At 44.6% G+C, this 65000-nt stretch overlaps 1 protein-coding gene across 3 annotated transcripts; it reads right to left on the reverse strand.

The window, feature by feature from the left end:
- Positions 1 to 18068: 18068 nt before the first annotated feature.
- Positions 18069 to 43989, reverse strand: LOC109886279 (dual specificity tyrosine-phosphorylation-regulated kinase 2). Of its 3 annotated transcripts, none has more exons than XR_004207013.1 (4): positions 43521 to 43989; positions 42657 to 42787; positions 22682 to 24960; positions 18069 to 22526 (listed from the first exon to the last, which is right to left on the reverse strand). XR_004207013.1 is itself a non-coding variant. In XM_031815263.1 (3 exons), exons 1-3 carry the CDS (start codon positions 43558 to 43560, stop codon positions 23350 to 23352), a joined length of 1782 nt encoding a protein of 593 aa, XP_031671123.1. In that variant the 5' UTR covers positions 43561 to 43989; the 3' UTR covers positions 18069 to 23349. The 3 variants fall into 3 exon arrangements, 1 of the variants encoding a protein (XP_031671123.1); XR_004207012.1 differs by having other exon boundaries at positions 18069 to 20275; positions 20366 to 24960; XM_031815263.1 differs by having other exon boundaries at positions 18069 to 24960.
- Positions 43990 to 65000: the final 21011 nt, after the last annotated feature.

Raw genomic sequence — 65000 nt, forward strand, 5'->3', positions numbered from 1 at the left:
GGGTTAGAGACTGGGGGCTGGGGATAGAGGCTGGGAGACGGAGGCTGGGAGATGGAGGCTGGGGTTTAGAGGCTGGGACTAGCAGCTAGGGACTAAAGGCTGGGAGCTGTTGGCAGGTCACTAGGGGCTGGGAACTGGAGGCTAAAGGCTATATTAAGCCCTGGTTCCACTCCACTGATTTAGCCGTTCCTGAGAATCACACCCGTCCCCTAATCTCTCTCTCTCTCTCTCTCTCACACACACCCTCTCTCTCTCTCTCTCTCACCCCCCCCCCCCTCTCTCTCTCTCTCTCTCTCTCACACTCTCTCCCCCTCTCTCTTTCTCTCCTCCACTCCTAATATGGCCCACATGCACACACAGCCTGGTCTGGTCCAATCCCAAGCCAGACCTCTCCGTTACTATAGTGAGTTAATTATCTCGTCATCGCCCTGGCGACCAGTTATTTGGATTGATGGCATCCAAAACGTAACGAATAAAATAACGGACCCAGAAGCCACGAGCTCTGGGGTCCCTTATGGAGCGAAGGACTCCAATGTTAAACTCTCTGTAAAATGTGCATTACTTTTGACCAGAGCCAATAGGGCTCAAAATCTGCCAATAAGGGATGTGAACTGAAAAAGTAGCATATGTACAGTACCAGTCAAAAGTTTAGACACACCTACTCATTCAAGGGTTTTTCAATCTTTCTTTTTTTACAATTTTCTACATCGTAGAATAATAGTGAAGACATCAAAACTATGAAATAAGACAATGGTCAATCCCAAGGTCAGTCCTTCCAGAACATTTCAAGCACTTTCAAAGTTTCTTCAAATGCAGTCACCAAAAACCATCAAGCGCGATGATGAAACTGGCTCTCATGAGGACCACCACAGGACAGGAAGACCCAGAGTTCTCTCTGCGTCATGTTCTGACCTTAGTTCCTTTTTTTAATGTCTTTGTGTTCGGTTGGTCAGGGCGTGAGTTGGGGTGGGTAGTCTATGTTCTCTGTTATGTCTTTGTGTTAGGTTGGTCAGGGCGTGAGTTGGGGTGGGTAGTCTATGTTCTCTGTTATGTCTTTGTGTTCGGTTGGTCAGGGCGTGAGTTGGGGTGGGTAGTCTATGTTCTCTGTTATGTCTTTGTGTTAGGTTGGTCAGGGCGTGAGTTGGGGTGGGTAGTCTATGTTCTCTGTTATGTCTTTGTGTTAGGTTGGTCAGGGCGTGAGTTGGGGTGGGTAGTCTATGTTCTCTGTTATGTCTTTGTGTTAGGTTGGTCAGGGCGTGAGTTGGGGTGGGTAGTCTATGTTCTCTGTTATGTCTTTGTGTTCGGTTGGTCAGGGCGTGAGTTGGGTGGGTAGTCTATGTTCTCTGTTATGTCTTTGTGTTCGGTTGGTCAGGGCGTGAGTTGGGGTGGGTAGTCTATGTTCTCTGTTATGTCTTTGTGTTAGGTTGGTCAGGGCGTGAGTTGGGGTGGGTAGTCTATGTTCTCTGTTATGTCTTTGTGTTAGGTTGGTCAGGGCGTGAGTTGGGGTGGGCAGTCTATGTTATTTTTTCTATGTTGTTATATTTCTATGTGTTTGGCCTAGTATGGTTCTCAATCAGAGGCAGGTGTCGTTCGCTGTCTCTGATTGAGAATCATACTTAGGCAGCCTGTTTTCCCCATGTTGGTTGTGTCTGTTCAGTGTCTGTTCAGTGTCTGTTCAGTGTCTGTTCAGTGTCTGTTCAGTGTCTGTTCAGTGTCTGTTCAGTGTCTGTTCAGTGTCTGTTCAGTGTCTGTTCAGTGTCTGGTTCACCTGACAGAACTGTTTAGTGTCTGGTTCACCTGGCAGAACTGTTTAGTGTATGTTTAGTGTCTGTTCACCTGACAGAACTGTTTAGTGTCTGGTTCACCTGGCAGAACTGTTTAGTGTCTGGTTCACCTGGCAGAACTGTTTAGTGTCTGTTTAGTGTCTGTTCACCTGACAGAACTGTTTAGTGTCTGGTTCACCTGGCAGAACTGTTTAGTGTCTGTTTAGTGTCTGTTCACCTGACAGAACTGTTTAGTGTCTGTTCACCTGGCAGAACTGTTTAGTGTCTGTTCACCTGGCAGAACTGTTTAGTGTCTGTTCACCTGGCAGAACTGTTTAGTGTCTGTTCACCTGGCAGAACTGTTTAGTGTCTGTTCACCTGGCAGAACTGTTTAGTGTCTGTTCACCTGGCAGAACTGTTTAGTGTCTGTTCACCTGACAGAACTGTTTAGTGTCTGTTCACCTGACAGAACTGTTTAGTGTCTGTTCACCTGACAGAACTGTTTAGTGTCTGTTTAGTGTCTGTTCACCTGACAGAACTGTTTAGTGTCTGTTTAGTGTCTGTTCACCTGGCAGAACTGTTTAGTGTCTGTTTAGTGTCTGTTCACCTGACAGAACTGTTTAGTGTCTGGTTCACCTGGCAGAACTGTTTAGTGTCTGTTTAGTGTCTGTTTAGTGTCTGTTTAGTGTCTATTTAGTGTCTGTTCACCAGGCAGAACTGTTTAATGTCTATTTAGTGTCTGTTCACCAGGCAGAACTGGTTCGTTTTCTCTTCGTTGTTATGTTGTGTAGCGTTCAGTTTTTTCAATTACAATATGACGAACCCTTACCACGCTGCATTTTGGTCCTCCTCTCCTTCCACCAACGAGAATCGTAACAGAAACACCCACCAACCAAGGACCAAGCAGCGTGGTATCGAGCAGCAGCGTTCTCTGGACTCATGGACATGGGAGGAGGTTTTAGACGGTAAGGGACCCTGGGCACAGACTGGGGAATATCACCAAGGAAGAACTGGAGGCAGCGAAAGCTGAGCTCCTGTAATTTTCATCCTATAGTTTGTTCTTCTTTTTAAATAGCGAGCCAACGTGTTTTCAGCACTTTAATTTCCCTGACTGCTCCAAAATCCTTTTCTCACGGCTCTCTCTGCAGAAGACATACACTGATCAATATGTTAGGAACATCACATCCAAATAAAATCGCAGAATCTAATCACTATACATGTGGTATCGGCACCTAAGGATGGTGATAGTTTCGTATGGTGAGATCCTGTGGTATCGGCACCCCCTGCCAATTCCCAGCCTTGGTAGGTTGGTAGGCCTACTGTCACGCCAACATCAGTTTCGGGACTCCTCAAAAGGGATTGTTGTGATCAATGTTTTAGGTGTTTGTTTCTGGGCTTTGCTGTCTTAGCCGGGTCCAAGCAGTGTGTCTATTCCAGCCCAGCGTAGTGAGCATTCATGTGGCTGTTTTGGAGCACCATGTAGGCTGGGTTTATGGGACTGTCTGTCTGTCTGTCTTGTCTGTCCGGTCTGGTCTTGTCTTGTCTTGTCTTGTCTGGTCCTGAGCAGGTGATAGCTGTGTTCTGTGGTATTGTTGTCAGCTGGCACATCAGTTGGGCTTGGGTCAGTGGGTCCAGCCAAGGGGGCGGGGTGGGGTTGACAGAAGGCTGGTGGTCAGACGGGCAGAGGATGTGTACATATTTGCCTAACCAATTGTCTGTCTCACTGGGTTGGAGCATAGAGTGCATAGAGCTACCACTGTTAACATGACTCCTGTCTGGGTAGATCCATTGATGTTAACATGACTCCTGCCTGGGTAGATCCATAGAGCTATAGATGTTAACATGACTCCTGTCTGGGTAGATCTATAGATGTTAACATGACTCCTGTCTGGGTAGATCTATAGATGCTAACATGACTCCTGTCTGGGTAGATCCATAGATGGTAACATGACTCCTGTCTGGGTAGAGCTATAGATGTTAACATGACTCCTGTCTGGGTAGATCCATAGAGCTACCACTGTTAACATGACTCCTGTCTGGGTAGATCCATAGAGCTATAGATGTTAACATGACTCCTGTCTGGGTAGATCCATAGATGTTAACATGACTCCTGTCTGGGTAGATCCATAGAGCTACCGATGTTAACATGACTCCTGTCTGGGTAGATCTATAGATGTTAACATGACTCCTGTCTGGGTAGATCCATAGATGTTAACATGACTCCTGTCTGGGTAGATCCATAGATGTTAACATGACTCCTGTCTGGGTAGATCCATAGATGTTAACATGACTCCTGTCTGGGTAGATCCATAGATGTTAACATGACTCCTGCCTGGGTAGATCTATAGATCTATAGATGTTAACATGACTCCTGTCTGGGTAGATCTATAGATGTTAATGACTCCTATCTGGGTAGATCTATAGATGTTAACATGACTCCTGTCTGGGTAGATCCATAGATGTTAACATGACTCCTGTCTGGGTAGATCTATAGATGTTAACATGACTCCTGTCTGGGTAGATCTATAGATGCTAACATGACTCCTGTCTGGGTAGATCTATAGATGTTAACATGACTCCTGTCTGGGTAGATCTATAGATGTTAACATGACTCCTGTCTGGGTAGATCTATAGATGTTAACATGACTCCTGCCTGGGTAGATCTATAGATGTTAACATGACTCCTGTCTGGGTAGATCTATAGATCTATAGATGTTAACATGACTCCTGTCTGGGTAGATCTATAGATGTTAACATGACTCCTGCCCGGGTAGATCTATAGATGTTAACATGACTCCTGTCTGGGTAGATCTATAGATGTTAATATGACTCCTATCTGGGTAGATCCATAGATGTTAACATGACTCCTGTCTGGGTAGATCTATAGATGTTAACATGACTCCTATCTGGGTAGATCCATAGATGTTAACATGACTCCTGCCCGGGTAGAGACAGGCGTTTTTCCTGATCACATAACCTGATCAGAAAAAACTCTAGGCCTCTCTTACACACACCAAGAGTACCAGGAAATGGATTACCAAGAAATAGATTACCAGGAAATAGAGAACCAGGAAATAGAGTACCAGGAAATAGAGAACCAGGAAATAGAGTACCAGGAAATAGAGAACCAGGAAATAGAGAACCAGGAAATAGAGTACCAGGAAATAGAGTACCAGGAAATAGAGAACCAGGAAATAGAGTACCAGGAAATAGAGTACCAGGAAATAGAGTACCAGGAAATAGAGTACCAGGAAATAGAGAACCAGGAAATAGAGAACCAGGAAATAGAGTACCAGGAAATAGAGAACCAGGAAATAGAGTACCAGGAAATAGAGTACCAGGAAATAGAGAACCAGGAAATAGAGTACCAGGAAATAGAGTACCAGGAAATAGAGTACCAGGAAATAGAGAACCAGGAAATAGAGAACCAGGAAATAGAGTACCAATAAGTAGTGGGGGGGGTCTCTCAGACCCGGTCAGAGAAAATTCCTATGGAAACAATAGCCAGACCTTTATAGTAGGTCAGTAGACGATTGCCAAATCCACTGTCTATGTGTAACTCTATGTTGTTGTACGTGTCGAACTGCTTTGCTTTATCTTGGCCAGGTCGCAGTTGGAAATGAAAACTTGTTCTCAACTGGCCTACCTGGTTAAATAAAGGTGTTCTCAACTGGCCTACCTGGTTAAATAAAGGTGTTCTCAACTGGCCTACCTGGTTAAATAAAGGTGTTCTCAACTGGCCTACCTGGTTAAATAAAGGTGAAATAAATCAAATCAGAAAGGGAAGTGATTGTCCATGGTTGAGAGGGTGAAAAGCCTTTCAAAGGTGAAACATGATTTCTCTTCAGAAGAGATCCCTGCTGTGTCTCCATACTCTGTTCATATGTGGCATCCAGCACAGCACAGCACAGCACAGCACACAGTACAGCACAGTACAGCACAGTACAGCACAGCACACAGTACAGCACAGTACAGCACAGTACAGCACAGCACAGTACAGCACAGCACAGTACAGCACAGCACAGTACAGCACAGTACAGTACAGCACAGCACAGCACAGTACAGCACACAGTACAGCACAGTACAGCACAGCACAGTACAGCACAGCACACAGTACAGTACAGCACAGCACAGTACAGCACAGTACAGCACAGCACACAGTACAGTACAGCACAGTACAGCACAGCACAGTACAGTACAGCACAGTACAGCACAGTACAGCACAGCACAGTACAGCACAGCACACAGTACAGTACAGCACAGCACACAGTACAGCACACAGTACAGTACAGTACAGTACAGCACAGCACAGTACAGCACACAGCACAGCACAGCACAGCACAACACAGCACAGTACAGCACAGTACAGCACAGTACAGCACAGCACAGCACAGTACAGCACAGTACAGCACAGCACACAGTATAGTACAGCACAGCACAGCACAGTACAGCACAGTACAGCACAGCACACAGCACAGCACAGTACAGCACAGCACACAGTACAGTACAGCACAGCACACAGTACAGCACAGCACACAGTACAGTACAGCACAGCACACAGTACAGCACAGTACAGCACAGTACAGCACAGTACAGCACAGCACAGTACAGCACAGCACACAGTACAGCACACAGTACAGTACAGTACAGCACACAGCACAGCACAGCACAGCACAGTACAGCACACAGTACAGCACAGCACAGCACAGCACAGCACAGCACAGTACAGCACAGCACAGCACAACACAGTACAGCACAGTACAGCACAGTACAGCACAGTACAGCACAGTACAGCACAGCACAGAACAGTATGTATGTAGCCTCTACCATGGATAGCCTACTATCTATAGGATTCACACTCACGTTTCACCTCGTGATGCCTGCGCAGGAACACCCTGATTCAGGGGGTTGTATCTATGACACACCACTCCTGGATGGCAGAGAGAGGTTCAAACCTCCAGGGAATCCAGAGAAACACTAATACTACTTCCTGAATGATCCTATTCCATTTAAAGTGACCCAGTAAGGCTCAGTAGGGAACGGGCTGTCGTTTGGTACCAAATGACCCTATTCCATTTAAAGTGCAGTTCTTTAGACAAGGGCCCAGTAAGGCTCAGTAGGTACCAAATAACCCTATTCCATTTAAAGTGCAGTTCTTTAGACAAGGGCCCAGTAAGGCTGTCGTTTGGTACCAAATGACCCTATTCTATTTAAAGTGCAGTTCTTTAGACAAGGGCCCAGTAAGGCTGTCGTTTGGTACCAAATGACCCTATTCCATTTAAAGTGCAGTTCTTTAGACAAGGGCCCAGTAAGGCTGTCGTTTGGTACCAAATGACCCTATTCTATTTAAAGTGCAGTTCTTTAGACAAGGGCCCAGTAAGGCTGTCGTTTGGTACCAAATGACCCTATTCCATTTAAAGTGCAGTTCTTTAGACAAGGGCCCAGTAAGGCTCAGTAGGGAACGGGCTGTCGTTTGGTACCAAGAACCGATCGCCGTCACAGACCGGTGGCACGCTAACTATTCGTTATGTGGCTCAGGAATGTGTCCTAAAACAGCTGCTGTGGCAGCCAGCGTCGGTCTACGTAAAGCACAAACCTGAAATACTGCTTTCTCCAGAGCAGAGTCTGAATGCTAAATGGCATCCCTATTCCCTATCCCTACATAGTGCACTACTTTTGACAAGAGCCCTGTGGACCTTGGTCAGAAGTAGGGCACTACATAGAGAATAGGGTGTCATTTGGGACACATTTATGTGCATGTTATGTCACCATAGGTGTGTGGCACTGTGTACTTAATAAACTTATTGTGTGTTACCTTGTTATTAAGGACCTGATCCCAGGGTGTTACCTTGTTATTAAGGACCTGATCCCAGGGTGTTACCTTGTTATTAAGGACCTGATCCCAGGGTGTTACCTTGTTATTATTGACCTGATCTCAGGGTGTTACCATGTTATACCATGTTATTATAGACCTGATCCCAGGGTGTTACCTTGTTATTATAGACCTGATCCCAGGGTGTTACCATGTTATACCTTGTTATTATAGACCTGATCCCAGGGTGTTACCTTGTTATAAAGGACCTGATCCCAGGGTGTTACCTTGTTATTATTGACCTGATCCCAGGGTGTTACCTTGTTATTAAGGACCTGATCCCAGGGTGTTACCTTGTTATTATAGACCTGATCCCAGGGTGTTACCATGTTATACCTTGTTATTATAGACCTGATCCCAGGGTGTTACCATGTTATACCTTGTTATTATTGACCTGATCCCAGGGTGTTACCATGTTATTATTGACCTGATCCCAGGGTGTTACCTTGTTATTCTTGACCTGATCCCAGGGTGTTACCTTGTTATTATAGACCTGATCCCAGGGTGTTACCTTGTTATTATTGACCTGATCACCGGGTGTTACATTGTTATACCTTGTTATTAAGGACCTGATCCCAGGGTGTTACCTTGTTATTATAGACCTGATCCCCAGGGTGTTACCTTGTTATTATAGACCTGATCCCAGGGTGTTACCTTGTTATTATTGACCTGATCCCCAGGGTGTTACCTTGTTATTATAGACCTGATCCCCAGGGTGTTACCTTGTTATTAAGGACCTGATCTCAGGGTGTTACCATGTTATACCTTGTTATTATAGACCTGATCCCAGGGTGTTACCTTGTTATTATAGACCTGATCCCAGGGTGTTACCATGTTATACCTTGGTATTATAGACCTGATCCCAGGGTGTTACCATGTTATACCTTGTTATTATAGACCTGATCCCAGGGTGTTACCTTGTTATTATAGACCTGATCCCAGGGTGTTACCATGTTATACCTTGGTATTATAGACCTGATCCCAGGGTGTTACCATGTTATTATTGACCTGATCTCAGGGTGTTACCTTGTTATACCTTGTTATTATAGACCTGATCCCAGGGTGTTACCTTGTTATAAAGGACCTGATCCCAGGGTGTTACCATGTTATACCTTGTTATTATAGACCTGATCCCAGGGTGTTACCTTGTTATTATTGACCTGATCACTGGGTGTTACATTGTTATACCTTGTTATTAAGGACCTGATCCCAGGGTGTTACCTTGTTATTATTGACCTGATCCCCAGGGTGTTACCTTGTTATTAAGGACCTGATCCCCAGGGTGTTACCTTGTTATTATAGACCTGATCCCAGGGTGTTACTATGTTATACCTTGTTATTATAGACCTGATCCCAGGGTGTTACCTTGTTATTAAGGACCTGATCTCAGGGTGTTACCTTGTTATACCTTGTTATTATTGACCTGATCCCAGGGTGTTACCTTGTTATTATTGACCTGATCCCAGGGTGTTACCATGTTATTATTGACCTGATCTCAGGGCGTTACCTTGTTATTAAGGACCTGATCCCCAGGGTGTTACCTTGTTATTAAGGACCTGATCCCCAGGGTGTTACCTTGTTATTATTGACCTGATCCCCAGGGTGTTACCTTATTATTATTGACCTGATCCCCAGGGTGTTACCTTGTTATTAAGGACCTGATCCCCAGGGTGTTACCTTGTTATTAAGGACCTGATCCCCAGGGTGTTACCTTGTATGTGTTGTCTCAGTGTGACACTGGGCCTTTTTTAAAAATATTTAAGACTGAGGGTTTTAATCACTATTAATCTTCCAAATCAATCGTTCAGGAAATCAGTTCCAACATATGGCTGTGACAAGAAAATCAACTGCTGTGTTTCTGGCATCATGAATATCCTTGGTTGACCTTCTACCTTGTGACATAAAAAGTAACTGATTAAATAACAACATTACTTATAATGTAGTTGGTTACCCATGCTTTCTGGCCAATGATCAACAAGACAGAAGAATACATTACAAACCAAAGGGGGGAAACACTATGTTCCTAGTTCCTGCTGGAATGGTGTCGACTAGCAGCCATATAGTATAGGTTACTGGCCAATCCTCTAAAAAAAAGGTTTTTGATTTAAAAAAACTACTCGTGGTAGAAAACACAACCATCTCTAATGTCTCCCGTTTATGAAATGAATAATTGTGAAAATAGTATTTTACTGATTTTCTGGAATTTTGTTTTAGATTCCGTCTCTCACAGTTGAGGTGTACCTATGATTTTGAAAAAAATACAGACCTCTACATGCTTTGTAAGTAGGAAAACCTGCAAAATCGGCAGTGTGTCAAATACTTGTTCTCCCCAGGGGTGGATCAGCTTTAATATTGGGGAAAGATTGTTGCTTCCATCAATGTAATTATCTGGATCGTTTCCAATCCCCCGACATATTTTTTAGGGTAAATAAATATATTTTTGGTATAATATTTTTACACAACCATTTAGTTCATGAATGTGAGACATTAGAGATGTGAAAAGACCTGGTTATGTTGTGTTCTACCTCGGGTAAAAGGTATCTAACAAAAAACGCCTTGCCGCTAGCCTAGTACAGGGTTTGGTGAGGAGCAGTAGGTTGAGTCTCTCTATATATCTGGTAGCAGTCTGACATTTGATTCATTGATTATAAATAGCCTCCTGCTGTGACACGGATCCCTTCCATGTGATACGTTTGGCTGATCCATTTCTGAGTGTCTTCTCCTCCCATAGCGTAGCTTAGCATAGCATAACCTGGTATGATCCTTTGTCTCGCATAGCCTAGCATAGCATAGCCTAGCATAGCATAACCTAGCATAGCCTAGCATAGTGACCTTCCGTCTCTTCAGGTCTTGTTTTGTACAGATAAGGCCCCTCTTGCACATTCCTGTCTGTTTAATGCTGGACATTTGCTGCCAGCGTGTCTGATCGTTTGAGATATTACGACCTCTAAGTTCAACATCTAAGGGTCTGGCTGTCTCTGTGTGTGCTTTAAATACCAGTTTAAGGCTAAACTCTGAGTCTGATGAATGAAACTGAAAGAAGGAGACGAGAAGCCTGTCTGAATCAGGTTTCAGCCTGCTGTGTCCATGCTTTGTCTTCCTGTCTGAATCAGGTTTCAGCCTGCTGTGTCCATGCTTTGTCTTCCTGTCTGAATCAGGTTTCAGCCTGCTGTGTCCATGCTTTGTCTTCCTGTCTGAATCAGGTTTCAGCCTGCTGTGTCCATGCTTTGTCTTCCTGTCTGAATCAGGTTTCAGCCTGCTGTGTCCATGCTTTGTCTTCCTGTCTGAATCAGGTTTCAGCCTGCTGTGTCCATGCTTTGATGCTCCTGTTTGAACCAGGTTTCACATCGAGCCCTGTGGACCAAGCACAAGGCACACCAAGCCCTGTGGACCAAGCACAAGGCACGCCAAGCCCTGTGGACCAAGCACAAGGCACACCAAGCCCTGTGGACCAAGCACAAGGCACACCAAGCCCTGTGGACCAAGCACAAGGCACACCATACTGTTGATAATGTACTTACTGTTGATAATGTAGCCACTGTAAATAATGTGCCGTAGTTATCGTCAATAATGTACTTACTGTTGATAATGTTGCCACTGTCATTAATGTAGTCACTGTTGATAATGTAGTTACTGTCAATAATGTAGTTACAGCCAATAATGTAGCTACTGTTGATAATGTACTTACTGTGAATAACGTAGTTACTGTTGATAACGTAGTTACTGTTGATAACGTAGTCACTGTTGATAATGTAGTCACTGTTGATAATGTAGTCACGGTTGATAAAGTCATCACTGTTGATAATGTACTTACTCTGAATAACATAATCTGATAGGAGCACACAATCACTTCCGCTGACATCACCAACAGATGTAACATAACCAGAAGTCTAACCAACATGGAACCAGTCTGACAGGAAACTAACAACCTGAATGAATCATTGTGGGCTCCAGATAATGTAGTTACCAGGCTCTGTTGTATAATTCATTTTTGGGAACCAAAATAAAACTGGTAAATGAACCACCAGGCAAATATACTGTATACATTACCCTTGATCAGAGCAGCCAAACACGACCTAACACAGAGTTAATGAGGGTTGGATAGAGGCCATCTCCAGCTCTCTCTAATGGGCATGACTCACCCGTTTACAGGCAGCAGCAACAACCAGGCTGATATGTCTCCATTCCAAATGGAACCTTATTCCCTATATAGTGCACTACTTTTGACCAGGATCCATAGGGCTCTGGATAAAAGTAGTGCACTAAATAGGGAATAGGGTGGCATTTGGAAGGTAACCTATCCCTTGATTAGATCCATGGGACAACTCTCTCATTGGCTTTCCACCCCCAGGATATGTGTTAACAGCCAGTACTAACCACTAAGATAACCCCTCTATGCTAGCAGCTAGCATAGCAGCATGTGGTCTCCTGTACGGGTGGTCTGTCTGCTTCATTTGACATGGGGGACTCATTTGAACTTTGGCTGTGATGGTAATGTCTGTTGGACTGAACTGAGACTTGGAACAGAGAGGTGAGGAGACAGCACTGACCTTTAGGGCTCTCTTGCTCTAACACAGACAGACAGACAGACAGTGACAGACGGAGACAGACAGACAGACAGCAGTTGGGAGACCAAATCCTCCTCCCTCTCCTTTAGTCTCTCCCTGGCTACAAACACACATCTCCTGAGAGGAGGAGAGTTGTCGAGCTTTAAGCTACTGATGCTGACTGAGAAGATGTATATTGAGTCACACGGTATGTAACTGATGAAAAGGAAAGGGGTTATGTTGAAAACCGGTCGAGGATGATGCTGTTTTCTTTCCATTATCATGGCTATGGGTGCGTCCTGAAATATCATCCTATTTCCTATATAGTGCACTACTTTAGACTAAGGCTCTGGTCAAAAGTAGTGCACTACGAAGGCAATAGCGTGTCATTTGGAATGCATGTTATGGATTTTTATCACCATGGTGATCGTTTATCATGGTCTCCATCTGATCAACCTCATCACCTCTTATTCCTGACTGGAGCAACCATTCTCACCATGTTCTTTATGAGAACACTTCTCACCACGTTCTTTATGAGAACCCTTCTCACCATGTTCTTTATGAGAACACTTCTCACATTGTTCTTTATGAGAACACTTCTCACCACGTTCTTTATGAGAACACTTCTCACTATGTTCTTTATGAGAACACTTCTCACATTGTTCTTTATGAGAACACTTCTCACCATGTTCTTTATGAGAACACTTCTCACATTGTTCTTTATGAGAACACCATGTTCTTTATGAGAACACTTCTCACCATGTTCTTTATGAGAACATCAGTCATTGATGGAACTGTTCTGCGCTCACATACACACACACACACACACATACACACCATCGTTACGCACACCTGTCACCATCGTTACATACATCTGTCACCATCGTTACGCTCACCTGTCACCATCGTTACGCACACCTGTCACCATCGTTACGCTCACCTGTCACCATCGTTACGCACATCTGTCATCATCGTTACGCACATCTGTCACCATCACATCTGCTCACCTGTCACCATCGTTACGCTCATATCAGCGCTTCTTTGGACTCACCTGGACTCCTTAACTTTGTTGATTGCCTCCTTCCTATATCTGTCTGTTCCTCGGTTTGATCCGCGTGTCAGCATTACCGTCATTATGTTTCGCCTGTCCAGACGCTCTCTGTGTTTTGTTTCGTGTCTGTTATTTATTAAATATTCACTCCCTGTTGCTTGCTTCTCGTCTCCCAGCGTCTGTCCTCGAAGGGCATTAATAGGTGCTATTAATGCTGCTATAACAGCCTCCACTCTTCTGGGAAGGCTTTCCACTAGATGTAGGAACATTGCTGCTATAACAGCCTCCACTCTTCTGGGAAGGCTTTCCACTAGATGTTGGAACATTGCTGCTATAACAGCCTCCACTCTTCTGGGAAGGCTTTCCACTAGATGTTGGAACATTGCTGCAGGGACTTGATTCCGTTCAGCCACGGGGTGACAGGTAGCCTAGTGGTTAGAGCGTTGGGCCAGTAACCGGAAGGTTGCTAGATTGAATCCCCGAGCTGACAAGGTAAAATTCTGTCGTTCTGCCCGTGAACAAGGCAGTCAACCCACTATTCCTAGGCTGTCATTGAAAATAAGAATTTGTTCTTAACTGACTTGCCTAGTTAAATAAAGGAGGGAAAAAAGAGCATTAGTTCGGTCGGACACCGATGTTGGGCGATTAGGCCTGGAATTTTGTTGCCACAAAGATGGAAGCACAGAATTGTCTAGAATGTCATTGTAAGCTGTAGCGTTAATATTTCCTTTCTCTGGAGGCCCGAACCATGAAAAACAGCCCCAGAACATCATTGCTCCTCCACAAAACTTGAGAGTAACGTTAACGTTCTCCTGGCATCTTGGCAAACCCAGATTTGTCCATCGGACTGCCAGATTGTGAAGCGTGCTTCATCAGATGAACTGTGCTCTTCACAGATGAAAGCAGGTTCACACTGAGCACATGTGACAGACGTGACAGTCTGGAGACGATGTGGAGAACGTTCTGCTGCTTGCAACATCCTCCAGCATGACCGGTTTGGCGGTGGGTCAGTCATGGTGTGCGGTGGCATTTCTTTGGGGGGCCGCACAGCCCTCCATGTGCTCGCCAGAGGTAGCCTGACTGCCATTAGGTACCGAGATGAGATCCTCAGACCCCTTGTGAGGCCATATGCTGGTGCGGTTGGCCCTGGGTTCCTCCTAATGCAAGACAATGCTAGACCTCATGTGGCTGGAGTGTCAGCAATTCCTGCAAGAAGAAAGCATTGATGCTATGGACTGGCCCACCCGTTCCCCAGACCTGAATCCAATTGAGCACATCTGGGACATCATGTCTCGCTCCATCCACCAACGCCACGTTGCACCACAGACTGTCCAGGAGTTGGCGGATGCTTTAGTCCAGGTCTGGGAGGAGATCCCTCAGGAGACCATCCGCCACCTCATCAGGAGCATGCCCAGGCATTGTAGGGAGGTCATACAGGCACGTGGAGGCCACACACACTACTGAGCCTCATTTTGACTTGTTTTAAGGACATTACATCAAAGTTGGATGAGCCTGTAGTGTGGTTTTCCACTTTAATTTTGAGTGTGACTCCAAATCCAGACCTCCATGGGTTGATACATTTGATTTCCATTGATAGTTTTTGTGTGATTTTGTTGTCAGCACATTCAACTATGTAAAGAAAAAAGTATTTAATAAGAATATTTCATTCATTCAGATCTAGGATGTGTTCTTTTACTGTTCCCTTTATTTCTTTGAGCAGTGTATATAGTGCGCGTGTGTGTGTGTGTGTGTGTGTGTGTGTGTGTGTGTGTGTGTGTGTGTGGGCATTACTGTGTCCTGTAAATGCATTTCTCTGCACCATACGCTATGTGAAACAGCCAGCCAGTCAGTGTACAGTACAGAGGTCTCTGGCCAGAGCTCCAGACTCAGACCCGTCTCATGACTGGCTGTAGTGTCATACGGTATTCTTAGAGGGAGTCAACTGAGGCGAAGCCCTCAGCCCAAAGGACAAGTTTCAACCTCTATCTATTTAATATGAAAACACACAGAGCTGTGTGCTAGTTGCTAATACTCTATCTATTCAATATGAACACACACAGAGCTGTGTGCTAGTGGCTAGTACTCTATCTATTCAATATGAAAACACACAGAGCTGTATGCTAGTGGCTAGTACTCTATCTATTCAATATGAAAACACACAGAGCTGTGTGCTAGTGGCTAGTACTCTATCTATTCAATATGAAAACACACAGAGCTGTGTGCTAGTGGCTAGTACTCTATCTATTCAATATGAAAACACACAGAGCTGTGTGCTAGTGGCTAGTACTCTATCTATTCAATATGAAAACACACAGAGCTGTGTGCTAGTGGCTAGTACTCTATCTATTCAATATGAAAACACACAGAGCTGTGTGCTAATGACTAGTACTCTATCTATTCAATATGAAAACACACAGAGCTGTGTGCTAGTGGCTAGTACTCTATCTATTCAATATGAAAACACACAGAGCTGTGTGCTAGTGGCTAGTACTCTATCTATTCCATATGAAAACACACAGAGCTGTGTGCTAGTGGCTAATACTCTATCTATTCAATATGAAAACACACAGAGCTGTATGCAAGTGGCTAGTACTCTATCTATTCAATATGAAAACACACAGAGCTGTGTGCTAGTGGCTAGTACTCTATCTATTCAATATGAAAACACACAGAGCTGTGTGTTCCCTGATGACCTTTAACCTGGAATGACACTTCCTGTGACAAATAACCACCAGTAAACAATTCATTTATAAAGATGGACATTAAAACCTTTTTTTTAAATTATTTAATAACATTTTCCCGGCCACAACAATAACATTTAACAAATCATCACTAAAAAAAAGAGTGTGACCTTCCATTAGCTGTACATTACATACACTATAGTAAAACGGACCAAGCTTAAAACCCACTACAACATTCATGTAGTGCTTCCAGCAGCATTTCACCAAAGACAAAGACATTATACATATGTACAGATCCACATTGAATCCCATCGCAAATTTTCACATATGTACAGCGTATGTGGCTGTGGTACAGAGTACTAACATCTATCAACGTTGTTGCTCGGTTCAAGATTCTGTTTTCTTACTTCCTTCTTCTGAAAGTTGTGTAGTAGAACTCTAGAGACTGTCTTCTAAAAGTTGTGTAGTAGAACTCTCGAGACTGTCTTCTAAAAGTTGTGTTGTAGAACTCTCGAGACTGTCTTCTAAAAGTTGTGTAGTAGAACTCTCGAGACTGTCTTCTAAAAGTTGTGTAGTAGAACTCTCGAGACTGTCTTCTAAAAGTTGTGTAGTAGAACTCTCGAGACTGTCTTCTAAAATTTGTGTAGTAGAACTCTAGAGACTGTCTTCTAAAAGTTGTGTAGTAGAACTCTAGAGACTGTCTTCTAAAAGTTGTGTAGTAGAACTCTCGAGACTGTCTTCTAAAAGTTGTGTAGTAGAACTCTCGAGACTGTCTTCTAAAAGTTGTGTAGTAGAACTCTCGAGACTGTCTTCTAAAAGTTGTGTTGTAGAACTCTCGAGACTGTCTTCTAAAAGTTGTGTAGTAGAACTCTAGAGACTGTCTTCTAAAAGTTGTGTAGTAGAACTCTCGAGACTGTCTTCTAAAAGTTGTGTAGTAGAACTCTCGAGACTGTCTTCTAAAAGTTGTGTAGTAGAACTCTCGAGACTGTCTTCTAAAAGTTGTGTAGTAGAACTCTCGAGACTGTCTTCTAAAAGTTGTGTAGTAGAACTCTAGAGACTGTCTTCTAAAAGTTGTGTAGTAGAACTCTCGAGACTGTCTTCTAAAAGTTGTGTAGTAGAACTCTCGAGACTGTCTTCTAAAAGTTGTGTAGTAGAACTCTCGAGACTGTCTTCTAAAAGTTGTGTAGTAGAACTAGAGACTGTCTTCTAAAAGTTGTGTAGTAGAACTCTCGAGACTGTCTTCTAAAAGTTGTGTAGTAGAACTCTCGAGACTGTCTTCTAAAAGTTGTGTAGTAGAACTCTCGAGACAGTCTTCTAAAAGTTGTGTAGTAGAACTCTCGAGACAGTCTTCTAAAAGTTGTGTAGTAGAACTCTCGAGACAGTCTTCTAAAAGTTGTGTAGTAGAACTCTAGAGACTGTCTTCTAAAAGTTGTGTAGTAGAACTCTAGAGACAGTCTTCTAAAAGTTGTGTAGTAGAACTCTCGAGACTGTCTTCTAAAAGTTGTGTAGTAGAACTCTCGAGACAGTCTTCTAAAAGTTGTGTAGTAGAACTCTAGAGACTGTCTTCTAAAAGTTGTGTAGTAGAACTCTCGAGACTGTCTTCTAAAAGTTGTGTAGTAGAACTCTAGAGACTGTCTTCTAAAAGTTGTGTAGTAGAACTCTCGAGACTGTCTTCTAAAAGTTGTGTAGTAGAACTCTCGAGACTGTCTTCTAAAAGTTGTGTAGTAGAACTCTCGAGACTGTCTTCTAAAAGTTGTGTAGTAGAACTCTAGAGACTGTCTTCTAAAAGTTGTGTAGTAGAACTCTCGAGACTGTCTTCTAAAAGTTGTGTAGTAGAACTCTCGAGATAGTCAAGAGTTAAAATTCTTACAAGTAGCAAAAAAAAGTTTTTGAATTTTTTTAAATTTTCTAAACATTTACAATATAGCCAAATGCTTGATTCTGCCACAGCTATGTTACCTTACCGTGGAGTAGCACATTGGGCTGACTGACTATAGACTGCAGATTGTGATAGGACAGTTGACACTGCACTGAAAAGAAGCTACATCCAACCGTGTCGAGCACACAGAGGTTTGGAGTTGTGCTACGCCGTTCAGACAGTGGTGTAATAAAATAAACACTGTACTCCAATCTCTCTACTTCCTTCTCAGCTGAAGACAAGCATTCTCCAGACAGATCGATAGATAGAGATATAGATAGATATGGCCCTTGAATGACCAAAAGTGGTTTGAGTGCCTTATTTTTTTACTCAGAAAAATAAGAGGCAAAATCCACTGGCTTCATTTCCTCATAGCCACAAACGTAGAAAGAAATGCACTTTGGTATGTAACCAAATGCCCTGGGTTATTCACATCACAATAAGAAGAGATATCTATCACAACAGTCTGAGGTAAAGATTCAAATGTATTTTTGTCCTTCTCTCTCGGAGTAATAAAATGAAGCTAACAGCTATAACCCCTTGAATTGTTTTGATGTTAAGACAAGACAGAGGCTGTCAGTTCCTCAACACTTTCAGAGCATAAGGTGATCGCTTCTTACCAAGCGTTCCCTGTTGGCAAAGGGTGTTTCCAGGTGAGAGTTAGTCATCCCAAAAGATCTGACGCTCTGTCTCGAAAACTGCACGGCTGTTTCCCGAAATGGCACCCTATTCCCTATATAGTGCACTACTTTTGACCAGAGCCCTATCAAAAGTAGTGCAGTATATAGGGAATAGGGTGCCATTGTGGATGCAGACCATGTAATACCTGTCATTGTGCGGCCGCTTGGCTTTCTCCTCGCTACCACATCAGAGGTTAAGCCAGGAAGACTGTCTTTGGGCTTGAAGAAAACATCCATGAAAAATGACTGTAAACATTTCAAACATCTGTGAAATGGATGTATGTTCAGGGGAGATGTGCTGTAGGGAGGTGTAGGGGAATGAAGTCATTATGTTACTGGTCCTGGGTTACTAAATGAATGGCATTAATAACCAAAGGCACATTGTATTCGACCTAAGGACACGATTCCTCCCGACTATCAATCCACAAAACAACTACAATAAAAAAGTCAAAAAGAATGTTGTGACCCCGCCCCCTGTCCTGCCCCTCCCCGCTGATGTTCTCCAATCAGCAGGTGGCAATGGGTTCCAAAGGGGGCGGGGCTACTGAGCAGTGTGCAGCTGGCAGGCACTGAACCAATCATCAGCGGGGCAGGCCGGGGCTCTACTCCCTGACCTGATGAGGTCACCAGGTCGTCCATCCAATCCCCAGCCAGCCACACCTGTTCTGAACTCCAATCAAAACAGAGTCTTCTGCTCCGTGTCCTGGAGCCTCCAAGTATCCACACAGTGACAGTCTGATAGGATCCCAATAGTATAGTTCTTGTGCATTAGGTCATAAGTGGCTCCGTGGTTACCGACCGACCAACCAGACAACAACACAACATTCTGTTCCATTCAGCCCTAAAGTTCAGTTTCATATCTTTTAGATTGCCTCTTTTATTTAACAATGTTGGTTTATGTGAAATAAACAAGTACAACTTTGACAAAAGCTTTAAAGAATTCTCAGTGTGATTTATGGTGAACTAATAAAAACCTTTGTCAAATATTTTAGAAAATGTAGAAAATCTGAAGGTTCAACACATTTGGGGAAAATGTTCATTACTAGGTTTAGGAGTCTGTTTTACAGGTTGCCTTCCGCATAAAGCAAAGGGGGATATGGGAACACTTTTTTGGGGGGGGGCTGTGCAAGGGAACAAGCGTTTTAGGAATTGACACTCTGGCCAGAGACACGTATCGGGTTCACTACTGAAAATATGATTAAAGAAAGGATCAAGTGAAAAATACAACTGCTCCTCTACAGTTGCAACAGTCAACATGGTATAAACTAAGCCATTCAAAAAGCTACATGAGTCAACCTTTAAGTCCTGATTAATCAGAGGGCTTTATACGCACGTCTTATAACACTAACTGCCTTTCACTACAACCCGGAGTATTACTGAGACCACCCGGGCTCTGAAGAACAACTTCTATTCAGTATTACTGAGACCACCCGGGCTCTGAAGAACAACTTCTATTCAGTATTACTGAGACCACCCCAGGCTCTGAAGAACAACTTCTATTCAGTATTACTGAGACCACCCCAGGCTCTGAAGAACAACTTCTATTCAGTATTACTGAGACAACCCCAGGCTCTGAAGAACAACTTCTATTCAGTATTACTGAGACCACCCCAGGCTCTGAAGAACACCTTCTATTCAGTATTACTGAGACAACCCCAGGCTCTGAAGAACAACTTCTATTCAGTATTACTGAGACCACCCCAGGCTCTGAAGAACACCTTCTATTCAGTATTACTGAGACAACCCCAGGCTCTGAAGAACACCTTCTAGTCAGAATTACTGAGACAACCCCAGGCTCTGAAGAACACCTTCTATTCAGTATTACTGAGACAACCCCAGGCTCTGAAGAACACCTTCTATTCAAGTATATGCAGTCATGCCCATGTAGTAAGCACCTACCTACCTACCCAGCCTGACCCTAGATCAGTCCTTCAACACAGACACAGTCCTCTCTGATGAGGACATTATAATATCCACAGTCCTTCAACACAGACACAGTCCTCTCTGATGAGGACATTATAATATCCACAGTCCTTCATCACAGACACAGTCCTCTCTGATGAGGACATTATAATATCCACAGTCCTTCAACACAGACACTGTCCTCTCTGTTGAGGACATTATAATATCCACAGTCCTTCATCACAGACACAGTCCTCTCTGATGAGGACATTATAATATCCACAGTCCTTCAACACAGACACAGTCCTCTCTGATGAGGAAATTATAATATCCAGTCCTTCAACACAGACACAGTCTTCTCTGATGAGGACATTATAATATCCAGTCCTTCAACACAGACACAGTCCTCTCTGATGAGGACATTATAATATCCACAGTCCTTCAACACAGACACAGTCCTCTCTGATGAGGACATTATAATATCCAGTCCTTCAACACAGACACAGTCCTCTCTGATGAGGAAATTATAATATCGACAGTCCTTCAACACAGACACTGTCCTCTCTGATGAGGACATTATAATATCCACAGTCCTTCATCACAGACACAGTCCTCTCTGATGAGGACATTATAATATCCACAGTCCTTCATCACAGACACAGTCCTCTCTGATGAGGAAATTATAATATCCACAGTCCTTCAACACAGACACAGTCCTCTCTGATGAGGACATTATAATATCCAGTCCTTCAACACAGACACAGTCCTCTCTGATGAGGACATTATAATATCCACAGTCCTTCATCACCGACACAGTCCTCTCTGATGAGGAAATTATAATATCCACAGTCCTTCATCACAGACACAGTCCTCTCTGATGAGGACATTATAATATCCACAGTCCTTCAACACAGACACAGTCCTCTCTGATGAGGACATTATAATATCCAGTCCTTCAACACAGACACAGTCCTCTCTGATGAGGAAATTATAATATCCACAGTCCTTCATCACAGACACAGTCCTCTCTGATGAGGACATCATCACAAAGCCACTTCACCTCAGCTCTACTCTGCCTCAGCACATTTAGTTTCTAATCATCCAATAATCTGATAGAACAAAACAAAGTAGACATTTTTGCTCTAAAATCCTCTTTACATCAATTTTCAACTAAAAAGCACCATTGTTTTGCTGTGAGGATATACATTTCACAGCAGCTGTACCAAGGAATAGCACCTAATAACTTATTATGTTGACATCTCATATTTTGATAGATGCCATTTCTCTCCCCCTTCCTCTCCCCTCCTCTCATCTTCCCCTCTTCTCTCCCCTCCCCTCCTCTCCCTCTTCTCTCCTCTTCTCCCTCTTCTCTCCTCTCCTTATTCTCTCCACCTCTCCTTATTCTCTCCCCCCCTCTCCCATCCCCTCCCCTCCTCTCCCCTCCTCTTCTCTGACAGAACTCATTATTCCGTGTATCACTCCCTTGTTTCTGGTACAGGTGAAAACAAGACAAACCTGCACTAATTTCCCCCCTCGTTCTAGTTCAGTTGTTTAAGGAATGTCAAGAGAATTACAGGCGTAGTCTGTCAGGTAAACGAATGTTTCCACGCCGCGGTCCAACCTCTCACTTTAACTCTTAACAGTCTTAAAACAGCCACTTTCCATCCTTGCATTTCTTTGACCAAAACCTAATCTCAGATACTGTGATCTTAGCTTATAAAAAAAAACACCTTTCTCACAGCTATTTAATGTCACTACATCAATCAGATAAGGTAGAGAAGCAGAGCCTAAATATCTTCAGACTGTCTGATATGAGTTAGTTATCGCCATGTGTTGGCCAGCCACCCATTCTGTTATTCTACACTATCATGCCCAGGTTATCAGTCTCTGCTTGGGCCAGATTGTGTGACCGATAGCCACCTGCTCCATCATAGCACACAGTCCTGAGACTAAACACCTAAAAGATATGAGTTAGTTATCGCCATGTGTTGGCCAGCCACCCATTCTGTTATTCTACACTATCATGCCCAGGTTATCAGTCTCTGCTTGGGCCAGATTGTGTGACCGATAGCCACCTGCTCCATCATAGCACACAGTCCTGAGACTAAACACCTAAAAGATATGAGTTAGTTATCGCCATGTGTTGGCCAGCCACCCATTCTGTTATTCTACACTATCATGCCCAGGTTATCAGTCTCTGCTTGGGCCAGATTGTGTGACCGATAGCCACCTGCTCCATCATAGCACACAGTCCTGAGACTAAACACCTAAAAGCATTGTTCCCTTCATGATGACCACTTTCATGTTTTTCTCTTGTTTATATTAAAATAAAAGCTACTAAACAATGACGCGGTGAATTAATAACGCTGAATAAACCCCTCTGTCTAAAGAAAAACACACGGTTGAGTACTGTGACTGGTACTGTTCGGGTTCCCCCGGTTGTTTTTCTCTCTCTCTCTCAGAGACACAATCATCTCTCCATTTACAAAACACACTGTTGAGTACTGTGACTGGTACTGTTCGGGTTCCCCCGGTTGTTTTTCTCTCTCTCTCTCAGAGACACAATCATCTCTCCATTTACAAAACACACTGTTGAGTACTGTGACTGGTACTGTTCGGGTTCCCCCGGTTGTTTTTCTCTCTCTCTCAGAGACACAATCATCTCTCCATTTAAAAACCACACGGTTGAGTACTGTGACTGGTACTGTTCGGGTTCCCCCGGTTGTTTTTCTCTCTCTCTCAGAGACACAATCATCTCTCCATTTAAAAAACACACTGTTGAGTACTGTGACTGGTACTGTTCGGCCTCCCCAGTTGTTTTTCTCTCTCTCTCAGAGACACAATCATCTCTCCATTTAAAAAACAAACAAAAACAAAACCATTAAGAAGAGATATCCTAGATGAGACAACGAACTAGCTGTCGTTTACAGTTTCTTCAACTGACTAGTTTTGGCAACACTGTCCTCTGTTGGATGTTCCCGTTGGCGTCCGTCATGTGCGCCAGGTTAGTCCTTATCTTGGAGGCGGAGCCCGAGGTGGGAGGTAATTTGGAGATCGACGTGATAGCGCCAGAGCCCCCGTCGGTGATACGCTTCACCGCTGTTTTGTCCCCCGTGGGAGGTTTGGGCAAGCGCCTCCTGAGCCAGGGGTGTCTGAGGGCCTGGCTGGGGGACATGCGCACGGCAGGGTCCCACTCCAGACACTGCTTGATGAAGTCCAGGAACAGGGGGTCGTCGCAGCCCTTCAAGGCCGTCACCCACTCCTTGCTCCCCGGGGGTCCCCTCAGTTTGCCCCGGCGGGAGCGCCCCCCGTTCAGCACCACCGAGCCGTCCGGCAGGGTCGTCACCGCGCAGTACCGGGGGTAACCCTTGGAGCTCACAAAGTTCTTGGCTCTCTTGGAAGAGTCCAGCAGTTTCTGCGAGGGCATGCCCAGCAGCTCGATGACACATGCCAGTTGGTCCCCTTCATCTTCGCCCGGCAGGAGAGGGTACCCAGTGAGCAACTCCGCTAAGATGCAGCCCAGGCTCCACATGTCAATAGGCATCCCATAGCGCGACCCCAGGATGACCTCGGGAGCTCTGTAAAAACGAGACTGGATGTAGGTGTAAACCCGCTGGTGCTCGTAGCAGCTGGAGCCGAAGTCGATGACCTTGATCCCACTGCGTCCCTGCTGCTTCAGGAGAATGTTCTCTGGCTTCAGGTCACAGTGGATGATACGGTTCTTGTGCAGCGAGTCTAGACACTGCAGGATAGAGTGGGCGAACTTCCTGACGAGCGGCAAGCTGAAGCCCTGGAACTTGTTCTTCTTGATGAGCTCGTAGAGGTTCATGCTGAGGAGTTCAAAGGTCATGCAGATGTGGTTACGGAATGTGAAGTTCTCCAGCATGTGGATCACGTTCATGGTGGAGTCTTTGTCCTGCTTCCTCAGGTGCTCCAGGATCCGGATCTCCTCGGCCGCCTGGCGGTGGAACCTCTTCTCATTCCTCACCATCTTCAGCGCCACGTGGCAGTGGGCCTTGTGGTCGTAGGCCTTCACCACCTGACCGAAACTGCCCTTGCCAATCACCTTGAGGACCTCGTAGCGGTAGGAGACGTGGTCGTGGGGCACCTGGATGTAGGAGCCCTGATCGTCGTCGTAGCCTCCGTTGTTGGACCCCCCGATCACCCCCGGCCTCTTCTTGGCGTTGGGTCCAGCGAAATACACCTCTGGGTAACTGAAGATCTCATGGTGCTCGAAGGCCGTAAGCTTGGGCATGAACTGCTTCATGGCCTGCTCCGGGGTCAGGGTGGCCGGCTGGGGCTTGCTGTCGGTGGACTTGAGGGAGGCTGAGCTGCCCTGCCGACACTGGGCCGTGGTAGTGGTGACGTCGGGCTGCTGTCGGTCAGGCAGCGGTAGACCTGCCCGGCCCACAGAGGTCAACCCATTGGGCTGTGCAGTCAACACTGTCCGTTTGTTGCTGTTCTCCTCAAACAGCTGTTGAACATGGATCTGTTGGTGGTTCCCCACGTGCATGTGGTCACTCATGGTGTGCTTATTGCCTCCAACCTGGAAGAGATCAGAGGGACAGAACAAGACATTAGAATCAGCAGCAGCATCAACAGGAAAAGACCCAACTGAAAACAACGGACAGAAACAGTTGATATGTCCTTTGAACCCTGCACCTGGTCTAGGTTTTAGATTTGTTTCTAGATAGAATCCAACTACCACTGACAGGAACACCTGGTTTTAGGTGTGTTTCTAGATATAATCCAACTACCACTGACAGGAACACCTGGTTTTAGGTGTGTTTCTAGATATAATCCAACTACCACTGACAGGAACACCTGGTCTAGGTTTTAGGTGTGTTTCTAGATATAATCCAACTACCACTGACAGGAACACCTGGTTTTAGATGTGTTTCTAGATATAATCCAACTACCACTGACAGGAACACCTGGTTTTAGATGTGTTTATAGATATAATCCAACTACCACTGACAGGAACACCTGGTCTAGGTTTTAGATGCGTTTCTAGATATAATCCAACTACCACTGACAGGAACACCTGGTTTTAGGTGTGTTTCTAGATATAATCCAACGACCACTGACAGGAACACCTGGTCTTAGATGTGTTTCTAGATATAATCCAACTACCACTGACAGGAACACCTGGTTTTAGATGTGTTTATAGATATAATCCAACTACCACTGACAGGAACACCTGGTCTAGGTTTTAGATGTGTTTCTAGATATAATCCAACTACCACTGACAGGAACACCTGGTTCTAGATGTGTTTCTAGATATAATCCAACTACCACTGACAGGAACACCTGGTCTAGGTTTTAGATGTGTTTCTAGATATAATCCAACTACCACTGACAGGAACACCTGGTTTTAGATGTGTTTCTAGATATAATCCAACTACCACTGACAGGAACACCTGGTTTTAGATGTGTTTCTAGATATAATCCAACTACCACTGACAGGAACACCTGGTTTTAGATTTGTTTCTAGATATAATCCAACTACCACTGACAGGAACACCTGGTTTTAGATGTGTTTCTAGATATAATCCAACTACCACTGACAGGAACACCTGGTCTAGGTTTTAGATGTGTTTCTAGATATAATCCAACTACCACTGACAGGAACACCTGGTTTTAGGTGTGTTTCTAGATATAATCCAACTACCACTGACAGGAACACCTGGTCTAGGTTTTAGATGTGTTTCTAGATATAATCCAACTACCACTGACAGGAACACCTGGTTTTAGATGTGTTTCTAGATATAATCCAACAACCACTGACAGGAACACCTGGTTTTAGATGTGTTTCTAGATATAATCCAACTACCACTGACAGGAACACCTGGTTTTAGATGTGTTTCTAGATATAATCCAACTACCACTGACAGGAACACCTGGTTTTAGGTGTGTTTCTAGATATAATCCAACTACCACTGACAGGAACACCTGGTCTAGGTTTTAGGTGTGTTTCTAGATATAATCCAACTACCACTGACAGGAACACCTGGTTTTAGATGTGTTTCTAGATATAATCCAACTACCACTGACAGGAACACCTGGTTTTAGGTGTGTTTCTAGATATAATCCAACTACCACTGACAGGAACACCTGGTCTAGGTTTTAGGTGTGTTTCTAGATATAATCCAACTACCACTGACAGGAACACCTGGTCTTAGATGTGTTTATAGATATAATCCAACTACCACTGACAGGAACACCTGGTCTAGGTTTTAGATGTGGTTCTAGATATAATCCAACTACCACTGACAGGAACACCTGGTTTTAGATGTGTTTCTAGATATAGTCCAACTACCACTGACAGGAACAGGTATTAGCTTGTGTAGGTCTTAGCTGTGTAGGTCTTAGCTTGTGTTGGTCTTAGCTTGTCTAGGTCTTAGCTTGTGTAGGTCTTAGCTTGTCTAGCTCTTAGCTTGTCTAGGTCTTAGCTTGTCTAGGTCTTAGCTTGTGTAGGTCTTAGCTTGTGTAGGTCTTAGCTTGTCTTAGCTTGTCTAGGTCTTAGCTTGTCTAGGTCTTAGCTTGTCTAGGTCTTAGCTTGTCTTAGCTTGTGTAGGTCTTAGCTTGTGTAGGTCTTAGCTGGTCTAGGTCTTAGCTTGTCTAGGTCTTAGCTGGTCTAGGTCTTAGCTTGTCTAGGTCTTAGCTTGTCTAGGTCTTAGCTTGTGTAGGTCTTAGCTTGTGTAGGTCTTAGCTTGTGTAGGTCTTAGCTTGTGTAGGTCTTAGATTGTGTAGGTCTTAGCTTGTGTAGGTCTTAGCTTGTGTAGGTCTTAGGTGGTCTAGGTCTTAGCTGGTCTAGGTCTTAGCTGGTCTAGGTCTTAGCTGGTCTAGGTCTTAGCTTGTCTTAGCTTGTTTAGGTCTTAGCTTGTCTAGGTCTTAGCTTGTGTAGGTCTTAGCTTGTCTAGGTCTTAGCTTGTCTAGGTCTTAGCTTGTGTAGGTCTTAGCTTGTCTAGGTCTTAGCTTGTCTAGGTCTTAGCTTGTCTAGGTCTTAGCTTGTCTAGGTCTTAGCTTGTCTAGGTCTTAGCTTGTCTAGGTCTTAGCTTGCCTCGGTCTTAGCTTGTCTAGGTCTTAGCTTGTGGTTTATAAAGACGTTACAGCATCTACATGACAGTGGTGTTGTATCTATAGCAGACTAAAGCTTTATCTAGCTCGCCGTACTGATCTGCAGGATAAGGCTCTTAGCAGGGAGTAGTGCGTGTGTGTGTGTGTGTGTGTGTGTGTGTGTGTGTGTGTGTGTGTGTGTGTGTGTGTGTGTGTGTGTGTGTGTGTGTGTGTGTGTGTGTGTGTGTGTGTGTGTGTGTGTGTGTGTGAAGGATGTTAGCAGGGAGTAGTGTGTGTGTGTCTGGTTCTAAAGAACGCAATCACACACGTTCCTTAGATTACACAACCAGGAAGAAGGAATCTGTAGGGAGAGTTGTGTTACTATACTAGTCCAGCTGATTAAGGAACCAGGAAGCTGTAGGGAGAGTTGTGTTACTATACTAGTCCAGCTGATTAAGGAACCAGGAAGAAGGAAGCTGTAGGGAGAGTTGTGTTACTATACTAGTCCAGCTGATTAAGGAACCAGGAAGCTGTAGGGAGAGTTGTGTTACTATACTAGTCCAGCTGATTAAGGAACCAGGAAGCTGTAGGGAGAGTTGTGTTACTATACTAGTCCAGCTGATGAAGGAACCAGGAAGCTGTAGGGAGAGTTGTGTTACTATACTAGTCCAGCAGATGAAGGAACCAGGAAGCTGTAGGGAGAGTTGTGTTACTATACTAGTCCAGCTGATGAAGGAACCAGGAAGCTGTAGGGAGAGTTGTGTTACTATACTAGTCCAGCTGATTAAGGAACCAGGAAGAAGGAAGCTGTAGGGAGAGTTGTGTTACTATACTAGTCCAGCTGTTTAAGGAACCAGGAAGCTGTAGGGATAGTTGTTACTATACTAGTCCAGCTGATTAAGGAACCAGGAAGCTGTAGGGAGAGTTGTGTTACTATACTAGTCCAGCTGATGAAGGAACCAGGAAGAAGGAAGCTGTAGGGAGAGTTGTGTTACTATACTAGTCCAGCTGATTAAGGAACCAGGAAGAAGGAAGCTGTAGGGAGAGTTGTGTTACTATACTAGTCCAGCTGATTAAGGAACCAGGAAGCTGTAGGGATAGTTGTTACTATACTAGTCCAGCTGATTAAGGAACCAGGAAGCTGTAGGGAGAGTTGTGTTACTATACTAGTCCAGCTGATTAAGGAACCAGGAAGAAGGAAGCTGTAGGGAGAGTTGTGTTACTATACTAGTCCAGCTGATTAAGGAACCAGGAAGCTGTAGGGAGAGTTGTGTTACTATACTAGTCCAGCTGATTAAGGAACCAGGAAGCTGTAGGGAGAGTTGTGTTACTATACTAGTCCAGCTGATTAAGGAACCAGGAAGCTGTAGGGAGAGTTGTGTTACTATACTAGTCCAGCTGATTAAGGAACCAGGAAGCTGTAGGGAGAGTTGTGTTACTATACTAGTCCAGCTGATTAAGGAACCAGGAAGCTGTAGGGAGAGTTGTGTTACTATACTAGTCCAGCTGATTAAGGAACCAGGAAGCTGTAGGGGGGGTTGTTTTTCTATACTAGTCCAGCTGATTAAGGAATGGGGGAGGAGACAACAGAAGACAAAGGGGGACTCTCTCGCTCCCCGTCCTACTCTGCTCTGGACCAAATCAACAGAGAAGACAGCGCTTGACAAAGAGCCTATCAAGCGTGTGTGTGTGTGAGCGTGTGTGTGTGTGTGTGTGTGTGAGCTGCAGGAGGATTGTGAAATAGGACACAATGGTGAACAATCTGGATTTCCAGACTCAACAGGATTCAAGAGATCAGCTGCCATGGGGACGAGGCTGAGGCTGTGTCTTAGTTAGTGATCACCTCCTCAGTTAGAAGTACTGCCTGCTGCGCGCTGCCAGGCCCTATACCCTCCCTTACTCTGCATAACATAACTGACCAGCCCTATACCCTCCCTTACTCTGCATAACATAACTGACCAGCCCTATACCCTCCCTTACTCTGCATAACATAACTGACCAGCCCTATACCCTCCCTTACTCTGCATAACATAACTGACCAGCCCTATACCCTCCCTTACTCTGCATAACATAACTGACCAGCCCTATACCCTCCCTTACTCTGCATAATATAACTGACCAGCCCTATACCCTCCCTTACTCTGCATAATATAACTGACCAGCCCTATACCCTCCCTTACTCTACATAACATAACTGACCAGCCCTATACCCTCCCTTACTCTACATAATATAACTGACCAGCCCTATACCCTCCCTTACTCTGCATAACATAACTGACCAGCCCTATACCGTCCCTTACTCTGCATAATATAACTGACCAGCCCTATACCCTCCCTTACTCTACATAATATAACTGGCCAGCCCTATACCCTCCCTTACTCTGCATAACATAACTGACCAGCCCTATACCCTCCCTTACTCTGCATAACATAACTGGCCAGCCCTATACCCTCCATTACTCTGCATAACATAACTGACCAGCCCTAAACCCTCCCTTACTCTGCATAACATAACTGACCAGCCCAGCCCTATACCCTCCCTTACTCTACATAATATAACTGACCAGCCCTATACCCTCCCTTACTCTGCATAACATAACTGACCAGCCCTATACCCTCCCTTACTCTGCATAACATAACTGACCAGCCCTATACCCTCCCTTACTCTGCATAACATAACTGACCAGCCCTATACCCTCCCTTACTCTGCATAACATAACTGACCAGCCCTATACCCTCCCTTACTCTGCATAACATAACTGGCCAGCCCTATACCCTCCATTACTCTGCATAACATAACTGACCAGCCCTAAACCCTCCCTTACTCTGCATAATATAACTGACCAGCCCAGCCCTATACCCTCCCTTACTCTGCATAACATAACTGACCAGCCCTATACCCTCCCTTACTCTGCATAATATAACTGACCAGCCCTATACCCTCCCTTACTCTGCATAACATAACTGACCAGCCCTATACCCTCCCTTACTCTGCATAACATAACTGACCAGCCCTATACCCTCCCTTACTCTACATAACATAACTGACCAGCCCAGCCCAATTCCTGGGCTGATGCATATCTGATGACCTCATAGACCGTAATACAACCCTGCCTCAACCAACTGGTCTGTTTTGCTCTTCCTCTCTCTCTCTCTCTCTCTCTCTCCTCTATCTTTCTCCCTCTCTCTGTCTCTCTGCATTGTGTCAATGACATACTGCATTATGTGTTTGAATAATGACATGTTCTATGTTCCATAAGGAAGAGGGCCTCCGTCTCTCCCCCGGCCGAGCGCTACGTGATTCTAGACAACGAGACAACGAGATAATAGACAACGTGGTCAGCTCACTATCAGGTCAGACTAGTCACTAGAAACTCACTACCAGGTCAGACTAGTCACTAGAAACTCACTACCAGGTCAGACTAGTCACTAGACTCACTACCAGGTCAGACTAGTCACTAGGCTCACTACCAGGTCAGACTAGTCACTAGAAACTCACTACCAGGTCAGACTAGTCACTAGAAACTCACTACCAGGTCAGACTAGTCACTAGAAACTCACTACCAGGTCAGACTAGTCACTAGACGCACTACCAGGTCAGACTAGTCACTAGACTCACTACCAGGTCAGACTAGTCACTAGACTCATTACCAGGTCAAACTAGTCACTAGAAACTCACTACCAGGTCAGACTAGTCCCTAGAAACTCACTACCAGGTCAGACTAGTCCCTAGAAACTCACTACCAGGTCAGACTAGTCACTAGAAACTCACTACCAGGTCAGACTAGTCACTAGAAACTCACAACCAGGTCAGACTAGTCACTAGAAACTCACTACCAGGTCAGACTAGTCACTAGACGCACTACCAGGTCAGACTAGTCACTAGAAACTCACTACCAGGTCAGACTAGTCACTAGAAACTCACTACCAGGTCAGACTAGTCACTAGAAACTCACTACCAGGTCAGACTAGTCACTAGAAACTCACTACCAGGTCAGACTAGTCACTAGACTCACTACCAGGTCAGACTAGTCACTAGACTCACTACCAGGTCAGACTAGTCACTAGACTCACTACCAGGTCAGACTAGTCACTAGAAACTCACTACCAGGTCAGACTAGTCACTAGACTCACTACCAGGTCAGACTAGTCACTAGACGCACTACCAGGTCAGACTAGTCACTAGACTCACTACCAGGTCAGACTAGTCACTAGACTCACTACCAGGTCAGACTAGTCACTAGACTCACTACCAGGTCAGACTAGTCACTAGAAACTCACTACCAGGTCAGACTAGTCACTAGAAACTCACAACCAGGTCAGACTAGTCACTAGAAACTCACTACCAGGTCAGACTAGTCACTAGACGCACTACCAGGTCAGACTAGTCACTAGAAACTCACTACCAGGTCAGACTAGTCACTAGAAACTCACTACCAGGTCAGACTAGTCACTAGAAACTCACTACCAGGTCAGACTAGTCACTAGAAACTCACTACCAGGTCAGACTAGTCACTAGACTCACTACCAGGTCAGACTAGTCACCAGTAAACTCACTACCAGGTCAGACTAGTCACTAGACTCACTACCAGGTCAGACTAGTCACTAGACGCACTACCAAGTCAGACTAGTCACTAGACTCACTACCAGGTCAGACTAGTCACTAGACTCACTACCAGGTCAGACTAGTCACTAGACTCACTACCAGGTCAGACTAGTCACTAGACTCACTACCAGGTCAGACTAGTCACTAGAAACTCACTACCAGGTCAGACTAGTCACTAGACTCACTACCAGGTCAGACTAGTCACTAGACTCACTACCAGGTCAGACTAGACTAGTCACCAGTAAACTCACTACCAGGTCAGACTAGTCACTAGACTCACTACCAGGTCAGACTAGTCACTAGACGCACTACCAGGTCAGACTAGTCACTAGACTCACTACCAGGTCAGACTAGTCACTAGACTCACTACCAGGTCAGACTAGTCACTAGACTCACTACCAGGTCAGACTAGTCACTAGACTCACTACCAGGTCAGACTAGTCACTAGAAACTCACTACCAGGTCAGACTAGTCACTAGAAACTCACAACCAGGTCAGACTAGTCACTAGAAACTCACTACCAGGTCAGACTAGTCACTAGACGCACTACCAGGTCAGACTAGTCACTAGAAACTCACTACCAGGTCAGACTAGTCACTAGAAACTCACTACCAGGTCAGACTAGTCACTAGAAACTCACTACCAGGTCAGACTAGTCACTAGAAACTCACTACCAGGTCAGACTAGTCACTAGAAACTCACTACCAGGTCAGACTAGTCACTAGACTCACTACCAGGTCAGACTAGTCACTAGAAACTCACTACCAGGTCAGACTAGTCACTAGAAACTCACTACCAGGTCAGACTAGTCACTAGAAACTCACTACCAGGTCAGACTAGTCACTAGAAACTCACTACCAGGTCAGACTAGTCACTAGAAACTCACTACCAGGTCAGACTAGTCACTAGAAACTCACTAATAGGTCAGACTAGTCACTAGACTCACTACCAGGTCAGACTAGTCACTAGAAACTCACTACCAGGTCAGACTAGTCACTAGAAACTCACTACCAGGTCAGACTAGTCACTAGACTCACTACCAGGTCAGACTAGTCACTAGAAACTCACTACCAGGTCAGACTAGTCACTAGACTCACTACCAGGTCAGACTAGTCACTAGACTTACTACCAGGTCAGACTAGTCACTAGAAACTCACTACCAGGTCAGACTAGTCACTAGACTCACTACCAGGTCAGACTAGTCACTAGAAACTCACTATCAGGTCAGACTAGTCACTAGAAACTCACTATCAGGTCAGACTAGTCACTAGACTCACTACCAGGTCAGACTAGTCACTAGAAACTCACTATCAGGTCAGACTAGTCACTAGAAACTCACTATCAGGTCAGACTAGTCACTAGAAACTCACTACCAGGTCAGACTAGTCACTAGAAACTCACTACCAGGTCAGACTAGTCACTAGACTCACTACCAGGTCAGACTAGTCACTAGACTCACTACCAGGTCAGACTAGTCACTAGACGCACTACCAGGTCAGACTAGTCACTAGACTCACTACCAGGTCAGACTAGTCACTAGACTCACTACCAGGTCAGACTAGTCACTAGACTCACTACCAGGTCAGACTAGTCACTAGACTCACTACCAGGTCAGACTAGTCACTAGAAACTCACTACCAGGTCAGACTAGTCACTAGACTCACTACCAGGTCAGACTAGTCACTAGACTCACTACCAGGTCAGACTAGTCACTAGACGCACTACCAGGTCAGACTAGTCACTAGACTCACTACCAGGTCAGACTAGTCACTAGACTCACTACCAGGTCAGACTAGTCACTAGACTCACTACCAGGTCAGACTAGTCACTAGACTCACTACCAGGTCAGACTAGTCAGTAGAAACTCACTACCAGGTCAGACTAGTCACTAGAAACTCACTACCAGGTCAGACTAGTCACTAGACTCACTACCAGGTCAGACTAGTCACCAGTAAACTCACTACCAGGTCAGACTAGTCACCAGTAAACTCACTACCAGGTCAGACTAGTCACTAGACTCACTACCAGGTCAGACTAGTCACCAGTAAACTCCATAGAGAATGACATGTACAATATGCCCCTGCATTCAGAATGCGTAGAGAGAAGTTTTAGGTTGTTTTTTGGGGGGAAATGTTCTTTCATGCTAACTTCAATACTCTGTGTATATCTAGCTCCTTCTCTCCTATAAATGTTTAGCGTGAACACTATTAGTGGACTTCCTGTGTTCCTGAGCTGCATCCCCACCAGACCCTTCCCTATGAGATAAGGTGATTACCTCCTCGCTCGGCAGACATCTTGTTTTCTCTGCAGCATCCTGTTGCTTCGTTCAGGCAGGGGATTGTCTGTTCCCCTTGTCCTACTGCTTCCGCACACCGCACGCACGCCGCACACACACACACACACGCGCACACACACACACACACACTAGACCTTTCAGACCCTGAATTTGCATGGTTAGAGTCCTTCTTCTCTCCCTCCACAAACCATTACTGTCCTGTCTGTAGACTAGACAAACCATTACTGTCCTGTCGGTAGACTAGACAAACCATCACTGTCCAGTCTGTAGACTAGACAAACCATTACTGTCCTGTCGGTAGACTAGACAAACCATTACTGTCCTGTCTGTAGACTAGACAAACCATTACTGTCCTGTCGGTAGACTAGACAAACCATCACTGTCCAGTCTGTAGACTAGAGTCTGTCTCCACAAACCATTACTGTCCTGTCTGTAGACTAGACAAACCATTACTGTCCTGTCTATAGACCAGAGTCTGTCTCCATACAGCAGGTGTTCCCTACATTACACTGTAATCAGCTGGTAGAACTGGTTTATTACTCTGTCTGCACTCCAACCCGATGGTCATTTCACTTCTAAACGTCCTCTATTCGCCTGGGGAGGTGTCCCAAATGTCACCCTATTCCCTACATAGTGCACCACTGTCGTGTGTATACTTTATAGTGCGCCACTTCAGACGCAGCTAGAGGTCACTGTGTGATAATTCATCACAACATATCAGAGGACAGTAATAGAGACTGGTCTCCTAGAGGTCACTGTGTGATAATTCATCACAGAACAGAGACAGGGCAGAGCTGGTACTAGTCCTCTGGGTTAAGGGGACAGTCAGTCTCCTTGTCCTGGAACAGAGACAGGACAGAGCTGGTACTAGTCCTCTGGGTTAAGGGGACAGTCAGTCCCCTTGTCCTGGAACATAGACAGGACAGAGCTGGTAGCAGTCCTCTGTGTTAAGGGGACAGTCAGTCCCCTGGAACAGAGACAGGACAGAGCTGGTACCAGTCCTCTGGGTTAAGGGACAGTCAGTCCCCTGGAACAGAGACAGGACAGAGCTGGTACCAGTCCTCTGGGTTAAGGGGACAGTCAGTCCCCTGGAACAGAGACAGGACAGAGCTGGTACCAGTCCTCTGGGTTAAGGGGACAGTCAGTCCCCTGGAACAGAGACAGGACAGAGCTGGTACTAGTCCTCTGGGTTAAGGGGACAGTCAGTCCCAGCATGTCCTTGATGTAAATGCACAGGCTTACATTGTGTGTCTTTTTAAAGCACCACGGTCATAAACTATAGACCCCTTCTGAAATGTTCAGCATGTCACCCTGTTCCTGATGCCTGTATGTTGTCAGCTGGTCTCTGTACTACAGAACAGGGTTGAGAGGCGGTTGTCAGCGGGTCTCTGTACTACAGAACAGGGTTGAGAGGTGGTTGTCAGCTGGTCTCTGTACTACAGAACAGGATTGAGAGGTGGGGGAGCTATAAACTATAGTTATTCCACCATGTCAACTAGAGCTATTCCACCATGTCAACTAAAGTTATTCCACCATGTCAACTAGAGCTATTCCACCATGTCAACTAGTTATTTCACCATGTCAACTAGAGTTATTCCTCCATGTCAACTAGAGTTATTCCACCATGTCAACTAGTTATTTCACCATGTCAACTAGTTATTCCTCCATGTCAACTAGAGTTATTCCACCATGTCAACTAGTTATTCCTCCATGTCCACTAGAGTTATTCCACCATGTCAACTATAGTTATTCCACCATGTCAACTAGTTATTCCACCATGTCAACTAGAGTTATTCCACCATGTCAACTAGAGTTATTCCACCATGTCAACTAGAGTTATTCCACCATGTCAACTAGAGTTATGTCAACTAGTTATTCCATGTCAACTAGTTATTCCACCATGTCAACTAGTTATTCCACCATGTCAACTAGAGTTATTCCTCCATGTCAACTAGAGTTATTCCACCATGTCAACTAGTTATTCCTCCATGCCCACTAGAGTTATTCCACCATGTCAACTAGTTATTCCACCATGTCAACTAGTTGTTCCACCATGTCAACTAGAGTTATGTCAACTAGTTATTCCACCATGTCAACGTGAGTTATTCCACCATGCCCACCATGTCCACTAGAGTTATTCCACCATGTCCACCATGTCAACTAGAGTTATTCCACCATGTCAACGTGAGTTATTCCACCATGTCAACTAGTTATTCCACCATGTCAACGTGAGTTATTCCACCATGTCCACCATGTCAACTAGTTATTCCACCATGTCAACTGGAGTTATGTCAACTAGTTATTCCACCATGTCAACGTGAGTTATTCCACCATGTCAACTAGAGTTATTCCACCATGCCCACTAGAGTTATTCCACCATGTCCACCATGTCACCTAGAGTTATTCCACCATGTCAACGTGAGTTATTCCACCATGTCAACTAGAGTTATTCCACCATGTCAACTTGTTATTCCACCGTGTCAACTAGAGTTATACTACCATGTCCACTAGAGTTATTACACCATGTCCACCATGTCAACTACAGTTATTCCACCATGTCAACTAAAGTTATTCCACCATGTCAACTAGAGTTATTCCACCATGTCAACTAGTTATTCCACCATGTCAACTAGAGTTATTCCACCATGTCAACTAGAGTTATTCCACCATGTCAACTAGAGTTATTCCACCATGTCAACTAGTTATTCCACCATGTCAACTAGAGTTATTCCACCATGTCAACTAGTTATTCCACCATGTCAACTTGTTATTCCACCATGTCAACTAGAGTTATTCCACCATGTCAACTAGAGTTATTCCACCATGTCAACTAGAGTTATTCCACCATGTCAACTAGAGTTATTCCACCATGTCAACATGAGTTATTCCACCATGTCCACCATGTCAATTTGAATTATTTCACCATGTCAACTAGAGTTATTCCACCATGTCAACTAGTTATTCCACCATGTCAACTAGTTATTCCACCATGTCAACTAGAGTTATTCCACCATACTTATACAACACTTACTAAAATATTTATCTATACACAGTCACATCATGTTCAACTAGTGTGTCTGTGAAATGATCAGCCATGCCTCTGAGACAATCTACAGTGTGTGTGTGTGTGTGTCTAAATAGCTCTTCTAAATGCTGTCTTTTTAACACTTGCCCTGTGTCTTGGTTGGATAACAGGGACATGATGTGGACAGGATTGGGGGGCAGGTCAGGGAGAGGGTAGAGAGGACGACAGCTGCATATTACAGGATACCACTGGTCTGTAGCCCAAACCACACACACAAACCACACGTGTTCAGTAGAACGCACGGTAGCAAGTCAGTCCCTCCCTGTTTCAGTCCGTTTGGGGCACGATGAACAAGACCCAGCTCTCTGCAGATGGCTGGGGGTACCTCAGTCATTTATCACCCCCCTCACCACCCCCAGTGCCCCAACTAAGAGAGTGATAATATCTGACTGCAAATATGTCTCAAATAGCTTTTTATTCTCATATAGAGCCGATGGGCTTTGGTCACAGCTAGGGCACTAGATATGGAATAGGGGGCCGTTTGGGAAGAGGAGAGCTGTGTTTTGCTCCCAGCGTTGTGTTCCAGTAAGAGGCCTTGCTTCGCCACCTCTCTGTACTGTAGAGGTTCTGGTTCTGGAACAGATGTCTTCGCCACCTCTCTGTACTGTAGAGGTTCTGGTTCTGGAACAGATGTCTTCGCCACCTCTCTGTACTGTAGAGGTTCTGGTTCCACAACATATGTCTTCACCACCTCTCTGTACTGTAGAGGTTCTGGTTCCACAACAGATGTCTTCACCACCTCTCTGTACTGTAGAGGTTCTGGTTCCACAACAGATGTCTACACCACCTCTCTGTACTGTAGAGGTTCTGGTTCCGGAACAGATGTCTTCGCCACCTCTCTGTACTGTAGAGGTTCTGATTCCGGGAACAGATGTCTTTACCACCTCTCTGTACTGTAGAGGTTCTGGTTCCACAACAGAAGTCTTCAACACCTCTCTGTACTGTAGAGGTTCTGGTTCCACAACAGATGTCTTCGCCACCTCTCTGTACTGTAGAGGTTCTGGTTCCACAACAGATGTCTTCGCCACCTCTCTGTACTGTAGAGGTTCTGGTTCCACAACATATGTCTTCACCACCTCTCTGTACTGTAGAGGTTCTGGTTCCACAACAGATGTCTTCACCACCTCTCTGTACTGTAGAGGTTCTGGTTCCGGAACAGATGTCTTCGCCACCTCTCTGTACTGTAGAGGTTCTGGTTCCACAACATATGTCTTCACCACCTCTCTGTACTGTAGAGGTTCTGGTTCCACAACAGATGTATTCACCACCTCTCTGTACTGTAGAGGTTCTGGTTCCACAACAGATGTCTTCACCACCTCTCTGTACTGTAGAGGTTCTGGTTCCACAACAGATGTCTACACCACCTCTCTGTACTGTAGAGGTTCTGGTTCCGGAACAGATGTCTTCGCCACCTCTCTGTACTGTAGAGGTTCTGATTCCGGGAACAGATGTCTTTACCATCTCTCTGTACTGTAGAGGTTCTGGTTCCACAACAGATGTCTTCGCCACCTCTCTGTACTGTAGAGGTTCTGGTTCCGGGAACAGATGTCTTCGCCACCTCTCTGTACTGTAGAGGTTCTGGTTCCGGGAACAGATGTCTTCGCCACCTCTCTGTACTGTAGAGGTTCTGGTTCCACAACAGATGTCTTCACCATCTCTCTGTACTGTAGAGGTTCTGGTTCCGGGAACAGATGTCTTCGCCACCTCTCTGTACTGTAGAGGTTCTGGTTCCGGAACAGATGTCTACACCACCTCTCTGTACTGTAGAGGTTCTGGTTCCAGAACAGATGTCTACACCACCTCTCTGTACTGTAGAGGTTCTGGTTCCAGAACAGATGTCTTCGCCACCTCTCTCTACTGTAGAGGTTCTGGTTCCAGAACAGATGTCTTCGCCACCTCTCTGTACTGTAGAGGTTCTGGTTCCGGGAACAGATGTCTACACCACCTCTCTGTACTGTAGAGGTTCTGGTTCCGGGAACAGATGTCTACACCACCTCTCTGTACTGTAGAGGTTCTGGTTCTGGAACAGATGTCTACACCACCTCTCTGTACTGTAGAGGTTCTGATTCCGGAACAGATGTCTACACCACCTCTCTGTACTGTAGAGGTTCTGGTTCCGGAACAGATGTCTTCACCACCTCTCTGTACTGTAGAGGTTCTGGTTCCGGAACAGATGTCTACACCACCTCTCTGTACTGTAGAGGTTCTGGTTCCGGAACAGATGTCTTCGCCACCTCTCTGTACTGTAGAGGTTCTAGTTCTGGAACAGATGTCTTCACCACCTCTCTGTACTGTAGAGATTCTGGTTCCGGAACAGATGTCTACACCACCTCTCTGTACTGTAGAGGTTCTGGTTCCGGGAACAGATGTCTACACCACCTCTCTGTACTGTAGAGGTTCTGGTTCCACAACAGATGTGTTTGTGTCAACACTAATGAGGTTAGTTCAGGTCGGGACAAACAGGAGAAGAAACAGAACAGTCAATAACTGAGTGGACAGAGAGCTAGCAACCTTGACAGCATTAGATGGGCCAATTCTACCACTAATAACACCTGAACATGTGACCTTATTGTGTCTCTGTCCTCCTCCTCTCTGGATAACAATGACTGTCTGGAACACATGGAGCAACTGTTACTGCCAGTGACCTGCCTGGAATGGGCACCGGGACTACTTGAACAAAGGACAGGCCTAACAGGGAGCGTAGCTACTGGAATGGACACCAGGACTACTTGAACAAAGACAGGCCTGACAGGGAGCGTAGCTACTTGAATGGACACCAGGACTACTTGAACAAAGGACAGGCCTGACAGGGAGCGTAGCTACTGGAATGGACACCAGGACTACTTGAACAAATGACAGGCCTGACAGGGAGCGTAGCTACTTGAATGGACACCAGGACTACTTGAACAAAGGACAGGCCTGACAGGGAGCGTAGCTACTTGAATGGACACCAGGACTACTTGAACAAATGACAGGCCTGACAGGGGGCGTAGCTACTTGAATGGACACCAGGACTACTTGTACAAACGACAGGCCTGACAGGGAGCGTAGCTACTTGAATGGACACCAGGACTACTTGAACAAATGACAGGCCTGACAGGGAGCGTAGCTACAATGACATAATTCCAACTACCAGTGTAGCTGCGTTAAGTTGCAGAATTCTTCGTTAGACTACTGATTGATAGACTACATTGTCTCACAATTGTATTGGAAAAGACTGGTGAGAATTATGTCTGTTCCTCACAGCACAGAGACTGGTGAGGATTATGTCTGTTCCTGACAGCACAGAGACTGGTGAGAATTATGTCTGTTCCTCACAGCACAGAGACTGGTGAGGATTATGTCTGTTCCTCACAGCACAGAGACTGGTGAGGAATATGTCTGTTCCTCACAGCACAGAGACAGACACTGGTGAGGAATATGTCTGTTCCTCACAGCACAGAGACTGGTGAGGAATATGTCTGTTCCTCACAGCACAGAGACAGGGACTGGTGAGGAATATGTCTGTTCCTCACAGCACAGAGACTGGTGAGGAATATGTCTGTTCCTCACAGCACAGAGACAGGGACTGGTGAGGAATATGTCTGTTCCTCACAGCACAGACACTGGTGAGGAATATGTCTGTTCCTCACAGCACAGAGACAGGGACTGGTGAGGAATATGTCTGTTCCTCACAGCACAGAGACTGAGACTGGTGAGGAATATGTCTGTTCCTCACAGCACAGACACTGGTGAGGAATATATCTGTGGTTTATTTACAACTTAACAACGTTGTCCCTGGGGCTATTTCAGGAAGGACCAATATAAATCTTCCTCATTTTGATTTGAACTTCCTGGTCAGGTTTTATTTTCCTTAAATCATAGTTGAAGATAAACACAAGGGCCCAATAAAATCCTCTGTCAGGAGAAAGCTGCTGAGCTGCTGAGCTCGTCCTTCTGGCCGAGTCTATATTTATATCTATTTGAAGGAAGGACTAAATAAAGGCCTGGAGACTCCTCCTTCATTTAACTGGAGTCCAAATCCTCCATTACTTCAGGACACGCTTATAGAGCCTGCTGGACCAACTATCCACCAGTGTTAAAACATTACAATATCATGTTTACATGTGGGTCATGTTTACACATCCCTCCCAACATATGGCCCTTATAGTCTCGATTGATCAAATAAATACATATCTGTCTGAGATCATGTGCAAACATCGGGTAGGCTATAAGTCAGTCGGCTAACGTAGCTACAACCTCCACAAGACACATAGCCTCTGCTTACCTGAGTATCTCTGTCAACGTGATTATCATAACAATAAATAAAACGGTATCTTTTTCTACAGCATGCAAACTCATATTAAATCTCAACCTTCTATTTCCCTGAATCCCCGTGCGTTCCAAACCGAGCAGGGAGGAACGCCCCCCTCCTCCCCCCAGACACACACACACACACACCGGCCATGGCTTCTAGACAAGACTCTTATCGTGTGGCCTCACATTTTATACCAGTCTGACAACATGCTAAACATCGTAACTAACTGTCAACTCAACAACGCTGTAGGCATGCAACAACAACAGCAACAACAACAGCAACAACAACAAATCCTAAATATGGTGCCTGGGATTTTGCAAGTTGCAACTGTATCACTGAGTAGTCTAACTAACGTTAAAGCTCCAAGCTTGAAATCTAGCCTATGCCGCCTGCTACGATCATCGTAAAAGTTACAGCACCGTAAAGAACGAATACCGTGTAGCCCTTCCACGGTCATAAACAAAACTATAAGCACACGTGACATAGGCTACTACCGTACGTGTTATCTAGGATTACACGATATATAGCTTGATATCTATGTATTGTCTGCTGTACCCTACACGTGCTAATGCCCTATAATGTACACCTCACGTGACAGTGTGGCAGGACAACTTGTTACGTGGTTGCATTCCGTTGAGCTGAATCTAAACCAAACAGCGGCGCTACGTTGTAACAACCATGTAACAACACAACCCTCCCTGTTCGCAACAAAACATGTTGTTATTAGACACCATTTCCGGTCTCTATAGCCTATAGATAAGCGATGCACGATGTAAATGAAACTACTGTATCCCATTGCAATAGGCAGCAGGTCCACACCATTATTAGTATTATAATAAGAAGCCGATGTTTAGTCCACAGTAAACCCACAAGCAAGCATGGCTCTGTAGGTTACGTACCGTGAGCGACTTGATATTCCTGAGGGGTGGTAATGTGACCGGCGATGGCGGGTCTGTCGCTGCTCCGGCCCGGGGACCCCCGACTCCGATTCCGGGGGAAGACTGTAGCTGGCAGATCTCACCCCCTTTGCCTGCAGATCGTACAAAATGACACAGGAAATGAGGTTAATCTGAATGGGCCTATTTACCCACATAGGGCCACCTCAGAGTTATCAGGCTGTAGAGTAGGCTATGGTCTTAATCCCTTTTAAGGATAGTAATTTAATCAGGCATTTAGGGGGTCATTGTAGGTGGAAATCCTTCTTGCGACAATGGCTTCGGCAAAACAGGTAGGTTAATTCCACATTATGTGTGCTTGGAACAACAGATGATGACCGCCAGAGTGTAGGCTGTCGTTGGTTTTAAGATCCTTTTGCGCCCCATAGTCGTGTAGCATATAGAGATCGGGAAAAAAAAAAAACAGAAACCAGTGGGCATATGATTCCGTCGTGCTTGCAGAAATAAACCTGTGTTCTCTCTTGACACACATACTGTCATATGGGATAAATAACACACCAGCATTTGACTTTGGTTTTGCACACAGCCCACTTCAGGCTTTAGAGAAAGAAAGAAAAAAAATCCCCGAATGTATCGCCATTAACTACTCAAAACATAGAGCAGGGATACACTATTTTAGCAAAGGCTCCCCCCCTCTTCAACAGACCAGGGAAAACGCGAAGCAAGACTCGGCGTAAACGTGTAATAAACTTGTTACAAAGGACCCGACAAAAAAGGCATAAAATCCATCAACAATATTCCTCCGGCGATCAAAGTGAGTTTAACCGTATTGTTTAGCCCGTTCGGCTCCATATTGTTGTTCCTTACCAGTTGGGTAGACGGCAGCGCACGGCTTCTTGGATAACATGGCCGCTGGAGAGTCACACACGGAAAAACCCACTTTCAGAATCTCCCCTCCTCCCACTCGGCTGTGTGATCACCAATTTCGCTACTCCAATCAGCTACATCCAGTCTTGCATTCGCAACGTGCAACTCTGCAAAACTGGGAAGTCTTCCATCAACATCAGCTGAAATGTTGCTTCTGCTGCCACCATCGCTTGGAAATACAACCCCAAAAACACGAACCTATAGATACAAAAAAAAAAATATCCCACGCGAGGCTACTGTAGATCAATACAACAACAAACAAACTCCGTGTTTTGTTTTTTTCTTCAACACAAGCAACATTCTAACGTTAGATGCAACAGAAGCGGCATCATTCTCTCTCACCTACACTGCAAATACATAGTCGGGCAACAAGTTTGGGTGTTGCCTTCTTCCTTATCTATCGTCCTTGCACTCATCCACCTCGCTCTCTCTCTCTCTCTCTCTCACTCACTAATGAGCGTGAGATGTGGTTGGATCGGTTGCTAAGCTGGCGACGCACCACCAGCCAATGTCCCAGCAGGAACCGACAGACAGCCTACATTAGGGAAGTCCTCTTGGTCACTTGGTGATCACGAACCCAAACCCAACCGGCCCATTCATTAATATAACGTGATAGGAAGATCTATAAGGACTTTTCTGACTCGCAACGATCCAAAAAAACTCAAACAGAACTTTTACCTTAACCCTTAACCAAACACTTGACCACCCCCCTAACCACATTCTTATCACATTCTGAAATTAAATATCGTTTTGCACATCAGAATAGTCTGTATAGCCCTAAACACATATGATACTCTACTGCACTGTGGTGCCCCACTTTGGTGCCCCACTGAACCACTATGTGTCTAACGAGCCCATCATGAGGCCACCAGGAAACACACTATGGGACTTCAACATGCATTCTCTTCAGACAATAGCAACTGGAATCCCTATTGTACATTACTGGAACAATGAGCTTTTAGCACGCAGACTCTCTCATTAGTGTTTGAGTTGCAGGTATTTCAGACTGCAAAGGGGTACAACTGTGTTTCGTCTGTTACAGATTCACAACATTGGATCTACACATTAATGTTCATCAACTTTACTAAACCGTTGTGGTATTCGTTCTCACAGGACTACAACTATCCCTTCTATTGGTTGGTACTGATACTAACCTGTCTTCTATTGGTTGGTACTGATACTGACCTGTCTTCTATTGGTTGGTACTGATACTAACCTGTCTTCTATTGGTTGGTACTGATACTAACCTGTCTTCTATTGGTTGGTACTGATACTGACCTGTCTTCTATTGGTTGGTACTGATACTAACCTGTCTTCTATTGGTTGGTACTGATACTAACCTGTCTTCTATTGGTTGGTACTGATACTGACCTGTCTTCTATTGGTTGGTACTGATACTAACCTGTCTTCTATTGGTTGGTACTGATACTGACCTGTCTTCTATTGGTTGGTACTGATACTAACCTGTCTTCTATTGGTTGGTACTGATACTAACCTGTCTTCTATTGGTTGGTACTGATACTGACCTGTCTTCTATTGGTTGGTACTGATACTAACCTGTCTTCTATTGGTTGGTACTGATACTAACTTGTCTTCTATTGGTTGGTACTGATACTAACTTGTCTTCTATTGGTTGGTACTGATACTAACCTGTCTTTTATTGGTTTGTACTGATACCAACCTGTCTTCTATTGATTGGTACTGATACTAACCTGTCTTCCATTGGTTGGTTCTGATACTGACCGGTCATCCATTGGTTGGTTCTGATACCGACCTGTCTTCTATTGGTTGGTTCTGATACTGACCGGTCTTCTATTGGTTTGTTCTGATACTGACCGGTCTTCCATTGGTTGGTTCTGATACCAACCTGTCTTCTATTGGTTGGTACTGATACTAACTTGTCTTCTATTGGTTGGTACTGATACTAACTTGTCTTCTATTGGTTGGTACTGATACTAACCTGTCTTTTATTGGTTTGTACTGATACCAACCTGTCTTCTATTGATTGGTACTGATACTAACCTGTCTTCCATTGGTTGGTTCTGATACTAACCTGTCTTCCATTGGTTGGTTCTGATACCGACCTGTCTTCTATTGGTTGGTTCTGATACTGACCGGTCATCCATTGGTTGGTTCTGATACCGACCTGTCTTCTATTGGTTGGTTCTGATACTGACCGGTCTTCTATTGGTTGGTTCTGATACTGACCGGTCTTCCATTGGTTGGTTCTGATACCAACCTGTCTTCTATTGGTTGGTTCTGATACTGACCAGTCATCCATTGGTTGGTTCTGATACTAACCTGTCTTCTATTGGTTGGTTCTGATACCGACCTGTCTTCTATTGGTTGGTTATGATACCGACCTGTCTTCTATTGGTTGGTTCTGATACCGACCTGTCTTCCATTGATTGGTTCTGATACCGACCTGTCTTCCATTGGTTGGTTCTGATACCGACCTGTCTTCCATTGGTTGCTTCTGATACCGACCTGTCTTCTATTGGTTGGTTCTGATACCGACCTGTCTTCCATTGATTGGTTCTGATACCGACCTGTCTTCCATTGGTTGGTTCTGATACCGACCTGTCTTCCATTGGTTGCTTCTGATACCGACCTGTCTTCTATTGGTTGGTTCTGATACCGACCTGTCTTCCATTGATTGGTTCTGATACCGACCTGTCTTCCATTGGTTGGTTCTGATACCGACCTGTCTTCCATTGGTTGCTTCTGATACCGACCTGTCTTCTATTGGTTGGTTCTGATACCGACCTGTCTTCTATTGGTTGGTTCTGATACCGACCTGTCTTCTATTGGTTGGTTCTGATACCGACCTGTCTTCCATTGGTTGGTTCTGATACCGACCTGTCTTCTATTGGTTGGTTCTGATACCGACCTGTCTTCCATTGATTGGTTCTGATACCGACCTGTCTTCCATTGGTTGGTTCTGATACTGACCGGTCTTCTATTGGTTGGTTCTGACACCGACCTGTCTTCCATTGGTTGGTTCTGATACCGACCGGTCTTCTATTGGTTGGTTCTGACACCGACCTGTCTTCTATTGGTTGGTTCTGATACCGACCTGTCTTCTATTGGTTGGTTCTGATACCGACCTGTCTTCCATTGGTTGGTTCTGATACTGACCGGTCTTCTATTGGTTGGTTCTGATACCGACCTGTCTTCTATTGGTTGGTTCTGATACCGACCTGTCTTCCATTGATTGGTTCTGATACCGACCTGTCTTCCATTGATTGGTTCTGATACCGACCTGTCTTCCATTGGTTGGTTCTGATACTGACCGGTCTTCTATTGATTGGTTCTGATACCGACCTGTCTTCCATTGGTTGGTTCTGATACCGACCTGTCTTCTATTGGTTGGTTCTGATACCGACCTGTCTTCCATTGATTGGTTCTGATACCGACCTGTCTTCCATTGGTTGGTTCTGATACCGACCTGTCTTCTATTGGTTGGTTCTGACACCGACCGGTCTTCTATTGGTTGGTTCTGATACTGACCGGTCTTCTATTGGTTGGTTCTGACACCGACCTGTCTTCTATTGATTGGTTCTGATACTGACCTGTCTTCCATTGGTTGGTTCTGACACCGACCTGTCTTCTATTGGTTGGTTCTGACACCGACCTGTCTTCCATTGGTTGGTTCTGACACCGACCTGTCTTCCATTGGTTGGTTCTGATACCGACCTGTCTTCCATTGGTTGGTTCTGATACTGACCGGTCTTCTATTGGTTGGTTCTGACACCGACCTGTCTTCCATTGGTTGGTTCTGACACCGACCTGTCTTCCATTGGTTGGTTCTGATACTGACCGGTCTTCTATTGGTTGGTTCTGATACCGACCTGTCTTCCATTGGTTGGTTCTGATACTGACCGGTCTTCTATTGGTTGGTTCTGATACCGACCTGTCTTCCATTGGTTGGTTCTGATACTGACCGGTCTTCTATTGGTTGGTTCTGATACCGACCTGTCTTCCATTGGTTGGTTCTGATACTGACCTGTCTTCTATTGGTTGGTTCTGACACCGACCTGTCTTCTATTGGTTGGTTCTGATACTGACCTGTCTTCCATTGGTTGGTTCTGATACTGACCTGTCTTCCATTGGTTGGTTCTGATACTGACCGGTCTTCTATTGGTTGGTTCTGATACTGACCGGTCTTCCATTGGTTGGTTCTGATACTGACCTGTCTTCTATTGGTTGGTTCTGATACTGACCTGTCTTCCATTGGTTGGTTCTGATACTGACCTGTCTTCCATTGGTTGGTTCTGATACTGACCTGTCTTCTATTGGTTGGTTCTGATACTGACCGGTCTTCTATTGGTTGGTTCTGATACCGACCTGTCTTCCATTGGTTGGTTCTGATACTGACCGGTCTTCTATTGGTTGGTTCTGATACCGACCTGTCTTCCATTGGTTGGTTCTGATACTGACCTGTCTTCTATTGGTTGGTTCTGACACCGACCTGTCTTCTATTGGTTGGTTCTGATACTGACCTGTCTTCCATTGGTTGGTTCTGATACTGACCTGTCTTCCATTGGTTGGTTCTGATACTGACCGGTCTTCTATTGGTTGGTTCTGATACTGACCGGTCTTCCATTGGTTGGTTCTGATACTGACCTGTCTTCTATTGGTTGGTTCTGATACTGACCTGTCTTCCATTGGTTGGTTCTGATACTGACCTGTCTTCCATTGGTTGGTTCTGATACTGACCGGTCTTCCATTGGTTGGTTCTGATACTGACCTGTCTTCTATTGGTTGGTTCTGATACTGACCGGTCTTCTATTGGTTGGTTCTGATACTGACCGGTCTTCTATTGGTTGGTTCTGATACTGACCGGTCTTCCATTGGTTGGTTCTGATACTGACCGGTCTTCTATTGGTTGGTTCTGATACTGACCGGTCTTCCATTGGTTGGTTCTGATACTGACCTGTCTTCTATTGGTTGGTTCTGATACTGACCTGTCTTCTATTGGTTGGTTCTGATACTGACCTGTCTTCTATTGGTTGGTTCTGATACTGACCGGTCTTCTATTGGTTGGTTCTGACACCGACCGGTCTTCTATTGGTTGGTTCTGATACTGACCTGTCTTCTATTGGTTGGTTCTGACACCGACCTGTCTTCTATTGGTTGGTTCTGATACTGACCTGTCTTCTATTGGTTGGTTCTGATACTGACCGGTCTTCTATTGGTTGGTTCTGACACTGACCGGTCTTCTATTGGTTGGTTCTGATACTGACCGGTCTTCTATTGGTTGGTTCTGACACTGACCGGTCTTCTATTGGTTGGTTCTGACACTGACCGGTCTTCTATTGGTTGGTTCTGATACTGACCGGTCTTCTATTGGTTGGTTCTGATACTGACCGGTCTTCTATTGGTTGGTTCTGATACCGACCGGTCTTCTATTCTCGAGAACTTTCTTATTCATGTTTGCGTTTCCTTTTTGGTGATATAGTATAGTTGCGTTGTTAAGGAAGAGCCCACCAGCAAGCACTTCACTGTACTGTTTAGTTCTGTTACATCCTGAGGGTCACGTGACAAATAAACTCTGATTTGAGTTGCAGCTAGAGTGCAATTTAAGTGCAAACCGTTTACAAATCTGCATTATTAGTAGTGAATTAGTGCTGTGTTTGCTGAGCAACCCACCTTGAAAATACGGCATGGAGTCTGTCTGTCAGACTGCAAACTATTGTAATATTCCCCAAGGGAAGTGTGGGTGGAAGCTTGGTGGAATGGACGAATGTACCGACTACTAGAAGGGTTTAGCTCCTTCAACGTCTGTCTACTCCCCCAGTCTCAGCCCTGACCATACAGGAGTCAGGATTCAGGAGTGAAGACACACACACACACACACGCACGCCACACACACAACGTCTGTCTACTCCCCCAGTCTCAGCCCTGACCATACAGGAGTCAGGATTCAGGAGAGAAGAGACACACACACACACACAACGTCTGTCTACTCCCCTAGTCTCAGCCCTGACCATACAGGAGTCAGGATTCAGGAGTGAAGACACACACACATGCACACCACACACACACACACACACACACACACACACACACACACACACACACACACACACACACACACACACACACACACACACACACACACACACACACACACACACACACACACCTCTCTGAAAGTCTAAATAAAAGCAGTGAGATCCTTCCATACACACTAGCATGTTGTCCCTCTGAGTCAGAGTAGTAAAACTAAGTTCATGCTCTTCAACCGGTTCTCTGCCCCACACCCTCCCGCCCGACTAGCATCACTACTCTGGACGGTTCTGACCTAGAATACGTGGACAACTACAAATACCTAGGTGTCTGGTTAGACTGTAAACTCTCCTTCCAGAACCATATCAAACATCTCCAATCCAAAGTTACATCTAGAATTGGCTTCCTATTTCGCAACAAAGCATCCTTCACTCATGCTGCCAAACATACCCTTGTAAAACTGACCATCCTACCAATCCTCGACTTTGGCGATGTCATTTACAAAATAGCCTCCAATACCCTACTCAACAAATTGGATGCAGTCTATCACAGTGCAATACGTTTTATCACCAAAGCCCCATATACTACCCACCATTGCGACCTGTACGCTCTCGTTGGCTGGCCCTCGCTTCATACTCGTCGCCAAACCCACTGGCTCCATGTCATCTACAAGACCCTGCTAGGTAAAGTCCCCCCTTATCTCAGCTCGCTGGTCACCATAGCATCTCCCATCTGTAGCACACGCTCCAGCAGGTATATCTCTCTAGTCACCCCCAAAACCAATTCTTTCTTTGGCCGCCTCTCCTTCCAGTTCTCTGCTGCCAATGACTGGAACGAACTACAAAAATCTCTGAAACTGGAAACACTTATCTCCCTCACTAGCTTTAAGCACCAACTGTCAGAGCAGCTCACAGATTACTGCACCTGTACATAGCCCACCTATAATTTAGCCCAAACAACTACCTCTTTCCCAACTGTATTTAATTTTTATTTATTTATTTATTTTGCTCCTTTGCACCCCATTATTTTGTATTTCTACTTTGCACATTCTTCCATTGCAAAACTACCATTCCAGTATTTTACTTGCTATATTGTATTTACTTTGCCATCATGGCCTTTTTTGCCTTTACCTCCCTTCTCACCTCATTTGCTCACATTGTATATAGACTTGTTTATACTGCATTATTGACTGTATGTTTGTTTTTACTCCATGTGTAACTCTGTGTCGTTTTATCTGTCGAACTGCTTTGCTTTATCTTGGCCAGGTCGCAATTGTAAATGAGAACTTGTTCTCAACTTGCCTACCTGGTTAAATAAAGGTGTTCTCAACTAGCCTACCTGGTTAAATAAAGGTGTTCTCAACTTGCCTACCTGGTTAAATAAAGGTGTTCTCAACTTGCCTACCTGGTTAAATAAAGGTAAAATAAAAATAAAAAAAATATACGACCCACCACTGCGACCTGTATGCTCTCGTTGGCTGGCCCTCACCACATATCTGTCGCCAAACCCACTGGCTCCAGGTCATCTATAAGTCTTTGATATGGCAGTTTTGCTTTCATGCAAATCAACAGCAGAGCGACAGAGAGCCTGAAGCAACCAGGAAATAAACAGATAAGCAGCATGTGCTTCACAACACTATGGGACTGTATATTCACTATTGGCCGTAATAATACAAACATTATGTTTGAAACCAAGTGCAATGAAGAGCCATTTGTTTATGCGTATGGCTGAAGTACTGCTGTTCCTGCTGTGAACTGAACCAGCAGGTATGTATAATGGGGACTGTGGTGCGTTGTTAAGGTCATGGCTGGGGCCTCGTGAGCTGTCTGTCTGTCTGTCTGTCTGTCTGTCTGTGTGTGTGTGTGTGTGTGTGCGCCTCACAACACTTCTGAATCGATATCTCGTCCATGGCTTGGACACAGTAGTGACTAGTGTAAAGCCTTAGCCAATCAGAAACAGACCCAGTAGTGACTAATGTAAAGCCTTAGCCAATCAGAAACAGTCCCAGTAGTGACTAGTGTAAAGCCTTAGCCAATCAGAAACAGTCCCAGTAGTGACTAATGTAAAGCCTTAGCCAATCAGAAACAGTCCCAGTAGTGACTAGTGTAAAGCCATAGCCAATCAGAAACAGTCCCAGTAGTGACTAGTGTAAAGCCTTAGCCAATCAGAAACAGTCCCAGTAGTGACTAGTGTAAAGCCTTAGCCAATCAGAAAAAGTCCCAGTAGTGACTAGTGTAAAGCCTTAGCCAATCAGAAACAGTCCCAGTAGTGACTAGTGTAATGCCTTAGCCAATCAGAAACAGTCCCAGTAGTGACTAGTGTAAAGCCATAGCCAATCAGAAACAGTCCCAGTAGTGACTAGTGTAAAGCCTTAGCCAATCAGAAACAGTCCCAGTAGTGAAGAGTGAAAAGCCTTAGCCAATCAGAAACAGTCCCCGTAGTGACTAGTGTAAAGCCTTATCCAATCAGAAACAGACCCAGTAGTGACTAGTGTAAAGCCTTATCCAATCAGAAACAGACCCAGTAGTGACTAGTGTAAAGCCTTATCCAATCAGAAACAGACCCAGTAGTGACTAGTGTAAAGCCTTAGCCAATCAGAAACAGCAGCCTTCAGTCTGTATCAACTCCCTGGACTCCAAAAGGTTTGGAAGGACAACGGCTTCAGGTATTTGACTGCTCTGATGATCTGTCAGTTGTGAAGGAATGCAGCTTCCTTCCCTCAACCAAGTTGATCTTCTGTCTGTGTCGTCACTACATGACTTAGTCCAGGTATTAGTAGTATATACTGGCCTACCTGGTTAAATAAAGGTGAAATAAAATGTTAAAATATACATAAATACCAGGTAGGCCAGCAGAACGACAGATTTGTACCTTGTCAGCTCAGAGATTTGAACTTGCAACCTTTCGGTTACTAGTCCAACGCTCTAACCACTAGGCTACCCTGCCAGCCCATATGACTGTATTACTATCGGAATAGGAGCAGTTGTCGTCGTATGATATTGATGACAGTTGGTTCCATCCACTCAGGCAACATTAAGAGCTGTGATCAATATGGAAGTCTCTTAAATCACTCAAGATCCCCAGGCTCTAATTTAAACACCCAGTGCTTCTCAAGTTACCTCACAATGTCTATTGGCCTGGTTGTATGCTTCTCAAGTTACCTCACAATGCCTATTGGCCTGGTTGTATGCTTCTCAAGTTACCTCACAATGTCTATTGGCCTGGTTGTATGCTTCTCAAGTTACCTCACAATGCCTATTGGCCTGGTTGTATGCTTCTCAAGTTACCTCACAATGCCTACTGGCCTGGTTGTATGCTTCTCAAGTTACCTCACAATGTCTATTGGCCTGGTTGTATGCTTCTCAAGTTACCTCACAATGCCTATTGGCCTGGTTGTATGCTTCTCAAGTTACCTCACAATGCCTATTGGCCTGGTTGTATGCTTCTCGAGTTACCTCACAATGCCTATTGGCCTGGTTGTATGCTTCTCAAGTTACCTCACAATGCCTATTGGCCTGGTTGTATGCTTCTCGAGTTACCTCACAATGCCTATTGGCCTGGTTGTATGCTTCTCGAGTTACCTCACAATGCCTATTGGCCTGGTTGTATGCTTCTCAAGTTACCTCACAATGCCTATTGGCCTGGTTGTATGCTTCTCAAGTTACCTCACAATGCCTATTGGCCTGGTTGTATGCTTCTCAAGTTACCTCACAATGCCTATTGGCCTGGTTGTATGCTTCTCAAGTTAGTGCTGTCTTGCCACCCTCCTATATGATCTTTGTCACCACGACAGTATCCATATATACAGTAGGAGTTGGCAAGACAGCACAAGCAGACCTGGGAACCAGGCTAGATGAATTACTACTCTCAACAGATAAACAGACATGTCTTGTTGTATGGCTGAAAAGGTCCCTGCTCCACTTACTATGACCTTCAAAACAAATCAAAACATCCATTTCAATCAGGCTTGGGCCCGGCGCCGCGGCCCGCAGCACTCCCCCTCTGGTGAGACGTGATGATAACAGAGACTACTACGTTATAAACACAGCCTGTGTTGTTCAGCCTTCTGCTCACACGTACCATCCGTCCACCTCGTTCTACAGACACTGACAGCGTAACAGAGCTTCGGTGACATATGGCTGTTTGGGAGGCTGCGGCCGTCTCTTCCTTCCCTTCCAACCGAGAGCTGTTCTGTGTCTCAATGCACATCAGGCATTAGTCATTGAAGAGTGGCTGATCAGATACGGGTTCTGGTCTAAAGTAGTGCACTATATAGGGAATAGGGCTCTGGTCTAAAGTAGTGCACTATATAGGAAATAGGGTTCTGGTCCAAAGTAGTGCACTATACATAGGGCTCTGGTCTAAAGTAGTGTACTATATAGGAGAGTTATTACACTCTAGTATGTACTATCTGAGAGTTATTACATTCTAGTGTGTAGTATCTGAGAGTTATTATATTCTAGTGTGTAGTATCTGAGAGTTATTACATTATAGTCTGTAGTATCTGAGAGTTATTACATTCTAGTGTGTAGTATCTGAGAGTTATTATATTCTAGTGTGTAGTATCTGAGAGTTATTACGTTCCAGTCTGTAGTATCTGAGAGTTATTACATTCTAGTGTGTAGTATCTGAGAGTTATTACATTCTAGTGTGTAGTATCTGAGAGTTATTACATTATAGTCTGTAGTATCTGAGAGTTATTACATTCTAGTGTGTAGTATCTGAGAGTTATTACATTCCAGTGTGTAGTATCTGAGAGTTATTACATTCCAGTGTGTGGTACAGTATGTATGAGTTATTATATTGTTACTTAACCTGTTCTTAATGAGTCGTACACCTCCAGTATTTCACCTTCTGTCAGCTGGCACCCTATTCCCTATATAGTGCACTATATTTGACCAGGCCCCTTAGGGTACAGGGTCCGTAGGGCACAGTGGAGGCTGCTGAGGGGAGGACGGCTCATAATAATGACTGGAACAGAGTAAATGGAATGGTATCAAACACCATGGAAACCATGTCCTCTATGTAGTTGATACCATAACACACTTACTCTGCTCCTGCTGTTACCACATGCCTGTCCTCCCTGATTAAGGTGCCACCAACCTCCTGTTATGTTAGGGCCCCGAGTCAAATGTAGTGCACTACGAAGGGAATAGAGTTCCATTCAGCCTCTGTCTGTAGGGAATAGAGTTCCATTTGGGACTCAGCCTCTGTCTGTAGGAAATAGAGTTCCATTTGGAACTCAACCTCTGTCTGTAGGGAATATAGTTCCATTTGGAACTCAGCCTCTGTCTGTAGGAAATATAGTTCCATTTGGAACTCAGCCTCTGTCTGTAAGAAATAGAGTTCCATTTGGAACTCAACCTCTGTCTGTAGGGAATATAGTTCCATTTGGAACTCAGCCTCTGTCTGTAGGGAATAGAGTTCCATTTGGAACTCAACCTCTGTCTGTAGGGAATATAGTTCCATTTGTGACTCAGCCTCTGTCTGTAGGGAATATAGTTCCATTTGGAACTCAGCCTCTGTCTGTAGGGAATAGAGTTCCATTTGGAACTCAGCCTCTGTCTGTATGGAATAGAGTTCCATTTGGAACTCAGCCTCTGTCTGTAAGAAATAGAGTTCCATTTGGAACTCAACCTCTGTCTGTAGGGAATATAGTTCCATTTGGAACTCAGCCTCTGTCTGTAGGGAATAGAGTTCCATTTGGAACTCAACCTCTGTCTGTAGGGAATATAGTTCCATTTGTGACTCAGCCTCTGTCTGTAGGGAATATAGTTCCATTTGGAACTCAGCCTCTGTCTGTAGGGAATAGAGTTCCATTTGGAACTCAGCCTCTGTCTGTATGAAATAGAGTTCCATTTGGAACTCAGCCTCTGTCTGTATGGAATATAGTTCCATTTGGAACTCAGCCTCTGTCTGTAGGGAATAGAGTTCCATTTGGAACTCAGCCTCTGTCTCAGAGAAATCTACGGCATGCAACAGACATGCAGTGTCAGAAGTCACACCATCCTCCGAGACCATGGCTGCCTTCCAGATTGCACCCTATTCCCTATGTAGTGCACTACTTTAGACATGAGCCCTGGTAAAAAGTTGTGCACTGTGTTGGGAATAGGGTGCCATGTGGGACACAGTTCACGTCTTGTCTTCTCCTCTCTAATATGGAAAAATGCTGTAGGGTTGAGTGCATCAGAGGAGAGACAGACTAGAAGCATCAGTAAACAAATGATCCCTAGAGAGAGAGAGAGAGAGAGTGACAGAGAGAGAGACATCCTGCAAGAAACCTGGTATAGAGGAGATGGACCCACTGGTTGCCCTCTAGGTTACAGAGAGCTGGTAGTCCCATCCACCAAACTACCAGGTGTGAAACAGGGAAGGGACTCAGGGGGTATGCTAATTTGGTATAGAGCAGACCTAACTCACTCCATTAAATTAATCAAAACAGGAACATTCTACATTTGGCTAGAAATTCAAAAAGAAATTATCCTAACAGAGAAAAATGTCCTCCTGTGTGCTACCTATATCCCCCCACTAGAATCCCCATATTTTAATGAAGACAGCTTCTCCATCCTGGAGGGGGAAATCAATCATTTCCAGGCCCAGGGACATGTACTAGTCTGTGGCGACCTAAATGCCAGAACCGGACAAGAACCTGACACCCTCAGCACACAGGGGGGCAAACACCTGCCTGGAGGTGACAGCATTCCCTCCCCCATATGCCCCCCTAGGCACAACTATGACAACATAACCAACAAAAACGGGTCACAACTCCTGCAGCTCTGTCGCACGCTGGGTATGTACATAGTCAACGGTAGGCTTCGAGGGGACTCCTATGGTAGGTACACCTATAGCTCATCTCTTGGCAGTAGTACTGTAGACTACTTTATCACTGACCTCAACCCAGAGTCTCTCAGAGCGTTCACAGTCAGCCCACTGACACCCCTATCAGACCACAGCAAAATCACAGTCTACTTAAACAGAGCAATACTCAATCATGAGGCATCAAAGCCAAAGGAACTGAGTAACATTAGGAAATGCTATAGATGGAAGGAATGCAGTTTGGAAACCTACCAAAAAACAATTAGGCAACAACAAATTCAATCCCTCTTAGACAATTTCCTGGGTAAAACGTTCCACTGTAATAGTGAAGGTGTAAACTTGGCAGTAGAAAATCTTAACAGTATATTTGACCTCTCAGCTTCCCTATCAAATCTAAAAATCTCAAATAGAAAACCGAAGAAAATTAACAATAATGACAAATGGTTTGATGAAGAATGCAAAAATCTAAGAAAGAAATTGAGAAACCTGTCCAACCAAAAACATAGAGACCCGGAAAACCTGAGTCTACGCCTTCACTATGGTGAATCACTAAAACAATACAGAAATACACTACGGAAAAAGAAGGAACAGCATGTCAGAAATCAGCTCAATGCAATTGAAGAATCCATAGACTCTAACCACTTCTGGGAAAATTGGAAAACACTAAACAAACAACAACACGAAGAATTATCTATCCAAAATGGAGATGTATGGGTAAACCACTTCTCCAATCTTTTTGGCTCTATAACAAAGAATAAAGAGCAAAAACATATACATGATCAAACACAGATCTTAGAATCAACTATTAAAGACTACCAGAACCCACTGGATTCTCCAATTACATTGAAAGAGTTACAGGACAAAATAAAAACCCTCCAACCCAAAAAGGCCTGTGGTGTTGATGGTATCCTCAATGAAATGATCAAATATACAGACAACAAATTCCAATTGGCTATACTAAAACTCTTTAACATCATACTTAGCTCTGGCATCTTCCCCAATATTTGGAACCAAGGACTGATCACCCCAATCCACAAAAGTGGAGACAAATTTGACCCCAATAACTACCGTGGAATATGTGTCAACAGTAACCTTGGGAAAATCCTCTGCATTATTATTAACAGCAGACTCGTACATTTCCTCAATGAAAACAATGTACTGAGCAAATGTCAAATTGGCTTTTTACCAAATTACCGTACAACAGACCGTGTATTCACCCTGCACACCCTAATTGACAATCAAACAAACCAAAACAAAGGCAAAGTCTTCTCATGCTTTGTTGATTTCAAAAAAGCCTTCGACTCAATTTGGCATGAGGGTCTGCTATACAAACTGATGGAAAGTGGTGTTGGGGGTAAAACATACGACATTATAAAATCCATGTACACAAACAACAAGTGTGCGGTTAAAATTGGCAAAAAACACACACATTTCTTCACACAGGGTCGTGGGGTTAGACAGGGATGCAGCTTAAGCCCCACCCTCTTCAACATATATATCAACGAATTGGCGAGGGCACTAGAAAAGTCTGCAGCACCCGGCCTCCCCCTGCTAGAATCCGAAGTCAAATGTCTGCTGTTTGCTGATGATCTGGTGCTTCTGTCACCAACCAAGGAGGGCCTACAGCAGCACCTAGATCTTATGCACAGATTCTGTCAGACCTGGGCCCTGACAGTAAATCTCAGTAAGACCAAAATAATGGTGTTCCAAAAAAGGTCCAGTCACCAGGACCACAAATATAAATTCCATCTAGACACTGTTGCCCTAGAGCACACAAAAAACTATACATACCTTGGCCTAAACATCAGCACCACAGGTAACTTCCACAAAGCTGTGAACGATCTGAGAGACAAGGCAAGAAGGGCATTCTATGCCATCAAAAGAAACATAAATTTCAACATACCAATTCGGATTTGGCTAAAAATACTTGAATCAGTCATAGAGCCCATTGCCCTTTATGGTTGTGAGGTCTGGGGTCCGCTCACCAACCAAGACTTCACAAAATGGGACAAACACCAAATTGAGACTCTGCACGCAGAATTCTGCAAAAATATCCTCCGTGTACAACGTAGAACACCAAATAATGCATGCAGAGCAGAATTAGGCCGATACCCACTAATTATCAAAATCCAGAAAAGAGCTGTTAAATTCTACAACCACCTAAAAGGAAGCGATTCACAAACCTTCCATAACAAAGCCATCACCTACAGAGAGATGAACCTGGAGAAGAGTCCCCTAAGCAAGATGGTCCTGGGGCTCTGTTCACAAACACAAACACACACTACAGAGCCCCAGGACAGCAGCACAATTAGACCCAACCAAATCATGAGAAAACAAAAAGATAACTACTTAACACATTGGAAAGAATTAACAAAAAAACAGAGCAAACTAGAATGCTATTTGGCCCTACACAGAGAGTACACAGCGGCACAATACCTGACCACTGTGACTGACCCAAAATTAAGGAAAGCCTTGACTATGTACAGACTCAGTGAGCATAGCCTTGCTATTGAGAAAGGCCGCCGTAGGCAGACTTGGCTCTCAAGAGAAGACAGGCTATGTGCTCACTGCCCACAAAATGAGGTGGAAACTGAGCTGCACTTCCTAACCTCCTGCCCAATGTATGACCATATTAGAGAGACATATTTCCCTCAGATTACACAGATCCACAAAGAATTCGAAAACAAATCCAATTTTGAAAAACTCCCATATCTACTGGGTGAAATTCCACAGTGTGCCATCACAGCAGCAAGATTTGTGACCTGTTGCCACGAGAAAAGGGCAACCAGTGAAGAACAAACACCATTGTAAATACAACCCATATTTATGCTTATTTATTTTATCTTGTGTCCTTTAGCCATTTGTACATTGTTAGAACACTGTATATATATATAATATGACATTTGTAATGTCTTTACTGTTTTGAAACTTCTGTATGTGTAATGTTTTACTGTTAATTTTTGTTGTTTTTCACTTTATATATTCACTTTGTATGTTGTCTACCTCACTTGCTTTGGCAATGTTAACACATGTTTCCCATGCCAATAAAGCCCTTGAATTGAATTGAATTGAGAGACACAGAGAGAGAGAGAGAGAGAGAGAGAGAGAGAGAGAGAGAGAGAGAGAGAGAGAGAGAGAGAGAGAGAGAGAGAGAGAGAGAGAGAGAGAGAGAGAGAGAGAGAGAGAGAGAGAGAGAGAGACGCCCTGGTGTTATAATGATCTGTGTGTGTAAATGTACCCTGAACCTGCACTTCTGTGATCTGCTGCAGTAATAATGAAGCTGAGGGACAAATCAGCTCATTATGATCCAAAATGGAGGAGAGTGGAGCTTTTACACCTGAAGCACCACTCAGTCTCCCGGAGACACAGAGAGCTACAGGCTCCCCTCAGGCTGTTGCTGGGCTCCCAAGTGGCGCAGCAGTCTAAGGCACTGTATCTCGGTGCAAGACCTGTCACTACACTACTGGTTCGAATCCAGGCTGCATCACCTGTGATCGGGAGTCCCATAGGCCGGCACACGTTTGGCCCGGGTTTGTCCCGGGTTTGGCTGTCATTGTAAACATGAATTTGTTCTTCACTGACTTGCCTAGTTAAATAAAGGTTACATTTTTAAATCATAATTAAGCACACCTGAACGAGTTGGTGTAGGATAGATATGGTGTGGATAGGTTAGGATAAACAGATAAATAGGTTAGGAACAGGTTATAAACAGGTTAGGAATAGGTTATGAACAGGTTAGGAATAGGTTATGAACAGGTTAGGAATAGGTTATGACCAGGTTATGAACAGGTTAGGAATAGGTTATGACCAGGTTATGAACAGGTTAGGAATAGGTTATGACCAGGTTATGAACATGTTAGGAATAGGTTATGACCAGGTTATGAACAGGTTAGGAACATGTTAGGAATAGGTTATGACCAGGTTATGAACAGGTTAGGAACAGGTTAGGAATAGGTTATGAACAGGTTATGAACAGGTTAGGAATAGGTTAGGAACAGGTTAGGAATAGGTTAGGAACAGGTTAGGAATAGGTTATGAACAGGTTATGAACAGGTTAGGAATAGGTTATGAACAGGTTAGGAATAGGTTATGAACAGGTTATGAACAGGTTAGGAATAGGTTATGAACAGGTTAGGAACAGGTTAGGAATAGGTTAGGAACAGGTTAGGAATAGGTTATGAACAGGTTATGAACAGGTTAGGAATAGGTTATGAACAGGTTAGGAATAGGTTATAAACAGGTTATGAACAGGTTAGGAATAGGTTATGAACAGGTTAGGAATAGGTTATGAACAGGTTAGGAATAGGTTATGAACAGGTTAGGAATAGGTTAGGAATAGGTTATAAACAGGTTATGAACAGGTTAGGAATAGGTTATGAACAGGTTAGGAATAGGTTATGAACAGGTTAGGAATAGGTTATGAACAGGTTAGGAATAGGTTATAAACAGGGATTGACTTCAGATAGACCAGGAAGGAGAGGTATTGGGATTGACTTCAGAGAGACCAGGAAGGAGAGGCAGAGGGATTGACTTCAGAGAGACCAGGAAGGAGAGGTAGAGGGATTGACTTCAGAGAGAACAGGAACATGAAGCACCCTCTCTATTCTATCCTATAATATAGTCAGCTACAGAGGAGAGTCCTTGGCCTGCATGGCCTCCTGCTGGTCATCTCATCTGTTTTTATTTCCACTTTTAACCCCCTAGAGTCGATTACTGCAGCTCCCCGGAAATTGAATTAGCATAATTAATAAATCCCCATCAAAATCCATCAGTTTAAACTATACATATCTGTTCTTTTTTGCATTGGATGCATCTCAATCCACCGATGTCGCACTTCCTCATCCGTAGTGAAAGGTGACAGAGCTAGGAGAGATGTTTGTCGGACTGTGAGACATCCATGGTGAAAGGTGGTAGAGCTAGGAGAGATGTTTGTCAGACTGTGAGACATCTGTAGTGAAAGGTGGTAGAGCTAGGAGAGATGTTTGTCAGACTGTGAGACATCTGTAGTGAAAGGTGGTAGAGCTAGGAGAGATGTTTGTCAGACTGAGAGACATCTGTAGTGAAAGGTGACAGAGCTAGGAGAGATGTTTGTCAGACTGAGAGACATCTGTAGTGAAAGGTGACAGAGCTAGGAGAGATGTTTGTCAGACTGAGAGACATCTGTAGTGAAAGGTGACAGAGCTAGAGATGTTTGTCAGACTGAGAGACATCCGTAGTGAAAGGTGGTAGAGCTAGGAGAGATGTTTGTCAGACCGTGAGACATCCCCGAAAATCAGTCTTCTCACTAAATCGTCTGTAGCGTCCAAGCGGTTTGGTCTACAAAACTAGGACTGAGGAGAGGGACTGAACAAATGAACCCAATGGGGTGAGGAGAGAATATTACATAAATCACCTGACCGATTCATGTTCACCTAGCAACCATAACATCCCTGGGAGAGAATATTGCATAAATCACCTGACCGATTCATGTTCACCTAGCAACCATAACAGCCCTGGGAGAGAATATTACATAAATCACCTGACCGATTCATGTTCACCTAGCAACCATAACAGCCCTGGGAGAGAATATTACATAAATCACCTGACCGATTCATGTTCACCTAGCAACCATAACAGCCCTGGGAGAGAACACAACATAAATCACCTGATCGATTCATGTTCACCTAGCAACCATAACAGCCCTGGGAGAGAATATTACATAAATCACCTGATCGATTCATGTTCACCTAGCAACCATAACAGACCTGGGAGAGAATATTACATAAATCACCTGACCGATTCATGTTCACCTAGCAACCATAACAGCCCTGGGAGAGAACACAGACAGACACACACACACAGAAGACTGGATGCTATAGAATGTGTAGAATCACTATATATATACACTGGACTAGAAATAGAAGACTGGATGCTATAGAATGTGTAGAATCAGTATATATATACACTGGACTAGAAATAGAAGACTGGATGCTATAGAATGTGTAGAATCAGTATATATATACACTGGACTAGAAATAGAAGACTGGATGCTATAGAATGTGTAGAATCAGTATATATATACACTGGACTAGAGATAGAAAGACTGAGCACATCGTTTGTGACCAGTTTATGTCTCCTCATCTCCTGTATGAGTTCAGACAGACTACTATCAGTTTATCATTCAACTCCTGTATGAGTTCAGACAGACTGCTATCAGTTTATCAATTATCTCCTGTATGAGTTCAGACAGACTGCTATCAGTTTATCATTCATCTCCTGTATGAGTTCAGACAGACTGCTATCGGTTTATCATTAAACTCCTCATCTCCTGTATGAGTTCAGACGGACTGCTATCAGTTTATCAATTATCTCCTGTATGAGTTCAGACAGACTGCTATCAGTTTATCATTCATCTCCTGTATGAGTTCAGACAGACTGCTATCGGTTTATCATTAAACTCCTCATCTCCTGTATGAGTTCAGACAGACTGCTATCGGTTTATCATTAAACTCCTCATCTCCTGTATGAGTTCAGACAGACTGCTATCAGTTTATCAATTATCTCCTGTATGAGTTCAGACAGACTGCTATCAGTTTATCAATTATCTCCTGTATGAGTTCAGACAGACTGCTATCGGTTTATCATTAAACTCCTCATCTCCTGTATGAGTTCAGACAGACTGCTATCGGTTTATCATTAAACTCCTCATCTCCTGTATGAGTTCAGACGGACTGCTATCGGTACACGTGAGAATATTTTCCCAGACCGTGAGACATTATGCCTTGGAGCTGAGAGCTCATCTCCCACACAGCCAGCCCATATTTAGCATCACTGTTTATTCATAAAGCCAGAGAGAGAGGAACGTATCTCTGTCCGTTCTGCCGTCATGTCTCTCCCACACAGCCAGCCCGAAATTTAGCATCACTATTTATTCATAAAGACATCTGGTGGGCGTTTGGTGAAAACGCTTGAAAAACTCAAAACCTATCGATCTCGAAATCATCCCTGTTCAATGCTATTTCGGTGTGGAAATAAACTCTGAGGCAGTTACACATTGTGTTGCTATTTTCTGACCAAACATCCATATGTCCTAATGTACATCCCACACATTCACAATAAGAGGAGATTCTCTGTGATTGTGACCATCTCACCAAAGTACTCTCCGCCCGGAAGGTCATCGATGTTGATATGTCCTCATCAGCACAGAAGCTAGCAGACAGACTGACTGTGTCCTTAGCTCTGCCTGAGAGAGTGGGAGTTGGAGGGAGTGTGGAGTTTTAGGTTGAGGTGAAGAGGAGAGAGTGGGAGTTGGAGGGAGTGTGGAGCTTTTGGTTGAGGTGAAGAGGAGAGAGTGGGAGTTGGAGGGAGTATGGAGCTTTTGGTTGAGGTGAAGAGGAGAGAGTGGGAGTTGGAGGGAGTGTGGAGCTTTAGGTTGAGGGGAAGAGGAGAGAGTGGGAGTGTGGAGCTTTAGGTTAAGGTGAAGAGGAGAGAGTGGGAGTTGGAGGGAGTGTGGAGCTTTAGGCTGAGGTGAAGAGGAGAGAGTGGGAGTTGGAGGGAGTGTGGAGCTTTAGGCTGAGGGGAAGAGGAGAGAGTGGGAGTTGGAGGGAGTGTGGAGCTTTAGGCTGAGGGGAAGAGGAGAGAGTGGGAGTTGGAGGGAGTGTGGAGCTTTTGGTTGAGGTGAAGAGGAGAGAGTGGGAGTTGGAGGGAGTGTGTCTAACCTGTCCCTGACCTGTCTCTATCCTGTCTCTAACCTGTCTCTATCTTGTCTCTATCCTGTCTCTAACCTGTCTCTAACCTGTCTCTATCCTGTCTCTAGCTTGTCTCTAACCTGTCTCTAACCTGTCTCTAACCTGTATCTATCTTGTCTCTATCCTGTCTCTAACCTGTCTCTATCCTGTCTCTAACCTGTCTCGATCTTGTCTCTATCCTGTCTCTAACCTGTCTTTATCCTGTCTCTAACCTGTCTCTATCCTGTCTCTAACCTGTCTCTATCTTGTCTCTATCCTGTCTCTAACCTGTCTCTATCTTTTCTCTATCCTGTCTCTAACCTGTCTCTATCCTGTCTCTAACCTGTCTCTATCTTGTCTCTATCCTGTCTCTAACCTGTCTCTATCCTGTCTCTAACCTGTCTCTATCTTGTCTCTATCCTGTCTCTAACCTGTCTCTATCATGTCTCTAACCTGTCTCTATCCTGTCTCTAACCTGTCTCTATCTTGTCTCTATCCTGTCTCTAACCTGTCTCTATCTTTTCTCTATCCTGTCTCTAACCTGTCTCTATCCTGTCTCTAACCTGTCTCTATCTTGTCTCTATCCTGTCTCTAACCTGTCTCTATCCTGTCTCTAACCTGTCTCTATCTTGTCTCTATCCTGTCTCTAACCTGTCTCTATCCTGTCTCTAACCTGTCTCTATCCTGTCTCTAACCTGTCTCTATCTTGTCTCTATCCTGTCTCTAACCTGTCTCTATCTTGTCTCTATCCTGTCTCTAACCTGTCTCTATCATGTCTCTATCTTGTCTCTATCCTGTCTCTAACCTTTCTCTATCCTGTCTCTATCTTACTCTAACCTGTCTTTATCCTGTCTCTAACCTGTCTCTATCTTGTCTCTATCCTGTC

This window comes from Oncorhynchus kisutch, unplaced genomic scaffold, assembly GCF_002021735.2.
Source record: "Oncorhynchus kisutch isolate 150728-3 unplaced genomic scaffold, Okis_V2 Okis09a-Okis19a_hom, whole genome shotgun sequence".
Classification (NCBI taxonomy): Eukaryota; Metazoa; Chordata; class Actinopteri; order Salmoniformes; family Salmonidae; genus Oncorhynchus; species Oncorhynchus kisutch.

Excerpts from the sequence above, each read along its gene's own strand:
- LOC109886279 (XM_031815263.1), bottom strand. The coding sequence starts at position 43,560 with ATGTTATCCAAGAAGCCGTGCGCTGCCGTCTACCCAACTG. Across the intron at positions 42,788-43,520 it reads CGCTGCCGTCTACCCAACTG|GCAAAGGGGGTGAGATCTGC; the intron begins GTAAGGAACAAC and ends TACGATCTGCAG. Across the intron at positions 24,961-42,656 it reads GGAATATCAAGTCGCTCACG|GTTGGAGGCAATAAGCACAC; the intron begins GTACGTAACCTA and ends GATCTCTTCCAG.